The sequence below is a fragment of the Glycine soja genome, chromosome 7, assembly GCF_004193775.1.
Source record: "Glycine soja cultivar W05 chromosome 7, ASM419377v2, whole genome shotgun sequence".
In the NCBI taxonomy this organism is placed as follows: Eukaryota; Viridiplantae; Streptophyta; class Magnoliopsida; order Fabales; family Fabaceae; genus Glycine; species Glycine soja.
In genome coordinates this window covers 38402095-38474183 of record NC_041008.1, presented here as the reverse complement: position 1 = coordinate 38474183, position 72089 = coordinate 38402095, and the positions used below count along the sequence as shown (strand labels likewise).

At 32.3% G+C, this 72089-nt stretch overlaps 8 protein-coding genes and 1 pseudogene across 10 annotated transcripts in view; 8 read left to right on the top strand and 1 right to left on the bottom strand.

The window, feature by feature from the left end:
* LOC114419523 overlaps positions 1-309 on the top strand; it is an 8732-nt gene extending 8423 nt beyond the window's left edge. For both annotated transcript variants that reach the window (XM_028385206.1, XM_028385205.1), the window contains exon 13: positions 1-309. This exon is cut by the window's left edge and continues 254 nt beyond it. The gene's annotated coding sequence lies outside the window, so the exon portion shown is untranslated.
* A 1242-nt stretch (positions 310-1551) lies between these two features.
* Positions 1552-2160, top strand: LOC114420664 (cytochrome P450 71A6-like). The gene has a single exon (XM_028386502.1). It carries the CDS (start codon positions 1552-1554, stop codon positions 2158-2160), a length of 609 nt encoding a protein of 202 aa, XP_028242303.1.
* Positions 2161-2195: 35 nt separating this feature from the next.
* Positions 2196-4041, top strand: LOC114420663 (cytochrome P450 71A8-like). The gene is made up of 2 exons (XM_028386501.1): positions 2196-2414; positions 3293-4041. The coding sequence occupies exons 1-2, from the start codon at positions 2196-2198 to the stop codon at positions 3728-3730; spliced, it is 657 nt and encodes a 218-aa protein (XP_028242302.1). The 3' UTR covers positions 3731-4041.
* A 1923-nt stretch (positions 4042-5964) lies between these two features.
* LOC114419522 (cytochrome P450 71A24-like) lies at positions 5965-10932 on the top strand. The gene is made up of 2 exons (XM_028385204.1): positions 5965-6909; positions 9879-10932. The coding sequence occupies exons 1-2, from the start codon at positions 5971-5973 to the stop codon at positions 10491-10493; spliced, it is 1554 nt and encodes a 517-aa protein (XP_028241005.1). The 5' UTR covers positions 5965-5970; the 3' UTR covers positions 10494-10932.
* A 5686-nt stretch (positions 10933-16618) lies between these two features.
* Positions 16619-22385, top strand: LOC114419521 (protein RTF1 homolog). 2 transcript variants are annotated; one of them, XM_028385202.1, is made up of 4 exons: positions 16619-16700; positions 16848-16951; positions 19533-19602; positions 20041-22385. In XM_028385202.1, exon 4 carries the CDS (start codon positions 20071-20073, stop codon positions 22039-22041), a length of 1971 nt encoding a protein of 656 aa, XP_028241003.1. In that variant the 5' UTR covers positions 16619-16700; positions 16848-16951; positions 19533-19602; positions 20041-20070; the 3' UTR covers positions 22042-22385. The 2 variants fall into 2 exon arrangements, with proteins under 2 accessions (XP_028241003.1, XP_028241002.1); XM_028385201.1 differs by lacking the exon at positions 19533-19602.
* A 4980-nt stretch (positions 22386-27365) lies between these two features.
* On the top strand, positions 27366-34437 carry LOC114420662 (annotated as a pseudogene).
* A 13234-nt stretch (positions 34438-47671) lies between these two features.
* On the top strand, positions 47672-49650 carry LOC114419520 (dof zinc finger protein DOF3.2-like). Its single transcript, XM_028385200.1, has 2 exons — positions 47672-49150; positions 49238-49650. The coding sequence occupies exon 1, from the start codon at positions 48122-48124 to the stop codon at positions 49118-49120; it is 999 nt and encodes a 332-aa protein (XP_028241001.1). The 5' UTR covers positions 47672-48121; the 3' UTR covers positions 49121-49150; positions 49238-49650.
* Positions 49651-53671: 4021 nt separating this feature from the next.
* On the bottom strand, positions 53672-58239 carry LOC114419519. Its single transcript, XM_028385199.1, has 4 exons — positions 58101-58239; positions 57842-57954; positions 55036-55238; positions 53672-54172 (listed from the first exon to the last, which is right to left on the bottom strand). Exons 2-4 carry the CDS (start codon positions 57929-57931, stop codon positions 53914-53916), a joined length of 552 nt encoding a protein of 183 aa, XP_028241000.1. The 5' UTR covers positions 57932-57954; positions 58101-58239; the 3' UTR covers positions 53672-53913.
* Positions 58240-63893: 5654 nt separating this feature from the next.
* Positions 63894-70842, top strand: LOC114419516 (mitochondrial inner membrane protein OXA1-like). Its single transcript, XM_028385198.1, has 10 exons — positions 63894-64023; positions 64455-64933; positions 65421-65511; positions 65863-65910; positions 66198-66256; positions 66775-66850; positions 66948-67079; positions 67315-67422; positions 68845-68899; positions 70277-70842. Exons 2-10 carry the CDS (start codon positions 64473-64475, stop codon positions 70540-70542), a joined length of 1296 nt encoding a protein of 431 aa, XP_028240999.1. The 5' UTR covers positions 63894-64023; positions 64455-64472; the 3' UTR covers positions 70543-70842.
* Positions 70843-72089: the final 1247 nt, after the last annotated feature.

The window sequence follows — 72089 nt, the reverse complement described above, 5'->3', positions numbered from 1 at the left end:
ACAAAAAAATCAATAGTGAGATACGTACCTAGCATAGTTTGTGTGTAATCAATAGTGGTAATTTTTTTTTCAATATTCTTGTTTATTCATTCATTTTCTTGTATTGGACTTTGTTTCAAGTGCCCAAGTCCCTTTGTTTCGGAAGCTAGCTAGCTGGATTAGTCAGTCTTGTTTAATGTTAAATACCAGTGGAGATTTGTGCGTTAACAATTCTCATTCTAAGCCAAGTTTTGTTGATATTCAACATTGTGAAACGTTAGTGGAGGGAAAAATAAAACTTGCATGAAATTACTATGGAGTTGTTTTTCAGATTGGCACATTTTGGAACTATCTGCCAATTCTTATTTTGTATTACAAATTTACAATATTAGGTACTTTTCAGTTAGTGATTTTTTACAAGAATGTTAGTAAGTGGCTTTATATCATTTTAGTCGGTCATTAACTAAGTGACCAACTCATTATTTTAGTAGGTTTAATTATTATTTTCATTCTTTCACTTTATGATGACTAATATTGTCTTCGGTCTCTCGAATATAAGAAAAAAGAATTGTCTTGAATATAAGAAAATTTTGATTAATTTTACTTTAATTAATGTTATTATTTTAAAATATTTTTTATTTAATTGAGGTGTTAATTTTAATTTTTTTTATTTCTTATATTATGTTTGAATGAAGGATAAGTTGGAAAAAATATTTAATTGAAATTAATATAGTTAAATACGGTTAATTAAATTTAGAATGAATATTTTTTTCCCTTATATTTAAGGGAGGAGGAAAAAATTATTAAAATCTCACAAACTTGCTACTTGCCCTTAATTAGTGCCTTCATATCAGTCTGAAAATCTTATTCAAATCAACCTAATATTCGTTGAAAGTACCTCATCCATCCTGTGTGCGAATTGGCAAATATTAGTTTTAATTTTATTAAGAAAATTAGTTAATCTTATTATTAAATTATATAATTTCAATAAAAATAAATAAATTTTTATTAAATTATCCTTAGTTAAAACTTGATATTAAGCATAAATTTCTCATTAAATAAATGATATTTGAAAAATATTCTCATTAAATAAGACATAAGACATATGTTGTTAATATTTACTTTGAAAAAAAAGATTTGAATTTTTTTTATAAAAGAGAACAGAGCAATAACAAGGATCGAATTACCAATACATGATTTGAGAGGGAAACAACAAATTGCTTCTTCCAATCATAAATATAAGAATTTTTTTATTGATGTTAAATATAAGAAAATTTTAATTTATTTAACGTTGTCTTTAAAATATGTTTTATTTAATTAAAATTTTAAGTCTAATGATATTTTTTATTTATTTCAGATATCAAAATTCTAATGAAAGGTAACTTTTTTTATTTTTTATTTTTAATTGAGATTATTAAATGTGGTTGAGGTCAGAGAGAGTATGTTACTATGATCCGAACCGATTCAAATCGGAAAATTCGGTTTTAAAATCAAAACAGGAGAAGGTGACAAGGCACCTGGTGTCTGCAGAAGGTACAAGTTATGTTGAAGTAGGCATGCAGATGCAGTTACATGACACCAAGAAAACTTGCATTCATTCACACTATCTTCCTTCTCTGCTGTTCTCTGATGTTCATCATCAAACAGTATTCCAATGCAGCAACCACCAAAAATTCACCCTCTGCACTTCCAAGGTTACCTCTAGTGGGAAATCTGCACCAACTTGGTTTGTTCCTACACCGCACACTCCAAACTTTGGCTAAAAAATATGGCCCTCTAATGCTACTTCATTTTGGAGAGGTAGCAGTACTTGTGGTCTCATCTGCTGATGCAGCGCGTGAGTTGATGAAAACTCATGACCTGGTCTTCTCTGACAGGCCACATCTTAAGATGAATGATGTCCTCATGTACGGTTCCAAAGACCTCGCATGTTCCATGCACGTACGAAGAATATTGGAGGCAAGTACGGAGTTTGAGTGTGTCACACCTTCTCAGCACCAAAATGGTTCAATCCTATCGCGGTTTGAGAGGAGGAAACAGTGTTGTAGTGATTTGTTGCATGTGAATTTGACTGATATGTTTGCTGCACTTACGAATGACGTGACGTGTAGAGTGGCTCTGGGAAGGAGGTACTGTGGGAAGGAAGGGAGGGAGTTTCAGAATTTGTTGTCAAGAGTTTGAGGAGATGTTGGGTGCTGTGTCTATTTTAAGGGACTATGTACCTTGGCTTGTATGAGAGAGCACAAAGAGTGGCTAAACATTTGGACCAGTTTATAGAGGAAGTGATTCAGGAACATGTTAGGAATAGAAGAGACGGGGATGTTGATGTTGATAGTGAGGAGCAGAGTGATTTTGTGGACGTTTTCCTATCCATAGAAAAGAGTAACACTACTGGCTCCCTAATTAATAGAAATGCAATAAAGGGTTTGATGCTGGTTAGTAAGAACATCATTTTTTTTGAGTTTGTTACGTTACTACACCTGGTTTCTCTTACATCTCATTTTTTTACTTTTTGTATTCTGTTTTGGATCTGTGAGGTTTTGCAGATGTAAATATTGCTTCTCCTTCACTTTTGTCGATGCTTGGGCTGATTCTGTTTCTTAAAAAAGATTAATAAGTAGAGGCAACTTAGATTAAAAGGGTCACATGTTTCTCAAAATTTGAATTGATTAGATTTCAAATATCTGTCTTTTTTTTGGTTTATTTCATCTGTAATGGCTTTTATTTTTGGACAGTGGTGATATATAATGTGACCTTTGTATATGAGTTTCCTGTGATGATTTGTTATTAATCTGCTATTGTACATTTACACACAAGGATAGGTTCTGGAAGTTGCGAAAAAGAAAATGAGGGGCAATGCAAGAATTTGCTGCCAAGATATAAAGCAAGAAAGGAGTGGAAACAAAAGTTAGGGGTTAAATATGCTTTTAGTCTCTTCAAATGGGGTATTGTCCACATTTAATCCGTACCAAAAAACTCATTTCCATTTAGTTCCTTATTTATGAAAATGTGTCATGTATCATAAACCAGAGACAAAAAGAGATGGTTCTTTTACGAATATATTTCCATAATGGAGGGACTAATTAAATGGAATCCATATTTATATTGCATGGATCAAAAAGTAAAAACACATTTAATCCTTTTTTCTTGTAATTATCTCAAACTTGCCCATGTACGTTATTTTCTTGAGTAAATTAGCTCATGCAAAATTTTCAATGTTTATGAAGTTTAGTATATATTTCATACTATTGAAATTGAAACACTATTGTTAAATCAGCACGGTGTGTTGTAACTTTGCTTTCCTTTTGTTCAGGACATGTTTGTTGCTGGTAGTGACATTACCACAGCCATGGATTGGACAATGTCAGAAGTGTTAAAGCACCCAACTGTGATGCATAAATTGCAAGAAGAGGTAAGAAGCGTGGTTGGTAATAGGACTCAGGTAACTGAGGATGATTTGGGCCAAATGAACTACTTGAAGGCTGTGATCAAAGAAAGTCTTCGGCTTCATCCCTCAATTCCCTTAATGGTCCCTAGGAAATGCATGGAAGATATCAAAGTGAAGGACTATGACATTGCAGTTGGCACTGTGGTATTAGTGAATGCATGGGCAATTGCCAGAGACCCTTCACCTTGGGACCAACCTCTATTATTTAAACCAGAAAGGTTCCTCAGAAGTTCAATAGACTTCAAAGGACATGATTTTGAGCTTATACCATTTGGTGCTAGAAGAAGGGGTTGCCTGGAGTAAGGTTTACTACAATTATAATTGAGATGGTGTTAGCAAACCTTGTTCACCAATTTGATTGGTCTTTGCCTGATGGGGGTGCAGGGGAGGACTTGGACATGTCTGAAACGGCTGGCCTTGCTGCTAGTAGAATATCTCCTCTCCTTGCAGTAGCAACTGCATATGAGAGAAATTAGTATATAATGACCATAAAAAGAAGTTATTATAAAAGCAATAAGGTTGTGTTTTATATTGTAACACACATGACTCTTTTACGTTGTGGATGCATTTGTGTCTGCAGGTTTCTCTCGTTTCCAACTGTGGTTTAATGGATTGCACAAGCTTTGTTACTGCTTAACGGATGATTATGTGTTGTTCATCTAATTTGGCAGGTTATAGATATAAACTACTAATGTTGGTTGACATTAGAGTTTGGCTTACACTATTACTATTGGTTGAATTAAGAGTTTAACAGTATGTTGTATGTGTTATTATTTCTCTTTGCGAATAATTTAACACGGTAATTTATTACTTGATATGGCTTATTATGTGCTTGGTAATCCAACCTTTCCCGTGGCAACTAGGAAGCCACCACTATAAGTTACCCCTTGATCCTACTCTGATTTGTGTAAAAGTTGAATTTATCTTGAAGTAATTAATAGTTCTTGTCCTTGCAATATAATTCCCTAAGCAACTAATTTAACTCAAATCTGCAAAAATATTAATGGTGTTTTCTAAGAACTAAAACAAAAATATGTTGCTCACATATTGCTGCATGCTTGCGGTTCGCAGCTATCACAAACTTAGAATAATTTGCTGTGAATAATGTTTTTTTTTTCTCTCTTCCCATTATCAGTATTATAATGGGAGGGAGTTTCAGCATTTGCTGTTAGAGTTTGGGGAGTTGTTGGGTACTGTGTCTATTGGGGACTATGTGCCTTGGCTTGATAGGCTGACGAACAAGGTTAGTGGTTTGTTTGAGAGAGCACACAGAGTGGCCAAACTATTAAATCAGTTTATAAATGAAGTGATTGAGGAGCATTTTAGAAATGGAAGAGGTGTGGATGTTGATGTTGATGTTGATGTTGATAGTGAGGAGCAGAATGAATGATTTTGTGGATGCTTTGCTTTCCATAGAAATAAAATAACACAACTGGCTCCCCCATTGATAGAACTGCAATAAAGGCTTTGATACCGGTTAGTAATAAGAACATCATTTTTTTTTTTTCTATAGGTTATTATGTTCTTACACCTGGTTTCTTTTCCATTCCATTTTTCTTCTTACCCTTTTTTTAATTTTACATCATATGATTTGCCACATTTATCAACAGTTAGTTTTTTCTTTTTTGAATTCTGTCTTGGATCTGGGGTTTGGCACATGTAATGTTGCTTCCCCATTACTTCCGCCGTTGTACGGAATGATTCTGCTTCTTATAATAAATTGTTTAGAGGCAACTTGGATTAATAGGGTCACATGTTTATCAAAATTTGAGTTGATTAGATCTCAAAAAAAATCTTCGGTACTATTTATGGTTTCGTTCATATATATGTACTGGCTTATATTATTGGACAGTGGTGTTGTATGACCTTTGCTGGTATAAGAGTTCCCTACGATGATTTGTTATTAAAGTGATATATAGTAGAAACAAGGATAGGTTCTCAAAATTGTGAAAAAGAAAATAAGGGTCAACTACGAGACTTTGCTGACAAGATATACAGCAAGAAACGAGAGAAAACAAAAGGAAGGTGTTATATAAATACGTTTTTAATTTCTGCAAATATTGCAACGTTCGAATTTTCAGTTAAGGATATCAAAGCAATTTCATCCTCTTGTCTTTCATTAAAAGTTTTTTCAATCATTGCTACGAGTTGATACGGGTGATAAGATTTGAAAAATATCCATTGTCTAGTAGTGTGAATTATCTTGTTTTCCATGCTTCAATTGAACATTCTAAATAAATAAAGGGACTAATTCATTAAGCCAAGAATTAAATTCTAAAAAGAGACAAGCAAAAGTGCATTACATTAGGAGCTAAGATTAAAGAAAAGAGAGAAGAAAATCTTCCATGCCCTGTACCAAGAACAAGAGTCACTCAATTTGGATATCCCCACTCAGCCTTTGACTTTCCCACACATCTTGCCACCCACATATTTCTTGCCACATGTGCAAGTTTTTAACCTAACGTGTCTTTTTCCCTTACCTTACCATGCAAGATTAAATTAATCAGTACCATATATTCATAGTAGTCATCACCACTCAGCATATGGTACCAAGTTTCATGCCCCACGAAAATTCGCATTCATTCACAATGCTTTTCTTCACTGTCTTTGTTCTCTGCCTTTCTCTTGCATTCATGATCAAATGGTATTCCAATGCAGTAACCTCCAAAAACTCACCCCCTTCACCTCCAAGGTTACCTCTGCTGGGTAATCTGCACCAACTTGGTTTGTTCCCACACCGCACACTCCAAACATTGGCTAAAAAATATGGCCCTCTAATGCTGCTTCATTTCGGGAAGGTGCCAGTACTTGTGGTCTCATCTGCTGATGCAGCACGTGAGGTGATGAGAACTCATGACCTTGTCTTCTCAGACAGGCCACAACGTAAGATAAATGATATCCTCTTGTACGGTTCCAAAGACCTTGCAAGTTCTAAGTACGGAGAATACTGGAGGCAAATAAGGAGTTTGAGTGTGTCGCACCTTCTTAGCACCAAAAGGGTTCAATCCTTTCGAGGTGTGAGAGAGGAGGAAACTGCTAGAATGATGGATAACATTAGGGAGTGTTGTAGTGATTCATTGCATGTGAATTTGACTGATATGTGTGCTGCAATTACGAATGATGTAGCGTGTAGAGTGGCTTTGGGTAAAAGATACCGTGGGGGAGGAGAAAGGGAGTTTCAGAGTTTGTTGTTGGAGTTTGGGGAGTTGTTGGGTGCTGTGTCTATAGGGGACTATGTGCCTTGGCTTGATTGGCTGATGAGCAAGGTCAGTGGTTTGTTTGATAGAGCACAAGAAGTGGCCAAACATTTGGACCAGTTTATAGATGAAGTGATTGAGGATCATGTTAGGAATGGAAGAAATGGGGATGTTGATGTTGATAGTAAGCAGCAGAATGATTTTGTGGACGTTTTGCTTTCCATGGAAAAGAATAACACTACTGGCTCCCCCATTGATAGAACTGTAATAAAGGCTTTGATACTGGTTAGTAAGAACATTTTTCTTCATATATATGGCTTATTATGATCGTATACTCAGTACGTACGCTGGTTTCTCTTTCATCTCATTATTTTGTTTTGGATCAGTGAGGTTTTGCTCTTGCAATTGCTCTAGTAATAAAATTATCGGCCTCTCCACATGGATCGCGTTTTCTTCATGAAATAACATAAATTTAAATTTAGTTTCGTGTTGCATTTTTAATCAAACATTTAATCACAAAATTAGGAAAAACTACAACATTATACACAATGGGTTTCAATGTGCTTAATCCACCAACCAATTGCTCTATTTGGTTCTCTATGAAGATGAATTAACCTAAAATAAATTATATTCTCTTTCAAGATAGGAAGACAGGCCTAATTTAATTTACTCATACTTTCATGATAGTTATGTTCAATTAGATCTTTTATGGTAGGTGTTGATTTCTCAAAGGATCAAACCTACTTTCATGGTTAAAAGCTTAAGTCTTTATCAAGGGTTTTCAACAATTAGGTTCACCATTAATTTCTTCTTTAATTATTTTAACTAAACCAAGTTAGTTCCCAAGGGCTTAACCCTATTCTTAGAAAATAGGATTCTACTCACACATAGTAACCCAAAAAGAAATAGAAATTGAGAATGGGATTGGAAAAATCTAGAAAAACATGATCTTCGATCTTAAGCTTTCACAAGAGAATTCAAACAAGAATCTCTTAAATGTCTATTTAAAACTTAAAAATAAGTCATAGGTCCAAACCTAATTGAAAATAAAATTAAAAATTTGTAAATAGTCATTTTGATACGCCTCACACTAGTGTGACTACTCCCACAAGGTGTGAGAGGCGTGCTGAAAGAGAAAATACGTGTCAGGAGTACCTACACTATTGTGGGGACTTATCACACCTTTCATATATTCACTTTTGATCAAGAACCTCATGATTTTCATGCTAAGATAGCTTTCATTCTCCATTATGAAGGATCCCATTGTTGGACCTTGTGGCCTCAATAATCTTAAGAGAGATAGACTTAGAATGCAGAAGAAGTAACAACAATCAATTTAATAATTTTCTTTAAACATGCAAGGCAAAATTGATTGCAATAAAATAAATGAGATAAGGGAAGAGAGAATGCAATCACAGTTTTATACTGGTTCGGCCACGTCCCGTGCCTACGTCCAGTACTCAAGCAACCCACTTGAGATTTCCACTATCTTTGTAAAATCCTTTTACAAAGTCTGAACCACACAGGGACAACCCATCCCTTGTGTTCAGATGCTTTACAACAAGAGACTCATAGTCTCTTAACCAATCTCATTGAATAAGAAGAATGAAAGAAGAATTCTCTCTTCAAGAGAAGAATATTACAATGAAGATTCATGGATGAACTCTTAATGAATTTGTAAGTGTTTGTCCAAGAGTTTCTTTTGAGAGAACATTTGATAATGAAGTTCTCTTGGAATCTCTCTCATTGTCTTTTGAGAGGATAAGACATTTTGGACCAGCAAAATTCTCTCTAAAATTCGTGCCCAAGTCACCTATTTATAGGCCTTTGATGGTCATTCACCAATCCAATGAAAAGATGTGACTGTTGGTAGTTTTTCTGAAAACTCTCCACTGATAATCGATTACAATGTTTGTGTAATCGATTACACAGTCATAATTTGAAGGGTTATGACTCTTGAATTTGAATTTCAGGAGTTTCGTTGCTGGTAATCGATTACAGACATATGGTAATCGATTACATGTTGAAAATTCAAATTCAAAACCTTTTTCAACAGTTATTTTTCAACCTTGTCTTTTGGTAATCGATTACACTTCCTGGTAATCGATTACCAGAATCTTGCATGTCTTGAAAGCATTTTGTTTTAAGACAAGACTTGATCTTTAGTGAATCTTGAAACAAGGCTTTGTTTGTTGAAGCAATCTTGAATTATTCTTGAAGCAAATGCTTATCCTTTGAAACAACCTTGTTAAATTCTTCTTTGACATCATCAAAATCATGTATACATACATTCACACTCATGCCTCTAAAAATCTTCCAGATCTTCCTCCAAGGAAATCAACTCATCCAACTTGGCCTTCAAGCCAAAATTAGCTGTGTAGTTGCTTCCTAAAACCAAAAGCACACCACAAAGTGTAACAGCGTCCTAAAAGGAAAAACTAAGAGATTATGCACGAACCTAAGCCTAAATCACTCGTGCTAGGCTAATGATCCAAATTAAACAAAAGATAGAATGAAATGCAACGCATCATACTAGAAATTTAGCTAGATTAATTGGATCACGTGTTAAAATTTGAATTGATTAGATCTCAAATATCTACACTATCTTTTGGTTTATTGCATCTGTAATGGCTTTTATTATTGGACAGGGGTGAATGGTGATGTATGACCTTTGTATATGAACTTCCTATGATGATTTGTTATTAAATGATATTGTAGAAACAAGGCTAGTTTCTGGAAATTGTGAAAAAGAAAAAGAGGGTCAACTGCAAGAATTTGCTGCCCAAAGATACACAGCAAGAATGAAGAGAAAGCAAAATTAGATCGAGTTAAATTTGTTCTCTTCAAATAGGATAATGTTCACATTTAGTCCCCACAAAAAAATCGTCTTCTTTTGGTTCTCTGTTTTTGAAAATGTATCATGCATAGTTCTTTTTTCCATAAATGAAAGACAAAAGAAGACGACTTTTTATGAACGATAAGTACCCTATATGATATATTTCCATAATCCAAGGACTAAAAGGAGCCAATATTTTATAATGGCATGTAATGAACTTATTTATATTTACTAGGACAAAAATAGTAAAAACATATCTAACCTTTCTCTTTTGGTAATCTCAAATATGCCATGTATATTGTTTTCGTGAGCAAATAGCTCATGTGAAAGTGTGATACTATTGAAATTGAAACATTTATTGTTAAATCAGTGATGTTTGGTAACTATAAGGTGTCCTGTAATTATGTTTTCTTTTCAGGACATGTTTGTTGCGGGTACTGACACAACACACACGGCCTTGGAGTGGACAATGTCAGAGCTGTTAAAGCACCCAATGGTTATGCATAAATTGCAAGACGAGGTGAGAAGTGTGGTTGGTAACAGGACTCATGTAACTGAGGATGATTTGGGCCAAATGAACTACTTGAAAGCTGTGATCAAAGAAAGTCTTCGTCTTCATCCTCCACTTCCATTAATAGTCCCTAGGAAATGCATGGAAGATATCAAAGTGAAGGGCTATGACATTGCAGCTGGCACTCAGGTATTAGTGAATGCTTGGGTAATTGCAAGAGACCCTTCATCTTGGAACCAACCTCTAGAGTTTAAACCAGAAAGGTTCCTCAGCAGTTCAGTAGACTTCAAAGGACATGATTTTGAGCTTATTCCGTTTGGTGCTGGAAGAAGAGGTTGTCCCGGAATAACGTTTGCCACAAATATAATTGAGGTGGTATTAGCAAACCTTGTTCACCAATTTGATTGGTCATTGCCTGGTGGGGCTGCAGGGGAGGACTTGGACATGTCTGAAACAGCTGGCCTTGCTGTTCATAGAAAATCTCCTCTACTTGCAGTAGCAACTGCATATCAGAGAAATTGATATGCAATGACCAGAAGAAGAAGTTATGATAAAAAAAATAAAAATTTCACATATTGTGACACATCACATATGCCTCTTCTATGTTGTATGTGCAAGTTTTAAACTACTAATGAAATTTGGTTCAAGGGGAGTCTGAAAAGTATATTCTTCATAGTTGTTAGTTTTTTAATTTAATTTTATTTTATCTTCCATAGATGAAGCAATTGAGGAGCACATTAGTCGTTGGTTGAGGAATAGCAGCGATGGGGAAATTTATGCAGAAAGTGAGGACCAGAATGATTTTGTGGTCAGTTTGCCTTCAATGGAAAAAGTGTGGGAGAATTGATTAGACAAGCAGAAAGACTGAATATATATATTGAGGTTTTTAAGTGGGGAATTGTATAGTTGATGTATCTCATTATTCTGAGATAGAAATTATATATCAATTACAAGAAATAAATTAACATATCTTACAAATAAATTGGGATTATATTAATACCAAAAATTATGGAGTGATTATTTGTATATTGGTAATTATTAGGAGAATATTATTTTAAAGGATCTGGTTAGTAGTTAATGTTCAGGGATTTATTCCTTTTCTATCTTATGCTTAACTTGATAGTTATGTTATTTAAGCTTAAATTATAATTGTGGTCCTTTAATAATTTTAATTGGTAATTTTAGTCTCTTATTTTTAAATTTAAATATTTAATCATCCTATTTTTTTTAAAATAAGTAATTTTGATTCTTTCATTAATTCATCATCCAAAATCAAATATTGACTTTCATGCGATGTATTGGTATTGACATGACGCATATATAGATTGTCTAAATGATACTTATGTGACTAGGAGTTAAATAAAGTTAAAACTAAAAAAAAAATCTTAATAAGAGTTGAGCTCATAAACTTTTATTTGAAGGTAAAGCAATAAAATCCTAAGACACTTGTTTTGTTTACTTAATTTTATAAATACTATTTTACATATATCATTAGTTGGAAGTTATTAATTTTTTTAAATTATAAAAATTTATAAATTAAAATAAAAATTTGATATTTAAGTATATTTAATATTTAATTTTACATGTATTTATTGTTATTATAAAATTTTATTTTAATATAAATTAACAAAAATTTGTTATTATTTTAATATAATTTAAAAAAATACATAAACTAATATATAGATTATTTTAAAAAAACTATGTTGTGTAATTTATACAAATTAAGTAAATTTAAAATAATATTTAAATAATATAAAAATTAAAATTTATTATTTTTCATAATTAAATTAATTTTTTATTATTTATATATAAAAATAAATGTACATAATTTTTATAAATAACATAAGATAATTTACATAATTTTATTGATTTATATAATTGGTATCAAAAAACTTATTTACTAAATAATTTTTTATAGTTAAAACGAAAATATTAACATGTAAGTAATTCCTAAAATATTAAATATTAACATTTTATTATTTTATATAATTTGAATAAAAATAATTTAAATATTAAAATAAATTTAATTAATTTGTATAGTTTACGTTGATGCAATTATGTTGATTTATATAATTAGAGTAAAAGTAGTTCGTATATTAAAATAAATCTACAAAATAATTATGTAAATAGTTTATATATGAATTTATGAAACTTAATTATAAATTGGTAAAATAAAAAATAAAAATATGTAAAGTATTTAAAATAAAAAATATATAAAATGATGTAAAATAAAATTAAAAAAATTTATATATTAAATATATTTTTAATTATAAATTTTTATAATTAGAAAAAAATTAAAAAATTTTGATTAATGATACATATAAAATATTGTTACCTTATCTTTGAACAAGAGACTATGAGTTCAACTCTTCCGGTCTATATAAGGGTCGCGTTAATACTAATATGTCATATCAAAATTAACATTTAATTTTAGACGGTTGGCGGATGAAAGCACCAAAATTACTTATTTTAAAAAAAAAGAAAATTAAATATATTGATTTAAAAATAGGACACAAAAATTATAATTTATCCTTTGTATCATGTATCTTGATTGCATAGTGAACACATAGAAATTATCCTTATAACTTGTTTATAAAATTGAATGCTGTCCTCCAAATAGGTCAGATACCTCATCAACCAAATTTGATTAGTACATTAAAACTTGGACATTCAGAAGTCAAATAAATTGTTCAATAACAACTATAAATAATTACACATATAGCATACTGTCAAACTCTAAATGCCAAACAATACTAGTAGTTTGCACTATGCAGTCAGAGTTCATACGACGTGTGGTATGCGATAAACTTGACCAGATTGGCAGGAACTTCCTTTGGGGTGATACTGTAACAGACAAGAAAGTTCATTGGGTGGCTTAAGAAACTCTTTGTAAGCATAAGGAGTGTGGTGGACTTGGGCTAAGGCAAGCAAGACATGTTAATGATTCCTTTGGGGTGCTTTAACAGTTCGGATATTGTCCACTCCAGGGTTGTGTAAGTTGTGTCAGTACCTGCAACAAGCATGTCCTGAACAAAAGAAAACAAAATTACATGACACCTTATTGTAGTTACCAAACCACGCTGATTTAATGATAAATGTTTCAGTTTCAACAATATATTAAATGTAGTTATATACAACTCTTCATAAACATTGAACAATTCACATTACCTATTTACTCACGAAAATAATATACATAGGCAGGTCCTCGAATACTATAGAAATAAAAGATTAAACATGTTTAGTCCTTGTAATTTGTAAATATAAAATTTTTCACTTTGAGTCTATAAAAAATCACCACCTTTTAATCTCTCCTTGATGGAATATGTCATGAGTGATTTTTATCTTTCACAAAAAATCACCTCTTTTTGGTCCCTCTTTTATGAAAATAAGAATCACTCATGACACATTTTCATAAACAAGAAATCAAAAGATGATTTTTTTTTAAAGTACAATATCAGCTAGCTTTCATTTCCTCTCCTTTCTTGCTGCATAACTAGACAGCCAATTCTTGCAGTTGATCCTTATATTCATTTTCACAGTTTTCAAACCTATCCTTGTGCCTACAATTTCATTTAATAACAAATCATCATAGGAAACTCTAGTACAACCAAAGGTCATACAGCACCACTGTCCAATAATAAAAGCCAGTACAGATGAACTAAGAAAAAAAATACTCTAGATATTTGAGATCTAATCAATTCAAATTTTAAGAAACACGTGACCCTGTTAATCTGAGCTCTCTCTACTTATTGATTTATTATAAGAAGCAGAATCATCCAGAGCAAAGACAGAAATCAAGAAGCAATATTACATGTACAAAACCTCAGATCCGAAGCAAAATACAAAACAAATGATGTTCTTACTTATCAATATCAAAGCTTTATTGGAGTTCTATCAATTGTGGAGCCAGTAGTCTTACTCTTTTCGATGGAAAGCAAAACGTTCACAAAATCATTCTGCTCTTCACTATCAACATCAACATGCCCATCTCTTCCATTCCTAACGTGATCCGAAATCACTTCATCTATAAACTGGTCCAAATTTTTGGCCACTCCGTGTGCTCTCTGAGACAAACCATTAACCTTGCTCATCCAGTCAAGCCAAAGTACATAGTCCTCCCCTACAGAGACAGCAACCAACAACTCCCTGAACTCCAACAACCAATGTTGAACTCCCTCCCTTCTCCCCCACAGTATCTCCTTCCCAGAGCCGCTCTACATGCTACATCATTGGCAAGTGCAGCACACAAGTCAGACAAATTCACATGCAAGGAATCACAACAACACTGCCAAATGTTTTCCATCATTCTAGCCGTTTTCTCCTCTCTCACGCCGCGAAAAGACTGAACCCTTTTGGTACTCAGAAGGTGCAACACACTCAGACTCCTTAATTGCCTTCAGTGTTCCCCGTAATTAGAACTTGGCAGGTCTTTGGAACCATACAAGAGGATGTCATTTATCTTACGTTGTGGCCTGTCTGAAAAGACTAGGTCATGAGTTTTCATCACCTCACGTGCTGCATCAGAAGATGAGACCACATGTACTGGTACCTTCCCAAAATGAAGTAGCATTAGAGGGCCATAGTTTTTAGCCAAAGTTTGGAGAGTGCGGTGTGGGAACAAACCAAGTTGATGCAGATTATAAAAAGAAGGAAAAAGCTAGAAATTATAAAATTTATATCTTGTCTCAAAAGTTAGATTTTTTACTGAAGGGGTTTACTTCAGCTCAGTTGGTTGAGAAGGGATGGTGTATGTGGATTGTGAAGTGTGGAAAATTTAAGATGTGTTTGGTTTGCATTTTCATTTTCTATTTTTATTTTTTGAAAACTGTTTTTATTTTTAAAAGATTATAATTCTGAAAATATGTTTGATTTGACTTCTCGTTTTCTGTTTTTATGAAATAAAAATATTAAAAATGTATGATATATTGACTTCTTGTCTTTTTATATTTTTAGATTTGCTTGAAATTATATTGATTGTCATCACAATTTCATTTTATCCAAAATGAGATTTCTGTTTTTTCAACTGAAAACACTGTAAATAATATTTTATTGTTTTTATTTTCTGGTTATTTCCTATGTTTTTAAAAATCCAACCAAACACATTTCATTATCATTTTCTATAGAAAACAACCAAACCAAACATTTCCTTAATTTTTGAGACAAGATATAAATTTTCTTTCAATTTTTTAATGAAGGGGTTTAGTTCAGCTCAGTTGGTTGACATTGGACTTTCGTCATGAATGGTGTATGTGGATTGTGAAGTGTGGGAAATTTAGCTAAAGTGCAGTAGAAAATGATTGATTGCTGAAGCTAAATGTGTGAAGCTTGCTGGGAGAGCTTTGTTAGATGAAGTTCTTGTACAGTAGTGGAAATTCGTGAAATATGCGGAGTTGTCTAATAAATAAATATTGAATTTCTTAGTTAACAAATAAAGGGAAAAGAGCATATAAGCACCCTAAACTTTTACCCTTTCACAAATAGACACCTTTAACTATCATTTTATCCTAAGTAACACCTAATCTTCTACAATTGTCTCAATAAACCCTTTGTAGCGTTTTTGAACAATAATACTAGTTTTTATCCGATTATAGTTCTTAAGTTATTAAGTTATATATCATAATTCAAAACACCTATTGGAAGCTCACGTCTATAATCCTTCATGCGTCAATTGATTCTCACAAATTATTTCAAACTAGGGGATAAACAAGACTCTTAATTTTTTTAACACAATCATTTAATTTTTAGGTTAAATTAGTTTTTTTTCTCTAATTTATTTATTTAGGTTCAATTTAGTCAAGATTGAATCAGGAACTCACTTTAAAACTTCTACCATTTTGTAAATAAAAAATAAAAAAAATCTTATTTAAGGTAAAATAACTGAAATTGATATTTGAAACAAATGTAAAATGTTAGATTCCATAGGTAGAAAAAAAATAAAAAAATAAAAAGAAAGAAGAAGAAGTAAAAATTATTCATTTAATCTTTAGACTAAAAAATTATCTTTTTTAGGTACACATCTTAGAATATCTTTTAGTTTATGTGGTGTTTATGATAAGAATTGAAAAGGTAAAATTTGTGTAATGATAACACAAAAAAAATCCAAAATTATTTATAAAATACTAAAATGTGGGATGCAGAATGCTAACGTGGAGAAGATAATGGATGAATTATTTATCACATTTTTTATTTTTGGAGACTAAAGTTTGAATTTTCATTCTTTCGAGGATAAATTTATCAATTTTTTTGTACAAAAATGATTATTTATTCTAGTTTTTAATTTTTTTTATTAATTGAAAAATTTATCTAATTGTTTAATAAATAATTATTTTAGCAATTTCTAATGTTTTTAAATGATACTTATAGTAACTTTTTCCAAAAAATGATAACTTTTAATTTTTTATATTTTTTTTATTTTTATCTTAATATATTTATCTAATTTTTTAATTATCTTTTTAAATAAATAATAATTTTTTTATCATTTTAAATTTTTAATTACTTCAAAATAAATTTTATTATACACTTATAATTTGAAAAACTATTTTTTTAGTTTATAACTTTCAAATTTTACTTACCAATTAATTTTTCACTTCCAACTAAATTTTAAAATAATTTTTTCGGAAAATAACCAAAAGAAATGTACAACAAAAGCAACTTCTTGTTCTTGGGTTTGTTCAGTACTTCTCTATTTACTGTGGTTCCACGCACTATATCGCCTTGTTTCCTCTCTCTGTAAGCACTCTCTCTCCCTCTCTCTCTCATGATATTCTGTTTCTTTAAAATAGTTACTGCAATCTTCCATTTAGAATTTCAAGTTTCAAGAATCAAACCCTAGTTTAGTTTCTTTTGACGATTAAACCCTGTCTTTTTTCATTGTAGACGTTTTCAAATTTGAAGTCAAACACGTTCAACTGTCGTCTTTGTAATTCATTCCCATATCGTCAAAGGTGGGGAAATTTGCTTCCACGGCAGCTTCTTCAGCAGTAAGCTTCGCGATCTATGAATTCTTTTGTTTCATTCCTAGATCTTGTTGTTCTTGAATACTGTTTAAGGGGGATTTTATGATTTGGCTTTATAAGGAAGTAATCGAAATTAATTAGACCTGAGGGAGTACTTTGCTTATTGAGTTTAGTTATGATTTTTGTTGAGATGAGCTTAGTTGCATAATTCTCTCAATAAACCTGTGAATGACAGCACATGCGTACCGCATTTTGGGTTATCTTTAAAGGAAGTTTTCTAATAGTAACGTAAAAGATGACAAAAGATGACAAACTGCTTACCTAGATGAACCCACTTCTGTTAAAAAGAAGTCATGTAATAGTAAACTAGCAGAAACACAGGAGTGGTAGTGTCTGTGTGTCCACATTTCTATTTCGCCGTCACATTTATTTTAGTTTAATATACTTTGTAAAGTATACATAATTTTACTTCTTATGTCTCTTTGTTATGATAGCATGATAAATTGATATATTATATTTGTAAATACATGTCTATCTGTACACAATTGACCAAACCATTTGTTGTACATACTTGAATATCATTCTATTTGATAAATGCATTTGTGAAATATTGAAATGGTAATATTATTATGTCACATGTTGAATTTTTTCTTCTTATTTTGATCTTTAATTATCTTTGCTCTTAGGGTGTATATACTTCAATTCTAAGGATTTTTTTTGATATATTTCAAATTAAGATATTTGGTGAAGAGAAAAATAAGAGAAATGGAGAAATATATAAAATAAATATAAAAAATATGTGTAAAAATTAAAGATTGTTTGAACATTTTTCCTATTGTAATTGGAAAAAAAATATCATCCAAGCCATGTTCCCTTTGATGGTGTTCTTTAATATAACACATATCCATCACACCTAGAAAAAAAAACGTGAATGACCAAAGCGGTTGAGTTTTTGTGGCTAGAAGAGACACGATTGTTACTTACAGGGGTTATATTGTTTGTCCTAGCATTCCAATACTCAAACACGGAAAAAAAATATCAAAACCCAAAACTCAATCTTTAACCAATTTCAGTACCCCACTTGAAAGTAGTCACAAAATTTCACCTCTAAACATGGTGTTACTGCAAAAAGAAGGACTCACATAGAGGAATCAGGCACACACGTTCATAAAACATAGAGAATTCAAGGGTTTCAATTTCAGTGGTTCATAGTCAGAGAAGAAGGGTTTGTAGAAACAACCAGAGGAAGTACCTGAACGAAGTGGTTCGAGCAGTGCGAAGTCGCAGCGGTGTTGCAACGAGACCATGCAACGGCGTCGAGCAGAGGGACAACGCAACGGCGGTGCAGAGGGATGGCACAATAGTGAGCAGAGGGATGGTGGTGAGTGCGCTATATAGGAGTGGGTGTGGGATGTGGGATGTGGGATGTGGGGTGTGGGGTGTGCATTTAGGGTTGGTGAAGAGAGAAGAGAAGTGAAAATGCATGGGTAAATTGTGGGAGTTGTAAAAATATAAACTGCTTTCAAGCACAAAAACGTGAATGAGCACGTTGGAGCAGTTACATCTTCAAGTGTAAAATAAGAAGAAAAAAATGTGTAAAGGAGTTGCTTAGTAGTTGATGGTAGAACTATGGAGGAGTTTAAAAAATGGAGAGGAAAAGATGGATATGTCCTCTCCTCTTCATGTGTTTGATTACATCCATATTTGTTAATATTTTGTTAATTAAGGGCATAATGGTCTAATAAAAGTGGAGACCAAAAGGTGGTTACCAAAAGAAGTATCTCCTTTATCTATTGGTATAGATTAAAAGATGACTCACTACTTACCTAAATGAAGTGTGTTTCAATCCATATCCGAATTCAACTCCCCTATATAGAATATCCACTTGGGTGCATTGAACGTTGTCGTATAGAGGAATGTTAGCAACACAGTCTCTTACTAACATACTCCCCATTGGTTAAAATTTATTGACTATAAAGCACGGGCACCCCAGTCCCTTGCCGTGTCCGGGTGTCCGACACGAATTCGACACCGACGCCCGTATGATGTGCGTCGGACATGCCCTACCAGTGTCCTAATTGAAATACCCATTCTTTTCGGCTCCGACACGGCGATGGAGCACTGGACACGGCACTGGAACGCAAAGTTTAAAGAAACAAAGTGTACAAATTGTATAATGAGGTCTCTTAGTATTTTTTGTGAGACTCATTATCATAGGAAAAGTTCTTTTGAGATGATGATGAATATATAAATCTTGATTTTCAATTTAGATCTTTTATGCATATCGCTCATATTTAATTTTATGTTATTTTATTTTATTTAATTATACATATATAGCCGTGTCCATGTCTTATATTTTGGATATTATAGGTGTCCATGTGTCCGGTGTCGGTGTTAGTGTCGGTGCTTCATAGTTTATTGAACCTACAAAATTAGGAGAGAGGCTTGTTAACAAAAGGAGTTCAACCCACCAAAATTTGTGGATTCCAATAAATTTCAACCAATATTAGTGTGTTCAAAAGAGTGTGTTGCTAGCATTTCTCTTGTTGTATATCTTAATTACTACTTGTGTGGCTAACATAATTCTCTTAATAATCCTGCATAGTGCATACTACCGCATCCCGGGTGGGTTCTCTTTCATCTTTAAAGGAAGTCTTGCAATAATAATGGAAAAGGTGACAAACTGCTTGCCGACATGAACTGTGTGTCAATCCTTATCTTAATTCTACTCTCCTATGTTGACTATCCGCACAGATGCATTGAACATTATTGTATATCATAACTACGACTTGTGTGGCTTACATAAATCTATCAATAACCCTGCATATTGTGTACTAAATTCACGGCACATGTACCGCGCACTGCGTTCTCTTTAAAAGAATTTGTGGTAATAATGTAAAAGATGTCAAAGTCAAACCGTGTACCTACACAAGCCATGAGTCAATTTTTTTCTGAATTCTACTCCCCTATATTGAATATCCATGTGTTGAATATGTTTGTATGTCATAACTACTACCTTATATGGCTTAGATACATTCATGGACCGAACTAAATGTTTTATGTATGATATTCCCATCTGAAGCGGTCTTTGTGGATTTTTGTGATTTATGCAGGATAGGATTTAGGTTGAAGCCAATACAAATATGGCCGATTTGGAGAATTTGCTATTGGAGGCTGCGGGGAGAACTGGTACAGCTGGGAGAAATCGCCATTCTCTTCCATCTTCAAGGAGAAGACATGATGGCGCCTATTCAGATGGTGGGAGTGATTCTAGGGATGAGGATTCAGATGACGAACTCAATTATGCAAGTAGAAAGCCCTCTGGATCACAAGTTCCTCTGAAGAAAAGATTAGATCCAACAGAAAGAGATGATGATTTAGGCAGTCAGGAAGAAGCAGATGATGATGGTCGCAGCGATTGTGATGGCGATAGCAGTGATGAATCAAATATTGGCGATGATCTCTACAAGGATGAGGATGACAGGCGAAAGCTTTCTGAGATGACTGAACTACAAAGAGAGATGATCTTATCGGATAGGGCTACGAAAAAGGATGATAAAAATTTATTGGGGAAGATAGCATCAAAGCGTGAGAAAGGAAAGGTAGCAGTGCCCAGAAAACAGTCTCCACCCATGTCATCATCGCGCATGCGTGCATCAGCCAGATCTGCTGACAGGTCAGCCAAGAATGATGCGTTAAATGAATTGCGTGCAAAGCGATTGAAACAACAAGATCCGGAAGCTCACCGGAGACTAAGAGAGGCATCAAGAAATGCAGGGTCCCGGCATTTTTCTCCACCAAAGCGCAAACCATTCACATCAACAAGTCTCAGTAGTTCAAGTCATAGTGAGAGCGAAAGTAGGTCCCATAGTGACGATGAAGGGTCAACTGGGGATGGAGGAATTGTTGACAGTGATGATGACAGGGCACTAGCTGGGTCTGAGGGTCCATCATTTCAGGATGTAAAGGAAATAACTATTCGCAGATCAAAACTTGCCAAATGGTTTATGGAGCCTTTCTTTGAGGAGTTAATAGTTGGTTGCTTTGTAAGAGTGGGAATTGGTAGATCAAAAACTGGACCAATCTACCGGCTCTGCATGGTGAAAAATGTTGATGCTTCAGAACCTGATCGACAGTATAAATTAGAAAATAAAACTACATACAAGTATTTGAATGTTGTTTGGGGAAATGAAAGTTCTGCTGCTAGGTGGCAAATGGCTATGGTTAGTGACTCTGCTCCACTTGAAGAGGAGTTCAAACAGTGGGTTAAGGAAGTAGATCGCAGTGGCGGCCGGATGCCAAGCAAACAAGACGTGTTAGAAAAAAAACAAGCTATCCAAAAAGCCATCACATTTGTCTACTCAGCGGCTACTGTGAAGCAGATGTTACAAGAGAAAAAGTCTGCCTCAACAAGGCCACTAAATGTTGCTGCTGAGAAGGATCGACTGAGGAGGGAATTGGAGATAGCACAAAGTAAGTATGATGAGGCAGAAGTTGAGAGGATCAAGACAAGACTGCTAGAATTAGAGGCATCGAGACAAGCAAAGCAGAAGGATGCCAAGGCATTGAAGCTGGCTGAGATGAATAGAAAAAACAGGTTTGAGAACTTCAAGAATGCTTCTGAAATGAAGCCGGTGAATACAGGTTTGAAAGCAGGGGAGGCAGGTTATGATCCATTTTCAAGGAGATGGACTAGATCAAGGAATTACTATGCTGCAAAACCTGGTGAAAAGGCTGCTGCTGGAAATAATAGTGTTAATGGCAATGTGGCTGGTGCTGGCAGCAATGGAACAGGAGCACCAGTGACTGCAGAGGCTGGCATGGTGGCTACTGCTGCTGCCTTGGAAGCTGCTGCTGGTGCTGGGAAGTTGGTGGATACAAGTGCTCCTGTGGATCAAGGGACAGAGTCAAATATGCTGCACAACTTTGAGCTGCCAATTTCATTAGCATTACTTCAAAAGTTTGGCGGGGCTCAAGGAGCTCAGGCAGGATTTATGGCAAGAAAACAAAAAATAGAAGCAACAGTTGGATTTAGAGTCTCTGAAAACGATGGCAGGAGGCATGCGTTGACGCTGACAGTCAGTGATTACAAAAGAAGAAGAGGGCTTCTTTGAAATTTGTTGCTGCTCTTGCAGTATGCCAGTTAGAGGTAAGTTTGCGGTTCTATGAGCTGAAGATGGTTCGTGTTGACTGTAATATTATGTATCTTGAATTTTTTAAGTGGTCATGTTTCCATATATTTTTTATTTCTCAATGCTCAAACAAACAATAGATATTTGATGAATGTTAGTGAAGAATGTGTGTGATTTAACAATGATATTTAGCCAGATCGCTGGAAGTTAAAGATAAAGCATGATAAATGCACAGAAAATCTTATATCGTTGTGAAATATTACAGAATATCTGTCCTCTTGAGTTGAGACTGTTATTGTCTAGAAGAACTTCTGTTTCACTTTCAATTTCCTGTGTGCTGTGCTGAGCCTGAGTGTTATCCACGAACTTTCCTGTGCTCTTGTTTTCTTGTATGGGAAGGTTCTCTTAATATTGTTGCAGTTGTTACGGAAAGCAATACTAGCTGCCTCATTAGCTCATTGTATTGATGATAAACAGATACAAAGTATAAATCATGTCATGTAAAAAAAATGGTGAAACTCAAATTAATAGCATCTGAAACCATAATGTTACGTATGAGCTAAAGTAGAGAAATATATGGTCGAGGCATTCATGATATAGTTCTTATGGAAGATATATGAACCTTGTTATTTACGTTATTTATTTGTTATAATGACTACAGAGAAATGTCTGATAGGAAATATCACTATCCGAGCCCTCTTCGGGGGTGGTTGTCAGTCTTCGATTTTTCATTTTAAAATGTAATATTTCGAAACGAAAACGTATTCGACAAAAAGTGGGTTGAGTTTGTTTTTCACATCTTTTTAAAAGTTATCCCATTTGAGAAATAGCAAAATTTGGTTTGTTGTTTGTTGTTTTTGTTAGTTACCCTTTACCCTAAGCAATCACGACCCTTCACACTCTCACTCCCTTCATGTTGCTCTCCCTTCACCCCTCACTCGTTTGCTTGTTGTTGTTCGCCACCGATCTCCCTCCCCTGTGGTCGCTCCCTTCCTTGTTGCAATCTGTTTGTGGCTGCTCCCTTCCTTGATGTGATCTGTTCGTGGTCTCCCTCTCTTCGATCTATGCCAGTCGTCAATCGTCGGTCACTGTTGTTCTCCCCCTCACCTCTAGTTTGCTGCTCATTGTCGAGATCTGCTCGCTGCTCGTCGCCTCCATTTGTCGTTCGTCGCCACTCATTTTGTATCTCCTTCTCTCTTTCTCTCACTGTGTATGTGTGTGATAATGGAGAAGCAAGATTAGGAACAAATTTCAGGTTGAGTTCAGGGAGTAGATTTGGGGGAATAGATTGATGAAAGGGGTTTTTTGTTTGTGCGTGTTTGCTTGTCAGAGAGGAGTACCAACAGAGAGTAAATTACCTGAGTCTGCACTGCAACCACTGTATAGATGATTCTTATGTGGCACACAATGCAACTTCCTCCTATACGCATGATGAGCAGGCATCGAGAGCAGAATTTGGAGCAATATATCAGGACCATTACTAATTAACTATTGTTGGTATTATTAGCATTTAATAAATTTCTTTCTTGGATCAAACTTCAAATTTGTCTGGCATCAGATCCTACATGGATCAAAGGGCATAACTAATGTCACTATGTTTTTTGTACTCCTAGAAATTCATTGTATTTTTTTCCTTGCTATGATCATTCAACACTTGTTATGGAACTGCAACAATTGTGATCATTCATGCTGTGTACTGATATAATAGGTAAATTCATTGTTGTTTCATTGCATTCCTGTTGATATTTTTATTCCTACAGTATCTCCAATCTTGTTGCTTTAATTATCTATAGGAATCTATGATCAATGTACTATAAGTGATCAAATACCAATTTATAAAGGCATTGAATTATAGATGAGAAAACGTTTTAGATGGGAATACTATTACAAAGCAACATTGTAGAACCTTTTTTTATAATTTTAACAAACTTTTTTAGTTGTAGATTTTTTTTTTTTATTTTTTTAATGTTTTTTAATTATTTTTACTATGTTTAATTATTTGTGTTGATATTTTTTATTGCATGATTTTATAATGAAACGCGATAAGATATAATATTTGACTTTTTTTTTTTAATTTACAATAATTTTTTAAAATTTAAAAATCCAAATAAACTAAAATTAAGAACTCAAAACATAAATCTGATTTAATTTCAAAATTAGAAACAGAAAATCACTCAATCCGGACCTTAGTTATCAACTTTCCTTTTAAATTGGGCTTTACGGGAAAATTGAAGAGCCTAGGAAAGGTTTATGGTGGGAGGCTTAACAATGTCTTCCACGGCACAAACGTCTTTTTGGACCACTAAGTCTCTTCATTTGTGGGTATCACATTCTAAACTTGTAAAAATAATTCCTTTGTCCAAGTTTGTTCTCTCAAAGTTCTTTCTTTTATTTTCTTTTTTTCATCTTACTTTTGGATGTTACTCATAGAGATAGATAGTTAAATTTTTCATTGTTGGAGTTAGATTGTATCTGAATCTTATACTTTCATGTATTTCTCTTGAAATATTGTTATATATTCATCTTGTTCTTCAATGTTACATTTTTACTTCTATATTTTATGCTTGTTATGGATTGACCATCCGTAACTTGATTTTTAGATGAAATTGCTATTGGAAAATGTTTTTTTTTTATCATGAATTGTGAAAAAATGTCCATTAAACCTTAGAGCTAGGAATAAGATGAGGATTAATAGTTATCTTTGAGCTTAAAACAAGTTCCTTTGTTAAATGTTCATAAGATTAACATTTAATGAAAAAATTTAAGTATTTTCACTTAGAATATCATGCTTGAACTGTGATCCATATTAACATTGGACTACAAGTTGAGTGTTACGTTTTAGTACAAAAAGAGTTTGGTTTGGTGAAATTTAATTCCAACAACTTTCATCATTTGAATTTCATACCGTTTTATTGTGTATCAAAAATCCAAAAAATGTTGTAACCTGTAACTTTGTTTTAATGTATTTTTATTGTTGAATGTCATGTTCAAATCATCATTGTTAATTTGTTAGTTTAAATAGTAAAAATTTATAATATTTATTAAATATTATATAAGTTCTCGTGGATACAATAATTTTTACTCATTAAATACTATTTAATAACTTAATATGCTTGTCAATGAATCAATATCATGCCACAAGAGCTTTTTCTAAGATGTATGCATCATGGTCAAGTTGAATTTTTATATTGTAAGACCACAAACAACTCCTCTTGTGCTTGTAACCAAGCAACATCTTCCAACTTTGTCAAGCAAAAAAGAAGCTATTATCAAGAAAAGGATTTTTGCAATGCTAGTCCAATGGTTGTCAACAATAGCTTGTACTTAGTAGTAACAGCTATTTTTTTATTAAGAAAAAATGGATTGTAGAGCATCATAACTTCTATTCTAACCAATTATTATATGCTTAAAAAAGTGAATCCCTCCCCGCTACCACAATCACAATCTAGCGAATAGAATGAGAGGGCCTCGCAAACAACTTTTTCCCAACCTTTTCATCATGGTCCTTTTGAGGGAGCTTAACCATTTCCTTCGGACAATCTTGGTTAATCCCAACAGCAATTTTTATATCCTTGAATTTAAGCTTGTAACAAACCATTGCTACTACATGACCTCAATTGTCTCATCCTCTAATTAATTCAATTTTTATAAAAACTGTTATTAGATTATTTGTAAAAGTACGTATTATTTTTTTTTCGCGTTTCGTGTAGTATTCACCGCGTGACATTGCAAATAAAAGCACCACACCAACGTATGGATATAAAAATATTAAATGTGTGAGCCAAGGGAAGTAAAGAGCAGTGAAGAGTTGTGCCTTATAGTTATAACACTACAAACCATATGCATCATAAAATCCAATTATCTCGAAATACTAAATGTGTGAGCCAAGGGAAGTTTACCCATCATAAATACATACACCTAAAAGGAAAAGAGATACCAAATACACTACTCCCTCATTGGCCACAAGATTACATCCTACATCCACTAAAGATAACACACCATTATTTTTTTATTGACAATGTTAATTTTATTAATAGAGAGAATTGAATATGTTAGTTTCTTTATTTTTCTTTTTTCTTTAATCATCTAATCCACCTTATCAGCTATATCTTTTAACATGCCATCATTGTGTTTGTTGACTTGATAAGGACTCCTCCCTAAACATGGTCCCTTTCGCTGATGGATCATTGTTGCTTACTCCAGGGAACATTGTTGTAATAATCACAAACACACATATAGCTAACACACAAAAGTAAGCTTAGGAAAATAATGAAATCATAAATAGAACATACAAATTCATCTATTAACAAGTATTACATTTCAAACCAATCACTCTTATCACATGAAATCATTTGTGAGCAAGACAACCAATCACTCTTATCACATAAAATAATACAATTTCGAGCATATATAAATGTAATGCAAAGATTCAACACCACTTTAACTCGTGCTATCTAAAAAATAAAGATTTCTGCCCACTTTTATTCAAAGAACATTTGCTTGAGAGTCAAAATAAGACATGTGCTTAGTAGAACACGAGCACTTTGGGTCAAGATCTGTGTCATATCTCATTTCAGTCTATGAAATAACTTCGTAGGCATCAAAATGATCCTAGGCTTATTGAGCTTGACATTTGAATGGTTATTATTCATTACTTGGGAGACATATCTCGAAGATCAGTAAGAGATTATACAATTTAAAGTTAATCATAAGTGATTGAATTGGTGTTATAAAAATTGGGTTCAAGTGGTCTGACAATTGGTTTGAAACTTGGGTGGAGAATTAAATTTAATTAATTATACAATTGAACTTATGATGATATATAATTAATGATTTAATCAAGGGATTGCACATAAGTTATTAATATGTCAAAGTTAAAATTAAATTATTTGTATAATATTCAAATTTAATATTTGACGGAAATAATTCTTGATTAAATTTTCTTATATCCTAGTCAAATTTTAGATTAATCCTAAAATTAGATCTACCACTAAAAGAGAAAAGAAAATAAAACAGATATCATCAAATCTTACATCACCCGATGTGTTAAGTTAAGATCCATAAAAAATATTTAAGATGCCAATTTAAAATCTCCCTCTAAAATGTTCTAAAAACAAAATGTTTCAAATTTTGAGATACTAGAAACAAATTTAAAAAAATGCTGCAAATTGGGCTAGCTAGCTAGCTTCACCCTAGCATTGGGACTAGTGCTTCCTGCACTTGTTTTTTAACTTGTGGAATGTACAATTATATTTCGAAATGCATTTTCTTTTCTACTTCTGAAATGACAAAAAAATACTCTGAAAAGAATGCAACAGCCTAACATTCGTCCTCGAGATTTCGAAATACACTCGGTAAAGCGCGAAAGGACCAACAGATTCCCACACGTGCCAAAGCCACGTGGAAACTGAACACTTCTTCTAAGTTCTAACTCCGTTCGTTACACTAAAACGCAGTTGGTTACCCCACTCCGTTCGGCCGAAACCCGCAACAATGGCCGCAGCAACGTTAACGTATCAGAACGGCGTCGTTTCCAACGCCGATCAAGATGCCAACTCCAACTCCTCCGCCACCGCCACCAAAAAATCCCGGGAGAGCGACCGAAGACGGTGACGAAGCGAAGGAGAATACCGATCCGCAGCAGGTTTTCATCCTTCTTCCGGTTCTCTATGGTTTGTTTAGCTTCGCAATCGATAATGGCACTATCACTGGAAACGATAGGAACCGATTAGATGTTAGCAATTGTTCTCACGTTGCTGTAGTAAAGTTAGGTTTGTGAAATTGGACGGAGCTCGTCGTTTTGCATGTTAGAGTTTTCGGGTGAAGGAGGTTGGAATGTGAGGCAGAGAAGAGAAGCATGAGAATTTTGTTTGGTGAATGGGAATTGGAAGGGAAAGAAAGGAGAATGATATGTGTGATGTGGATGTTTTTCCTTTCTCTTCTCTCCAATTTCATCTTACTGAACATTGCTGAGTTCAGTGTGTGTAGGTTCAATATGGCAATTTTGTTGTTAGAAAATTACAGTATGATTCTAGTTGTGCAATGGAAACGAAGGTTGGGACTTGGGATTGCAGAGTGCAAATTTTCTTAGTTACCCCTCCCCCCTATGCACAATAATTGGTTTTAGCTCCCATGGATGCATAACCCCGAGAGGTTGGCCTAGTGGAATAAGACAGAGTCTCGAATTTGACAGAAGCAACTACTTGTCTCTTTGGGGTGAGGTAAATATAAGTACCTCTTTAATTTTGGAGGTTTTTCCTGCATTCGACTGGGACACCATCCTCTCCTCCCAAATAATATTGAGTTGTTTAATTTGGGCAAGAAGCTTTGTCTATTGATTATTAGTTTAGAACATCTTCACCTATTTATAGGAGTTGGGTTTTGATCCCTATGTTAGAATTGTTTGTTATAGTGCAACTAAGAAGGTATAGGTGATTTTTATTATAGATGCTCTTCAAATGTCATGTATGTTTATAGCTCCATTGAAAACTAGAACTATTACGATTTTCAATCCAAAGTCATTGTTGAGTGTTTTGGAAATTACATAGGTGAGGCAGATATATATTTTCTTTAATATAAGAGTGACACATTCCAGTGCCTTCAAATACGATGTCATTACTACACAAATGATGGTGTGACCGTTTCATGTTGCTTTTTTCTTCAATTTATAGGTTGTTGAGCAAGTTGAAATTGAATATGTACCAGAGAGTGCAGAGCTAGATGAAGAATTCAGAAAAATCTTTGAGAAATTTAGTTTTGGCTAGGTTACTGGTTCAGAGATAAAGAGTTTGTATCAATTGTTTAATTGTACTTGCATGCTCATATATTGCTTGATGAATTGTTTACTTGGATACAACCAGGATAATGATAAGAGGGACCAGTCTGTCGAGAATGCAACTACCAATAAGAAAGCAGACTCGGATTCTGAAGAGGAAGAAAACGTTAATGAGCAAAAAGAGAAAGGCATCTCAAACAAGAAGAAAAAGGTATAGTGATTTGTAATGTTTTTATTTATTTATTTTGTTTGCTCAATTAACTATCACATTCCCTTCTACTGTTATGCTAAAAGTTTTATTTGTTCTCAGCTTCAACGCCAGATGAAGATTGCAGAACTGAAACAGATTTTCTCTAGGCCTGATGTTGTTGAGGTTGGAATATTTTTTGTAGTATACGTAGTTTTGTACTTTTGTGCTTTCATTCCTAAATTTCTAGTCTTATGGTCATTATTTTAACACTTTATTTTTTCACTTTTAAGATGTGGGATGCTACTGCATCAGATCCAAATTGCTGGTATTCTTGAAATCTTATCAAAATACTGTACCTGTATCTAGGCATTGGTGCCAAAAGAGAAATTTTTTGCAGGTTAGTCTCAGCTATCTAAATCGATGATTATGGGTTAAAGATGCAAGCATATATGATGATTGTTGTCTACATGTGAGATGTAGGGATAGAGTGAGGAAGATAATGTTGATGAGGTTTCTCTTATATGTATGTATGTGATGCTTGCAGGGGAGCGGTTGTGGCAATCACCAAGCGTGGACTTGTAGGTGTTTGGCAATGAGCATCCTTGATTCAATATTCATTTATTTCTCTGTTAGATTGCATGCTAATATGGGTGTTATATGATGTTACATGGTGAGGGTTTATGATCATGTTTTTCTCGTGTAATTCTCCTGGGCACTTGTTTATAACTAAGTTGCTAATAGTTCTGCTTTGAATTTTTCAGATGCCTTTCATTGTGCTTAATGCTTGGGGTGAATTCCTCTTGTCTTCAATGTTTTAGTGCTTGGCCACAGAACTTCATAGTCATGTACATGTAATTTACTTATATCTCATCAAATGTAGTTATGGTTTTTGCTGGGGAAAAGAGGTATAGAGAAACCACCCTTTCAGCTTCCTGATTTCATTGCTGCCACAGGAATTGAGAAAATCAGACAGGTAATATGATCTTACCTGTTTGCATCTGTTCTAACTCTTTGTCTAAGTGACCCACCTTAAAAAAATAAAGTAATATTTGAAGTAAAATGTTTATGTGATTTACTGACAAAATTAATAAGCTATTTGTGTATTTGAAAAGTCACACTTCTATACTTTTCTGAAATAACTTTGTTGGTCTAGCATTGCTAATTCAATGACGGGATGTTACTGCTGTTTGAAAATCATGATGTGAAGGAACATATTATTTTGAACTTCTGATTTGTGTGTTGAGATCCTTTAAAATAATTTGAATGGTTTACTGGGAAGATATTCATTTATTATTGAGATTCTTTTTTAAAAAATTATTTGATGGATGTGTTTTGAATCTGCTGAAGTGTTAATGATCCATCACAAAATTACACTTTATTCAATCAAATGTTGTGTTGATTTTACTATTGATCTTTACTAACATTTTGTTTATATTGGAATCTTGATGTTTTATTAATTTTCTGACTGGTGTTTTATATAGATTTCTTTCACATCCGTAGTTGATTTTTGCTGTTTCTTTCAACTGAACTTGATATAACATGAAACTTTCTCTTTGCAATGTATGTGTTTGTCTTTTTTAAGTAATTTTATTGCATTACTGCAATTGCTTCTTACCTGGCAGGTTATCTTCTGTTTTCTCATGCAGGCTTATATTGAGAAAGAGCACAGTAAAAAGTTGAAGCAAAAGCAAAGAGAACGCATGTAACCAAAAATGGGGAAAATGGATATTGATTATCAGGTTTTATTATATCTTTACCTATTCTAGTTTTGCACTCTTTGTCTTGCTTGCTTGTTTTTATGCTGTATTCAGAAGTCAGAACAATTTCTACCTTTTCTCAAGTGACTGTTTCTTGGCTGCTAGGTTTTTCATGATGTGTTCTTTAACTATCAGACAAAGCCAAAGCGGACATCTCTTGGGGACCTATATCATGAAGGAAAAGAATTTGAGGTACAGTTCATTTTTAATTGCAAGCACAAGATTTGAAATATTGCATAATTCATTGGCTGAGTTAATGTCAACAAGAATGTGCAATAGTGTCCATGTACTGATTGATCTCTATATATAGAAGTTAAGAAACTGTTTGTTACTGGAAGATCAATGAGCTCATTGAGTCATATGTATTAAGTTGAGGAAATTGTTAGATTTGTGCTGTAAATGTATTTTTCAGCTGCAGCATTTTGTTCAGTAGGTCATTATTATTAGTTTTTTGAAGTTGAAATCTATAAACAGATTAGTTGTTATCTAGTTGTTGGCAGTATTGCTTATGTTGCTGGTGCTATTAGGGAAATCTGCCTTCTTGAGTACCAGGTTGTTGATATGTTTTCTTTCAAATTCTTTGATTCTTAAAATACTTTCAATTTTCATATTTTAATCCATAGAGCTGAATAAGTTATCACTTAACTTGGGTTTTTGGTTTAACTCTGTACTCTGTAGTACACTCTATGTATTAATTCTGTATTTTGATTGAAATGGTAGTTAACTCATTATCACTGGCATACTTTGTATAATATGGATAACTCAGGATATTTCTCTTTATCCGATTTCTGGTTGAATAATGGGTTTCCTAGAACTTGAGAGTTTAGCTTCACTCTATATCATTTCCTTGTGTAGTGGAAATTTAATGTATTTCTCTATAGTGTTGTCAAAAGTATAAAGTATTTTTCTTTGAATGTTTGGTCTGAAGATCACATCATCAAACTTATTTTGCTAAGATGCTTCCCTTGATCTAGTTAAGTGTCAAGATTATCAGCACCTATAAAATTTATAACTTGGTTCTTATTATTTTATATAATGCTGTGCAGGTAAAGTTGAGGGAGATGAAACCTGGCATGTTATCACATGAATTAAAAGAAGCTCTTGGTATACCTGAGGGTGCTCCTCCACCATGGCTTATTAATATGCAGGTAATATCAGTGTCTTTGTGGCATGTATGTTGTATTCTTCTGGTCCTGGCCCTTTCATAACATCAATTTTTTTCACCAGAGGTATTGTATGGTCCTCCTTCATCTTATCCTCATCTGAAGATCCCAGGCTTGAATGCTCCCATTCCCCCTGGGGCAAGTTTTGGTTACCATCCTGGTGGCTGGGGCAAGCCTCCTGTTGATGAAGTACATTTTTTATATTCACTCTTCTTTTCATCATTTGATATCCCGTTTCACCCATGGTCCAGTAACATTAGGGATAGTTCTTTGTGTCGAGGGGGGATAGTTTATATAAAACAAGTTAGGCTGGATGGGTACCTAGTGGTTAGCTAGATCTTTGGTTTCCTAATTCAAGTTGGTTAGCATGTATTAGGTCACCACAGTTCTGCACCTTTCAAATGCTAGGATGTATATACAACAGTACTGCTTGTACTATTTTTAATATTCTATATAATATATATATACTTTTGCTGATAAAAAAAATAAATTAAAGTGCTCTCCCACCCCCTTCCCCCTTTTCACCTCTTTGATCACTTTTTCTTGTCTGCACCTAAACAGTATGGCAGTCCACTTTATGGAGATGTTTTTGGTGTTCATCAACAAGACCAGCCTAATTATGAGGTTGGTTTACATAGAAGTTTTATGTAATTAGAGGGTTTTCTTCTCTTTGATACAATCTTTCAATGTTGCCCTTTTTATGTTCGATGACAAAGTCAAGTAAGTTCCTTTTATGTTCAATGTTTGAAGCTTATGGAACTTCTTGTTCTCTGTCTCTAATCTCAGTGTGTGTGGGTGTGTTATGTCCTCTTTTCCTTTGTATTCAAGTCCATGAAAACATGATAGAGATAAAAATGAGAGAAATTTGAAGTTAGAAATAAAATCAGCTTTAGGTTTTTATCAAGCCATTTTGCATATATCCAAATACACTGCTTATTATCATTGTTTCTTTTCCTCTTCTTTTCATTCTTAAAAGTTATTCTTGAGGTAGATTGAATGCAGAATTTACTGGGCTAGAAAAAGTAATTAATATTTAATTTATAATTGAGGAGCACTTATCAACTCAAATATGGTTTTTTGGCTCATGGTATTTCTAGTTGTATTTTACTTGAGTGTTCTCACAATGCAGGAAGAGCCGGTTGATAAGACCAAACACTGGGGTGATTTGGAGGAAGAGGAAGAAGTGGAGGATGAATCAGAAGAAATGGAGGAGGAGGAACTTGAAGCTGGTATTCAGTCTGTTGATAGTCTGTCCAGGTATGATTTTCCGTTTTAGTTTCTTTTATTATTGGATTTCTTTCTTTTCATGGATACTTTACAGTCTTTCTTGGGAATAGCATGATAAATGGAAATTAAGGACTTATCACATGACTAATTTAGTTCAGCAGTGGTTAATAAATAACCTAAAGAACCAACCTCATGAATTTCTTGCTAAATTGGTTCATGTTTATATTTCTCTACTCTGCATGTGTGTGAGTGGTGGTTGATAGTCTGTCAAGGTATGGTTTTGGGCTTGTTGTATAATCTCCTGTGTTTGTGAACTCATTTCTTTCCTATTTTCTGTTACATTTTCCTTCCCAGCACTCCCACTGGAGTGGAGACACATGATGTTATTGACCTTCGTAAGCTGCAAAGGAAGGAACCTGAAAAGCCTCTTTATCAGGTGAGTGTTTCTATTTCTGCTCTTCCATCAGTTTTAGCTCTTTGATCAATTGTTTGTCATTAATCATGTTTTTTCCATGAAAGTTCTTGTTGAGAAGGAGGAAAAAATTGCTCCAGGAACTTTGCTTGGAATCACACACACGTATGCAAAATTGGCACCTTTTATTTGTAATATTTGGGTGACATTTTTGTTTTTTCTTCCTCACAATTATTTGCTTATTAAAAAGTCCTGATGTCCCTTTCTCTCCGGTTATGTGGTTAACACTGGCACCCAGGACAAGTCAGGGTCTAAAAGGGTAAAACTTAAAGAGTTTCCTCTCTATATTTAGGGAGAAAAGGGGGAGGGGTTTCTTGTGATGATATTGATTAGTGGGATAACATGTTTTCCAGGTTGATTTACTTAGAGGTCAAAAGTCAGATAAAGTGGATGTCACTTTACTGCCAGAAGAGTTGGATGCCAAGGAAAATGTTTTATCCGCAAAGTATGAATTCTATTTCTTTTAAAAACATTCTGTTGCCTGTTAGTGATGTTAACATCATGGCTCTGATTTCTTACCTCTGCTGGAACTGTTCCAGGTATGAAGAAGCAAGGGAGGAAGGGAAGTCATGAAATCAGCGTGAGGATTTCAGTGACATGGTGGCAGAGGTGTGCTACATTTAATTTTCATATCTTACAAACTCGCTCATGTTGCTGTTGCTATTATTAATAACTTTGGTTTTTATTTGTATATTTAATTGTGTAACCAACTGGTGCAGAATGAGAAGAGGAAGAAGAGAAAGATGCAAGAAAAGGAGGGCTAGTCCAAGAGGAATAAGGAATTTAAGTTCTAAAGGTGGTTTCATGCCTTTTTCTTTTGTAGAAAAAAATGGGTGACACGGAAGTTATCCATTCATCAAACTGTCATTTTCCACTAAGGGAGGATTGGTTGTTAGCTTTGCTGTATGGCATTTCTATCACACGTTATTGTCTGCAAGTAGCTTTCATTGTTTTTTGTTAGGAACATACTACTCGTAATACGATGAAACACCTTATACAGCGCTGATTCTTTAGTTGGAAACACAATACAATAAATCATTATTAATGTTGGTATTCCGAATCCGTTGTTGAGGCAGATATTTGGATGATCCCTAGTGATAATTATACTGAGTTGTGCAAACAGGATAGTGAAAGTATACTGAGTTGTAAATTTATCCTTTGTTTCCATTTATCTATCTTAAAACTGAAACATAAGCCCACGATCTTGTGGTTCTGATTCTAACTCTTGGGAGGAGTGTTATATAGGGGTCAGTGGGAGGCATTGCTGTGGGGTTAGGATCGGGGGATGGAGGTGTATTATGGAATCATACCTTTTTTGTCATTAACAGTTTCTTATTCTTTTTTTTCCGACTATTATTTATATAAAATCGTGTCTGTGTGTTGAATGATGCATCGGTAGAGTGGAAAACAAATGGAAAGAAGTGAAATTGAAATGAAATTTTAAATTAAAGTAGAGGGTAAAAGTATGAGATTTGTATCAAATTTTGAAACTTTTCATTCATTTCTTTGTTAATTTTCACACAACCAAATACCACCTTAGCTTTTTAGACTTTTCCCCTTGAATGTTCTTCTAATTAGCTTATATAAAGATTTATCGAGTTTTTGTTCATTAGAAAAAAAAAAGTTACTTATTTAAGAGTTTTTTCTTTAATTGTGTTTAGTCTTGCTAATTTATGTTCACTACTTTTTTTTTATTTTACTTTAAGGATTAGCTCACATATTTGACTCCTAAATTGAATAGGAAAAGTTTTTCATAAGATAATATATAGTGTTGTTTAGAAAACTAACTAGTGAGATTTTATCTTCAAATCTGTATACATTTATTTGTTTGTTGTTATCCGTGTATTGTATTATAATTTTTTTCTTATATTTTAATTAATAAATTATAATTGTGCCTATCTTGGAAAGTGTATCTCTTGACTTTAAAATAGTTACGTATGCTCAATTGTCATAAACTTGTGGATGAGGCCAGCGCCTTGGCCTAATTAGGAAATGAGAGAAGCTTGATTCCCAGGTATAAATCAGTGTGATTCTACCTCAAACCAAGTCAGGTGAGGTACAGTAACCTATGAATAATTTATGTCAGTAGCAGCCTTTTTTTACTATTATTTTGTCTGTTTATACGTGGACCTATTTGCACAGTAATTCAAGTTAACGTAAAATCACAAGAGGTTTGTGCAATAACCGTTACTCAAATAAAGTAATCCTTTGATCATGCAGAATCATTCCCCACTGATAACATGAAAACAGTTGATGCCCTTTGCGACAGACCAAACAATAGAAGAGAATTCTTTAATTTTTTGTTTAGACTTCGCACTATTTAGGTATTGACACGTACTAAAATTGTTTCATCAAGATTGCTCATAGGTGTTGAGGCACCCTAGACATTAGGAAAAACTTTAGATACAACACCATACCTATACAGGATCATAGGTATTGCAGGTGTTGTTCTCCAATTAAATTAAATTTAGAGATTTACTTTATAGGGAGAATAAAAAAAATCTATTAAATATCACTATTGCATATTATCGAAGTGAAATTTTAAATTTAATTGGAGAACACTAGCAACAATACGTATGATGTTGTATCTAAGTTTTTTCCTAAAAATTATTGGAAGCCATCCAATCTATTGAGTGACTTATGCATGCCATTATTCTTGTGGCAGCAGAGAGGTTGGCTCCACTCTGAGTCAAATCTATTACTTCTTCCTTACTCAGTTCCCTACCTGTAGAACTACGTACCTATGCTATCATATTCTTGTCCCACCGCCATCACCGCCTATAGCTATCAAAGTTTCAAATGGAGGGTTCTCATTGGTTTTGGCTTTTGAGAATGTAAATGGATGCATGTTACATATATATATATATATATATATATGTATGTATATATATATATATGTATATGTATATTCGTGCTCATTTGACAGATGACAACTACTTTTTTTTTTCTTTTCTTTCATTTGGCAACAAAATGTTCAATCTAAAGGTCAGAAACATGAAGCCATTCGTCATGGCTTGGTGTCCTAATTTTCTAGATCTAGACCCACAACACATTTGATGGCTTTTCCCCACCATATATGGTACGTATCAAATGGAAGATTCGGCCACTGCAGGTGTCTTTTGTGTGGCATGATTAACATGCATTCTCTCCTCATGGATGTCTACGTCTCAGTGCTGCACAATTAGGTGGAGGGTCCTTTCAGACTCATCCATTTTAACAATCAGGAGATTAAGGGAATTACACTGAAAATCCCCCAAACACAAATAACAAACCGTATATTATTCAGCCCTTGTATTTGGAGATTATTTCAGTTTAATCAGTAATTCTAAATTAGTCATTTTGAATTAGTCCTGTAATCGTATTAAATATTTTTAAAAAAATTATTACTCATAATAGTTTTATGATTAAAGCAAAATTATCTATCTATCTATATATATATATATATATATATATATATATATATATATATATATATATATATATATATATATATATATTATACCATAAAACACACTGACATACATACCAAAAATTCTGAATATTACAAAATAAAATCAATCAGGCAAACTATAAGAGGAAACATCCCATCTAATATCTTTAGAAAAATGCTAGCTTGCCGCAGGGGTGCGGCTTCAGTTTCCTTAAGGATCGATTACACATCTAATTTGACTATAAATATAGAGAACGACTTTGATGTAACTATTTTATAAATTTATTGATAGTTTAATTTTACCAAAGATGTGGTTTCTATTAAAAAATACTTATAACCAAAGTGTTGTTACTTGATTCTAGACGTGAGTCTTGGAAATCAAGTTATGAATTTTTTTAAGGCTTATTAATGCTTTTATCCTTGATAAATGTTTAATTTTTTTGTTTATTTCATAATAAATTTTAACTTTAAGTTGAGTTCCTATTAAAATAATATTTTTTTTCTGATTTTTTTATTTTATTTTAATCTTTGATAAATTAGCGAATTTTATGATATTTTTTAATAAATTAACTTAATTTAGTCTCGACTAATAACTAATGAAAAAAATTATTAAGGAATAAATACAAAATTCATTAATTTATTAATAATTAAAAATAAATACCAAAAATTAAAAATAAAATTATTATTTTATAAGAAACTCAACACAAAATAAAAATTTATTAAAAAATAAACTTAAAAATTGAATATTTATTAAGGATAAAAAAATATTTAAACTTTTTTTTCTAAATAATTTTGTTGCATGACAACAACTTGAGTGGAGAATACTTGTAAAGAGAGTTTAATGTATAAGTAAAATGTTATATGTCATTTTGCTTGGGGTCAACCCCATTTATACTTGAGAGCTAAGAATGCTTAGGATATGCATCAGAAGAAAAGTTCTCTCTTAATGAGATAAAGAAATTGGGGAAGTTAAATTTTTGTTGCACTATCCTTTCAATATTATTAATAAATTCATTCAACATTCTTTGAAGAATTTTCTAGATTACGATCCATAACACAAAGTGCTTTCGTTACCTCAGTTTTGTACCATATTAATACAACATTGAAAAGTTAAAAGTTTTCAAAATTGTGATTTTAATGTTTTTCAATAATTTATTAATTTATGATTTAGTATTATAAAGAATTATTATTACAAGTACCTTCAGATTAAATCCTTACAATATAATCGATCCTATAAGAAGTATAGTAAATTAATTATACTCTACATCTCTGAAAGATGTTTAAGTAATATTCCGCACTCTTATTTTATAAATTCTTTCATGAAAGATTAATATGTATTACATTTTAATCTATTTTAATATAAACGGATTTGTTAGTAGTAATGAACAATTATAGATAAATTTCGTCAGAAGATTTTTCTTTTCTCTAAAACCTCTACAGTCGTTATCATGAGTTAATTTTAAATATTATACTATTAATTTTGGACTTTAATTAATGAAACGTATATATACTATCAAATATGAAATTCCATTCAAAATTTTCATTTCTTCTTTTAAAGTTTCAAAATCAATAATAGAGATTCAAAACTAGTAGCTGGTAATGTTAAGAGTCATAAAGAAAAAAAAGTTGTTTTTAAGAGGTTCATTCTCACTGAAATGGATTAAATTAAAACATAAATTAGTATTTCAGGAATAGAAAATATAAATTTTTTAATAAAAAAAGAAGACTATTATAATTTTAAAAAAAAGTTAAGAAAAGAAAAAATAATTTATTTTAAATTAAATTGTAAACGATACTAGTGAGAATCCACGTACTCACCAGTCATAAGTCATTCCCTGGGCAAATTACCTATTTTATCGGTAAGAATTAAATACAGTCCCTATCATTTTCTCACAGATTGTTTTATTATTCACTAGAAATTTAATATTGTGGATTTGTGGTGTAATATGTGTGTGGTAATAATATGACACTTTTTATGATGTGATATCAATTCGAATTGACGCATGACAACCCCTTGCCTACAGTTGAATAGGGTACACCGTTCTGCGTTAACAATGACAATTTTTGGACGCACAAAGGTGACTATAGGTCAAAATGTCATTATTTACGGGCTTTTGAAAAGACTTCTAATGTATCGTTACTTTAAAATATAACAACTTTCCTTCTCCATAAAATTTTATTTGATAGAACATTTTAAGAAAGTATCATGCCATTATATTTTATTTAAGAATGGACAATATTATCCATTGAATAGTATTTCATTGTAACTCCTTGATTAAAATATAAGAATGCATCCTTTGAATATATATAGAAGGAGCATATCGGACCTCATTACATTTTATTCTAAGAGGTAAAAGGATTAAATAACAATCCTTAAATTATAGAAGATGTGTTAATTAGATGAGGTTAGAGGAAAATTATACTTAGCATTTAATATTGACTTTCTCACATATAATATTTTTCTCTCACTTCATTTAATTAACAATTAAATTTAAATCTTCTATTTTGATCTAAAGGTTATTGTTTAATCCTTTCATAATAAAACACTCTAATATATATATATATATATATATATATATATATATATATATATATATATAATGCAGATGCAATATAAAATAGAAAATGGAACAAACTAAAAATGTAGTTAAGTATCTTAAACAAGTCCAATAAATACATGTTAAATTTTTTGCTTACAAAATTATTAGAGTAAATAATATATACAATGAGAGTGAAAATGGTTTTTATAATAATGTCTTCTAATTATAAATTATTTTTTAAGAAATTATAAATTATTATTATATATAATAAATTTAATGACTTATATTATAATTACTTTAAAATGTTATACTATAATTTTCTATTAATATTGGTTGATAATAACTATCAATACATAAAAAATTAAACTCGATGTATTATGGGTAAATTAATATTCTAGTTTCTGGAAAGATGAATAGCATTTTAGACTTGACTTCTTAAAATCTTCATTTTGGTTTTTGATTTTGTAAAAAAAAAAAAATATCCATCTTAGTTTTCTTACTGGATTTTTTTAATTGTTATTTTGCTTAAAAAAATTAAAAAGAATGATATTAATTAAAGTGAAGTATTTAACACTATCATAATTTATAAAGTTTTTTTTTTTTTGCTGCCATAACTTTATAAAGTTAAAGACTAGAGCGACACGTTCATGATTTTACAGACTATATTGGAGATTCATTTCAATTTTTGTTTAGTAAAATTATATTATAATTAAAATATAGTCCTAATTTCGAAGGGACTTCTGCCGATTTTCCACAATTTCAATTTCCTTCTTGGATGTTAAGTATAGATTCTGATACTGAATGCAACCATTAATGTAACTGTAACTTTCACCATTTTGTTCGCTGTGTTATACTAGTCACTTTCATTTTCCTATCACAAAAATTTCAAAGAAATATGCACACATTATGAAAATCACATATATGCTTGTCCACCGGGCTAGATGGGTTGTTCCCATATATCCCACTTTACCAAAGAAACACCTGTTCTACGAATATTTGATCTTCTAGCTAGCCTAAAATATAAAATCACAGAGAATAACATCATTTTCACATGGTTGGAAACCTAGGAACTGCTGAATAATTAATTCTTTTTAAAATCAAAGTAGTTTCATCACACCAAATTCTCCTTAAACAATAAATAAATGGATGTAGCTGAGAAACTACCTAGACATTAAGCAACATATTTCTTCAAGTCACAATAGAAAAGTAATAATAGGGAATGCAAATATAGTCATGTGGGACATAGCCAAAAGGATAAACAAAACCAAAAATTATAAACATTACAATCTTTGTTCCAACCTGGAATAAGCATCAATTTGCCAAAGTGATCCACAGGTGGCCCCAGTTAACCCCAGTGATGCCGCTACATGTGTACAAATTATTCCTTCAATTAACCTAAGCAATGCCAATTGACTAAGAAACAATTAATTAATTCTAGGTTTTTTTAAAAAAATTATGAAACTAGAACCATGTGGTTGCATGGCTCCACCATCAACAAGAGTCACCAAAACACGGCCACGCGAATCTGTTCTTTGGATCCTTAATCAAATTTTTTAAAGGGCTAATAATAGTGAGAGTGAGTTATTAATGTAAAGTAGTTTGATGGACATAAGTGGCATCCTAGTTGGACATAATAGGTTCTTTCCTTACTCGAGAGTTCAACTTGGATTTAAGTCATTTCACTATGTCCTTTTCAAATTTGTCCAACAAACATTCTTTGTTTTGTCCTCTTCAATCCGATGCAATCACCCCATACCCTTTACCTAACCAACCGACCAAGATCGATTTCCATGCACATTCCTCTCTCTTGATAGTTCGGATCAACCTTTCAAAATGGTCAAGTTTAATCAATTGTTTTTAATTGTGATTTCATACCCTAATCGTGGCTTAATTATATATGTGCATGTGCCTTTTGTGGTCCTGAAATCCTAATCCTTGGCAGCCAACATGGAGAAATTATGGTGTGATTATTTCTCATCAATTCTTTCATTGCTATGATCAATTTGTTATCAAGCTTGGTTTGTTAAATGATAGGTTTTGAAATTAAGAAACAAAATACTATAACTTGCAGAAATACAAATTGAGATAAAAAATTGAAGACGGAATGCAATATTTAATAATTAAGAATGCCTTTTTACAGGCTTGCAACAAATGTGGAATTTGCTAAAAAAATCAACTACTAAGATTTTATTGAAATTACAATAGCTAAGTAAAACAGAAAAATAAGAAGGAAAATCTGTAACTATTAAAGACTAGGTTTCTTAAAGAAATAATCAAATTTCAAATTTAAAAGGCAAAAGCTCACAACTCTAACACTTCCTTCAGATTTGCCTCGGGCATGTCTAGTTTTATCTTTAAGAACTCTAATCTTGATTCAGAAAGTGTTTTAGTTGTTAAGTTGAATGTATTTGTGAATCAGTTGCGTTGAATAAAAACTTTTCTCACATAACTTTAGTTTTTGTACTTTGGAACATGTGTTTTTTCATTGAATGTGGATTTCAACGTTTAATTAAACACACGTAGTTTAGTTGAGTAATGGTGCACCTTAATTAATTAACAACTTTTTTATTTATAATGTGAATTTTTTTTATATTGATGTGCTTGGTCCTGCCATATTCGACAGGAATGTTAGTAATGACAATGCTTACTTTTTATCACACAAAAGCAAAATTTGTGAACTTTGTTATTTGCCTAAATTAGCAAGCAACTTTCTTAAACATATAATTATTTAATTTGCAGCAACTGCTAGGTAGACATACTCTGTTTCATTGATTTTGTCATTACTTCCTGCTCTGTTGCATTCTAGGAAATAATACATGAACCAGGTGAAAATACATAGCCTGAAATTCTGTCATCAACACTACGTGTGGATCTAGAAAAAAAAAAATAGTGAGACAATAAATTTTTTATGAGTCTCTTAATCTTTCTCTATGTTTGGTGATTTTTCTTTTTTAAAATTTGATGTCTTTAGTGTTATCAGGGGAACGATAAAAATTAAAAAGTTTTAAAAAATAATATTACTACTAATTTATTCTCTTTTTAATCTGTTATAATTTTCTACATATTTTAAAAAAATCTTATGAGGGAAACACTAATTTCTTTATGAAGACAAAAAATAAAAATATTAAATATATGATAAAAGATATTTTTTATCCTTATAAAATTTTTTAAAAAAATAGTTTTCATCCCTGGGAAAAAATCCATTCATTTTTGTCCTCCTAAAATAGAAATATGTTATCTTGTGGAACCTCACATCAATATGTGTGGCATGTTATTATGTTTGGTAGTTAGTAGGATGATCCTTTAATTGTAGAATATGTGAATTCTGATTATGGTGGTAATTTAGATGGTGGAATGCCTATAACATGGTATGTCTTTATTCTTGTAGATGAGTCTCTTTGTTGGAAGTTTATTGTGACAATGTCAACAACTAAAATAGATTACATGGTAATAGTAAAGGCTAGTAAGGAAGTTGTATGACTCACATTGTTAGTAAAAGAGTTGGGCAATGGACAAGTTAGAATTCAATTGCACTATGATATTCGAAGTGCTATCTATTTGACAAAAAATCAGGTATATCATATTAGAATCAAATATATTGATGTGAGGTTCTACAAGATTGGAAAGTTGATGATAGTCAAATTTTCCTCAAATAGGTTCATACTTTAAAGAATACAACTGATATGTTAATCAAGACTGTCATCGTTGACAAATTCAAGCATTGTTTGGACTTCTTGAATGTTGCTTGACTCAGACATGAATGGATCCTTGACTCAAGAGAATATGACATGGACTTATTGTTATCTTTCACAAGGCTAACTATTAGCCAAAATAAAAATTATTGTACATGACTCATATGTTATGAGTGGACAAATGTTGGATTGTAGTGGGGCACATCATAGTGCTATAGAGAGGGATATTATTGTAATATTGGTACAAAGATAATATTATAAATTCATGTTATTGTTTATTCTTTAAACTTATGTAACTCCATTTTTACTAATAAAAATAAATGTTCTACTTTCGAGAACATATGTACACTTGTCAAATTTTATTAAATTTGTGTTTATTTGTTTGTGTGTGCATTATCCTTTTCAAATTTTGGTTGATATTGCTAACAATAAATTTGATTTATAAAAATAAAAGAAAACAAACTATTCATTATGTCTATATATATAGGTAAGGAAGATATTAAGAGTACACTCTCTTAACATTATTTTCTTACACATTTTTTATATTCGTTTGAAATCTTACCGATCATACTAATTGACATTGATCTTGGGTTAAACAAACATAAAATTTTGCCTTCTACTAAAAAATGTCAAATAATATATATATATATATATATATATATATATATATATATATATATATATATATATATATATATATATATATATATATATATATATATATATATATATGTTACCAACAATATTTATAAAGGTAAACAAAGAAAAAACACCAAATTATATTTATCACAAACTTGTCATGATATTTATTAATTTATCATATAGTAACTTGAAATTCACATTTCTGACAAGTTCCTATCGTATTGTGAAAATCAAATGTGTCTATGTAACACTTTGGTTATGATAAATTCTAGCATGGACCAAAAAGTTAGGTCATACACCAGTGCACAAAAAATTAACAATCATCGGATATTAATTTAAGAAATATCAATCGTCCAGATCAAATTCAGAGATGTCTTGCACGAAATTTGAATTCAATGTATGAATGTGTGTTTGAATATGCTTTTGCATGAATTGACATTTTTGCCCTTAATTAAAAAAATATTTTAATTCATCCATTCATCCTCACCACCATGCTTTTCTCTGTGCTCAAAGTGCTCATCATCATGAAATGTCTTCATTTTAGGCAATTGAACCCAAAACACAAACAAAACAAAAAGACGAAAATAACAAGTTTGTAGAGATGATTTTTTTTGTTATTTTTTATTTCAACAATTTACTCCCACCACCACCACGACATTCTTCTACTGTTGCTCATCACACTCCTCTAAGAACAAATTGGATCACCTTTTCGAAAGAACAAATTGGACCACTCCCTTCCAGCAAAGCTTTGTTACTATCTTTTTCAGTTCCATTTCAAATTTTAAATCTTAACTCAATCCAAATTTCAAACTTGAATCAATTCCAAATACTAAATCAATATTATAATCAGCAAATCAAAGAAGCAAATTTCATGATTGTCATAGTTCAAAACAAAATAAATACAACAAAGAAAATAGGAACATCAATCGTTGTATGTAGTTGATGAAGATTTGGGTCATAGAGAGGAGGAAGGATCACTTGGTGTCGGTGACCTCCTCGTTGAAGGCAACGATGATGGAGGTGTCGGAGTTCAAGGCGGTGACCTCCTTATTGACGGCTACGAAAGCGACAATGACATAGGTGTCGAAGTTCAAGGCGATGACCTATTTCTCTCCCTTTCCTTCGAATGTTTCTCATTTCTTGTCTCGTTCCTTCTCATTTGCACGCGGTCATTGCAATCTAGCCAAGGTTTTGCACTTTAGTGGCAACTCCAACAATGTCGTCAAAGGGAATGAACAACGATGGCAAAAGGTGTGGTTCAACAAAGGGAAGTTCAATTCTCGGTGAAGTCCAAGCAGCAGATATGAAAAAATGAAGGAGTAGGAGAGGAAAGGGTAATGACAACAGAGAAGTGACAAATCAACAAAAAAACGAAGAAGAAGTCGTCGTTGAGACTCTAACCCGGGTACGATTGGGGAAGTGACAATGGTGGCCGCGACAGAGGTGGTTAGCGGCAAAGGAGATGCCATGAATTGAATTTGTAAAAAAACCCTAAAGAATAATGAAGAGAATCACAAATTTTAAAAAAATAAAACTTTTAATTAGTTTTTTTCTCTAATAAGGGTATTATAGATATTTCACATTTTTTAATCACAACCTATCCTTTTTGTCCACCCTAGCATCCTCTCTGTACCAAATAAAGTACACAGTAAGGGCAAACGAATACCTGACACACCCAAATTGAACACACCATTCAATCACATATCCACATAATGTCTGGATCTTCAACATGCATGGGCAACAAGTATCATTTGGCCGTGATTATCACCACTAAATCTACTTAAAGGGAATCACTCAATTAGGGATACCTAAGTATGATTAGAAGGGGTATTACTCAACTAGTAATCATGATGTGACAGGTCCAAAGACCTTGGACCCAGCAAGGCTAGTATAAAAAAGGATGAATCCCTAGGTAAGATGACAAATTCATTATATCCTACTCACTATATATCATTAATAGCTCTAAGTCGAATCCTCACTTAAGTGTCAGAGTGTCTTTTGCAGGTACCCTCCCCTCTGCTCTGTTAGATACTTATGCACTCATATCATTGACAAGAAACAACAAACAAATGACCCTTCGACCCTTCGAAAAAGTATAAGATCCTTTGACACAAGGCCGAGTACCCGATCCATTTGTGATAGAAACTCCCTTTGGTTAGTCTTTGACTAAAACCGCCAATTGCTGCTGAATATTGATCCGTTGTACCTAAATTTATGTTCGGACATTCAAAATTGACAAAACCTAATCATTCAAAAAGTCATATTCCATTGTTTGTACAATATTTTACACCACACACACATATGTAGAGAGGTTCATAGTTTAAGTGTCTATTACAAACGAAAAATGTGAGTAATATACTATTTAATAGGATAAACACTAGCTAGCGTAATATTTAATGTAATTTTGGTATTGTTTATTTAATTGAAATTATAATTTTATTTTATGTTCCATTTAATAAAAAAATATTTATTTAAAGAGAAACTCTCATTTTTTAATTGAAAAAACAGTGAGAAAAACACATAGAAAATTGCCAATAAGTTTTGTCTTAAAACATAATACATTCTTTAATTTTGTATTGTTACATACATTTTATTAACATTAATGAAATGATACAAGTTTTATTAATTGAATCTTACTCGTAATATATCATGAGTATAAGAAAATTGCAGATAATAATAATGATTAATATATTAAGTAGTGGATTACCTTCACTCGTTTAAATAATTGCCTCAACTTGAATAATCCAATCTCTAACATCCAAATAAGTCCTATATGCCGCATGCACATCTATACATGTTAAGTAATTAATAACGAATTATATGAGGGTCACAACCCACACCACACTGGTCTCCTTTTAATTTTTGCTCTCTAGCCAACATATTATGGGTGCACAAAACAACACCCATATATCATATCCAATCCATATTCCACCATAGACATGAAATGAAACTTAACACGTGCATGCAACACATAGACATCCCCAACTTGCTACATGTAATCACATGACACAAGGATCATAAATCTCACCACCACCTCTATTCCTGCCCTTGGGTCCCACGGCAAACCATGCGTCTGCCAACTATTGTATTTAGAAATTACATGTATCTTCCACCTAAGGCTAAATTAACTTACCTGAGATTATTTTAATTTAATTAATAATGACATTATACTTAAAATAACTTTATGCTTATAATAATTTTATCTAACTCGAACATAATGGTTTATCTTCAAATATTTAACCAAATTCTTCTAAATATTTAACCTAATTATATATTTAAGACTTAAACTCATGAACATTTAACATAATTGTATGTAAGATTCAAACTGAGACTAAATTAAAATAATTATTTTTCACCAATTAATCTAGGAGTTGAATGATGTGTGCCAACTGTTTTTAACCTCACTAAGAATCTTTGGGCCCATTGGCCCCACAGCTACCGCCACCCCCTTCCCCTAATGACAATCCATTAGAAAAACAAATTTATCCCATGGACCGTAGTGTACTTGTCTTCTTTTATTTTTTTCCTTTGCCAACTTTGTATTTGCATTGGTGGCCAAGTCTATCAAATTAAATTATTATAGCATCATGCACGTCTACGTTCATTTCACAACCAAAACTCACACACCACTACCAACGGCCTACAACCTTCCACGTGTCAACCACCCACCTTCACCTTAAGGGTTAGTACTTCTCTCTCTTTCCCATTCTATAATAGTAGCAAACTGAGAAGGAAGAAAACTGAGCTCGTAGGTTATTACCAAAGACTGCATTAAATTTTTATAGGTTTGCCTTGTCTACAACTACCCCCCACAAACAGTAATCAAACCCTTCACCACACACAACCCTTCAAGTAATTTTTAATAAGATCATAAATAGGCATTAGATATAGACATAGACATAAGATAAAAGACATGCTCACTACTTCTTCTCAACTTCATAGGCCTTTCTTATTCTTCCTTCTAAGAAACCACTTCAAATCATCAACTTCCCTAGACTTACACACCCTTTGGGCTGTAACAAGCAATCTGATCCTCTTGTTATCATTCAGATTGATTTCTCTTCTAGCACCTCGATCAAAGGGCTAAAAAAATTTGCTACTTATTGCACTTTTCTTTTCATGGTTTGATACATCTTATTGATTTTAGTGCTATTTCAAGGGGTGAATTTGAGACATGGGTTTGAGTTCTAAGCAGGTTTCTAGCAGTGGACTTGATTGGAAACAAACCTTGTTGGAGGCTCAGAATTTGGAACTTCCAAAGCCTAATCTGATGAGGAAACAACAGCAGCAGCAGCAGCAACAACAACAACAAACTCAGCCGAATTCAGAGTCTTTGAAATGTCCAAGATGTGACTCTACCAACACCAAATTTTGTTACTACAACAACTACAACAAGTCTCAGCCTCGCCATTTCTGCAGGGCTTGCAAGAGGCACTGGACTAAAGGTGGAACTCTACGCAATGTTCCAGTTGGTGGTGGAAGGAAGAACAAGAGGGTCAAAAAATCAATCACTCCAATTACAACATCTTCCACCACCACCACACCAATCACAACCGCCACTTCAACTTGCACTGCCACAGTCACAACCTCAATTGGCAACAACATGGATGCTATGTTGGGTTGTTATAGCCACATGACAATCCAAACTCCTCTTGCGGATGATCAGAAAAACATGTCTTCCTCTCTCTACCAAGCTCTAATTCGTCCACCACCTTTGCTGCTACAACAGAATCTGCTCAACACAAGAGAATTAGAAGGCAAAGATTTTGGTATTGGTATCGGTAATAATGGTATCTTTCCTAGTTCAACTTTGGCTCTTCCTACTCATCAAAGCCAAAGCCTACTCTTCCCTTTCTCAGCCTCAAGCAGATCTTTTGACACCAACCCTTGTTCAGTAGTGTCAACCTCTCTTAGATCCTCCAATGTTTATAACTATGGGGAGGATCAGTTTAAAGCAATAGAGGAACCAACCATCAATAGTACTACTGCTACTATAGTGCCTAGCACAGGTGGCACCAACAACACACATCATCCATGGGAGATAGCAGCAGCAACAAGTGGTGTTGGCTTGGGAACTTCTTCAAATTCAAACTATTGGAATTGGGAGGATTTTGATTCATTGGTTTCAACTGATCTAAAAGATCCCTGGGATGATTCAGATATCAAACCCTGAGAACCAAACAATAAGCAACAACACATCATGGTAGTGTCCATAGATTAGTTATTTAATTCAATTGGGGTGTTATTTGTGTTTCATACAGGTTAGTAAATGATCTTGTTTTTTTTCCAGATGGGGCATGAGAAGTATTTAGAGCTGTCATGTTTTAGTTTCAGCTTCAGCTTCAAGCAAAAGGGTCCCAAAATTCCTCACAATTAGTTGCAACCCACTCTGTTTGCCTCTTTGTTCATCTCTCTTATCATTTCCTCTAATCTCTAATAATAAAATGGTGTATTAATGTATGCAAACATTGCAAAGTAGTGTCTAGCATTATTTATCAATATAGGATTTTGTTTTTTTTATTTTTTATTTTATTTTTTGGGGAGTTTTGTGAGTGCTTTGTGATGGGAGTGATATAGATATGGGGTCTGCTCCAGCACTGCTGAACTGACAGAATGTGATTGGAAGATTCTTTGGACATGTATATATCTTGGAATGATATTTTATCATACGGTTTTATTGCTTATGATTCATTATCACCACCACCACTTCTTGAGAATCATTCTTTGATTTTGGGAATGAAAGAATTCTGGATATACATTAATTTATTATTATTATTATTATTATAATATGTTTCTGGATCATGTATTCATGTCCCTGTGGGCTTTTAGCTCACATGGTGTTTTCATCTTTGTTCCAATTTTTAATAGAATAGTAAATAATGTACGGTACTTAGGCCATCATATTTTCAAGGCTTTGTTTCTGATTAATTGTCAGCTTCTTCTATTATTGAAGAGCTGTGGAACACTAGTAGACCCTCTTTATACACGAGGTTTCCACGTGTTTGAGAGTTTTGATATATGTTATTGGATCAAATTTATTGGTGAATCACGAGCAATAAATTAAATATGTTCGATTAGCGTTTTTGTCAGTAAAAAATTGGAATTTACGATCTTTTTTTCCTTTTTATTATTAAATCAACCTTATATTTGGATTAATGTGATTGTTACATTTGAATATTCTGGTTAATTGATAAACACTAGCAGTTTTGTACTTTATGCATGTGAGGACTCAAGCCTAATCAGCTGCCACAATCATTTTGATGGGGTACGAATGCGTTTCCCATAAATTATATAACTATGGCCTTGAAAATATTGAGTTACCTTGCAAGTTGGGACAGTAAACGATGGCACAACGGCCAGTCTCTCTCTTAGGGAATTATATTGTACCTAAAATGTTACTAACATAGGCCATGGTGGACTGGTGCTGTGGGGGAAAATTTAATAGATTGACCCGTTGTAGATTTACATCAAAAGATAAGCATTGATATACAATTATACAAAAACATTTTAAATTATTCAAGACTTAAATATAAATTTAGTTCATAAGTTTACTTTATTTTTAATTTTGATCCTGTAAATTTTTTTATTCATTTTAGTCTCATACATATTTTTTTATTTGTAGTCTCGTAAGTTTGGACTTTAGTGACTAAAATTAGAAAAGTTTTAGCCATATATGAGTGATGACCTACAAACATCCGTTTAACTCGTGATTTGTGTAGGTCATGGAACCTAAAATCAGCCCAATGATAAGTGAGTCTTAAGATAATTTTTAAAACAAATTTTTACTTTAAATATGTTAGGTATTTTTACTAACATATGTGTTTTTTTTAATGTATAAGACCTTTTTTACTTTATAAATATTAATAACAAATAATTTTTTATTGATGGACCTTATAAATACTAATAACAAATGATTTTTTATTGATGAACCTAAAATGTAAGCTTTATGCTTTAGGTTACTTTATCCTTAAAACGATCCTATCTAAAATAATCTGTCTATGTAAATGTAAATCCTTTGAATCCAGTTTACCTAATTAACTCACATGTTTAACAAGTTTGGTTTGTGAATTAACAGGTTGGTTAGTAGACTTTTATTTTTTAAAATATTAATTTATTTTGTGCTTTATTAATATACTTATCATAATATGAAACATAATCAATTATTAATAAATAATATTTTATAAAAAATCACAATTATTCATTATTTAGATTTCTTAGGTTTTTTTTAGTTAAAAAAAATATATTTTATTATTATTTTACCCATAGTCCATATATTAGCTAGTTAATTGCGACCTGGCGCAGCCCGTTGAATCTGTGGATCGTTACGAACAAAACCTAAAGCAACCGGTCAAGCTAACCCCCTATATCTAACTCTAGTTTTATACTAATGTTTTTCTTACCTTATATAAGCTGTTTATTACCAGAGGCAGAGACTTAAGGAAGATGGCGGGAGCTGGACCATGATTATGTTTATAATTATCGTCTAATTTGTTTTTATCTTAAAATAATTATCACACAAAGAATGAAGTAAATTTTTTTATATATTGAGAACATTTGCTGGGGTTAATATAGGAAAATAGAAAATAATTATTTTTTATTAACATACATAACTCATTAGATGTAACTTAATTGACAAATACATTGAATTTGTGAGAAGGGCTTAGATTGATTCCTACAAGATACACTCTTAAAGAGAGATGATAGAAGAATTTTAAGTGTGTTCTAAACTGAGGATTACTTTTATTGTGAGCATGGAAGATCAAGCTTGTAAAAATATTTCATGTCTCACCGGTGAGCCAAAGACTCTAATTAAGATAGTTGAATCCAATATATATATATATATATATATATATAAAATAATTTTCAATACTTTTAATATATCTTTAATTATTTTGTTTATTTATATCTCTTATAATATTAATGATAAAAATAAAATTTATAAATAAATTCATTGATGATATAAAGTTAGTTTTGTAAAATTATTACTTTTTTATTTATTAAATTATTACTTTTTCTTAATATGTTATTTAAGACGAAAATTATTTTGAGATGAAAAGAGTAATTTTTTCTAATTAAAATTCAAGGAATGCTTTATTAGTATTGATTAAATTGTCTATTTAGCCTTGAAAGAATTGTCAATTTCTTACTCTGTGGTCTCATAATTATTAGAATCAAAGCCAACCACGATTGCAAATATAACTAAATCTGTATTGAACAACGTAAAAGATTTACATATATTTTACCAAAAATTAAATAAAGATTTACATAGGACCACTCAAAACTCATGCAACCATGTGTTTAAACTTTAAAAGCACACGTTACTATTTTAAAATGACTAGTGTCAAGCTTTAATAAATAAACCTCTGAATCTAACTTATTTAGTTGAGGATAGTATGTGTAAATATTATAATTTTTTTTATATCAGCTTTGGTTCTTGTATAAAAAAAAGTAAATAAACCTCTTTAATCTAAATTATATTAAACATCATATAAGAATTTCAACACTTCACGAGAGGCGGCAATGGAATAACCAGCATGGTTGAAGTGGGAAAAAGCTATGTGATGACCTCTTGATTGGTGACTAGAGAGAAGATGGCAATTGATTAGAAGGGAAATGAATGCTGGAATAGGTACATAAAGACTAGGGCAGTTAAAAAGATTGGACCATTTTGATAACCACACTACACTACACTACTGGTATCTATCACTATCCACTCTTTTTCTCATCCTATAACAGGCAGAGGTGGTTCCTTGTTTGAAAATGGGGTGGTCATGGCTACCCAAAAAGAAAAAGAAAAACTTTATTATGTTATGCATATATTTTTTTTAATGAATATTTTTGTTTTTTTTAAAAAATAAAGTAGAGCTAGGACTCTAAAAATTAACGTTTGGTAAATTTGTAATCTTTCAAAACAAATTTGAAACGAATAAAGGTAAAACAAATTGCTCTTAAATGAAAAACATGCGAGGGCCATATAGTATTTGTATTTTGTAGGCTCAAGGTTCACTGCTTATGTTAAACAGAAAATGGAACAGGTTGGCGATTCTATCCCACTGGCACTCACACTCGTAATATATATATCCGTCATTTTTAATGCTTTCTAAATCACGTTAAACTTTTGTTATTATTTTTTTACCACTATGCTATATATTGATATGAAGTATCACGGATTAGCTTCTGCACGTAAAAAGGAATAAATGAATCAATCAATTTTCGGAAGGCTTTATAAAGCAGTTCCTTAGAAGTTAAATTTCCATTTCTTCATATTTTAAGAAAGAATATCTCTTTTTTTTCATTCTCATTCACGTAAGAATGAATACTATGATTTATAATTTTACTTGTACCAACTGCATGTTAATTTTTTCTAAATATATGTTTTTTGTCCTGTATCATTCCATGAATGTTTCCTAATCCATTGAATCAAGATTTAATCTCACTCACAATACGTAATTATTATTAGACCAAGAATTTTACACAAAAAAAATCAAATAGTGTTATCCCCTTAGATTGTTTCCCTCACAAACACAAGGAAACTTTTTTAATTATATTTAGCCTAACTTCTCTTAAAATAATTGAAAAAAAAATCAAGTGGAACACAACCTCAATATCTGAGTTTTGACGTCAATTTGGCTTTAAAGGCACATTGAGCTCAGCAAGAAAATTACGTCATGCTTAATTTTTCTTTTCTTTAAATGTCACTAACTTTGTAGCCTAACGAACGACATTAACATTAAACATTACAAATATTATTAACAGATATTTACTTCACATTTTATTTTGAAAAGTTACCTTATAGGATATATAGGGGTACACAAGTGTAACCCGCTGCGTGAGGCAGCACCTATTGTGACATGATTGATCATTGAAGAGTCAAAAGGAAGGAAATAAGGTTCATAATAATTTACAAGTAGGCTTTCACATCCAACTTAACATTACAAACAATTAATTAATTTCCCCACACTACTACTAAAAATTGGCCATCCTCACACCAGTGTCCCTAGCATAGGGAGGGGGACCATTATTATTAGCTTTTGAAAAACTAACATAATAGAGCTCTGAGGTTATGCCTGTGAGAACAATGAAGGCAGCTCCAGCTCCAAACACTCCCTTCCTCAAGGTCTGGCATGAAGGTGCTCTCTCTCCCATGAGATCACGGTACTTGGTGTGGTACGCGTTCCTCACAGAACCCGCTAGAAGGCACGAAGCAGCAATGATAAATGTCACCCTGGATCATACATGTACGGGAAAACAACATATCATGTCTTTGTATGTTGTTGCCTTTGAGCTTGTTCGATTTGAGCTCAAGAAGTGCTTTGTGATCCTACATGAAAGTATCAAATACAAACATCTCTCTTCTTTGAAGTGTTGCGGTGTCAAACACATTTTCAACACCGACACCTCCCCAACATTTGTTCAACTAAATTAAGCGGATAATTCTACACTCTTGAGGTGACACCACCTCCATATGAATAGACACACACTAATATTATTAAAACAATATTCATCTTTTAACTTTTAAAGAAGTTATCTTAAATAAAATACTAGAAAATATTAACAATAAAAAAATGTTAAAAATATACTCTTTTTATCACTCTTTTTATTGGTTGAAATTTATTAAAAATCACAAAAATATGATGAGTCCTGCGTCTTATTTAATAAATCTTTCTAAAAACAATTAGCTCACAGAGAGTGTGTTCGTGACACTCTTCTAAAAATTATATATGTTGTGTATGTGTTATGTCTTGTGTCTCCGTAAGAATATGTGCTTTTTAGTTGTATATTTTCACTAATAATGATAAATTGATAATGCATTGTTATTTTCATTTTGTTTCAATCTTGTGTGCAAGAAATCATAGAAAAACAATGCTGTTATAGGGTGATAGAGAGTGAAAATCTTTGAAGACAAAATGAAAATAAGGTGATATTTTTATAATTTTTAGTGAAAATAGAAAACAGAAACAGAAAAAAACATTTCCTAAAAAACTAAATAAACCAATTGTTTCTGTGAATTGAAATCAACAAATGAATAATTTAGAGCAAACATATAATTTCTGTTTTTAAGACTAGGATTTAGCAATTAACACATACCAGCTAGTGATGAACAAGCAAATTGACCATGATCTTGATCCACTGGGTCTCATAGCTCTCCCACAGCACAGGCATCTAGTTACAACCATAATGATCACCTGACTGGCAACTAGGATAAACAAGGACCCCACACCTAGGCCGGTTGCAATGTCTGAGTCATATTGACAGTAGTTTCTACCTGCACTGTCTTTATTTAACGAGGCCTGTCACATACAAGAACTAATTGTTACACTTGAGTAAACCCATTTCAACACTGCAAAAATTTGTTTCCAGTTTTGACTTATCCCATCACACCCTACTATGCAAGGAAACAATACAGCAGATCCATGGAGAAAATGTTGAACTAGTAGCTAATAGTGTGTCTGCACAATGAAACTAATTCTAGAACATGTTTTATGTATGAACAAAATTTTAATCCATACTTTGTTTCCCTCAAATCACAAATAAATGAAATAATGCAACTTGGAATTGCTGAATACATTGCAACTAATGAATTAAAATTCAAATTTACGTTAGCTTTTCCCCCTATCTAATGGTGTTGTCAGAGTCAGACAACAATCATAAACTTATTCTGCTTTACATTTTCTAGAAGTAAAATTCAGGATCTAATCATGAGAGAACATTGAAGGTACAAGTTGGTTAAACTGCCAAATCTCTTAAGATGGAAATAATGCTCCCACATTCACTAGAGACTAGAGAGATCAAGGTTATCTTGAGATATGTAATGCAAGCTATACTCATGCCATGGAACTGCTCACGGTACCTTGCCACATAAGGAAAAAAATAACAGAAAAAATAAAAAAGCACATACCTTCCAAACACTTACACAAATGCTTATTTCATAAAATAAATCTAAATAAACTATAAATAAGTTCTTTCAAACAAAGCCCAAGTCGTTTTTAAGTTTATTAATTTAGTGTTTTTAGTAGACATCTTTATGATAGAAGATGAAGTAAAAATAGGAATATAATAAAAGGCCTTTTGAATGTTGGAGTTAAGTTGTAAATAGCAATAAGTAAAACCATAATTCTCTACATAAAATAACAATTTATAAAGTAAATGGGCTAGTTTGTTTAATTTTTTTTAAGAAAAATAGTTTTTAAAAAGGTACTTTTTTAAAATATTTTTTTAATAAATAAATAAATAGGATTTGCTTCTTAGAAAAAGTATAAAAAAAATACTTTTAAAAAATAATTTAGACAAACACATCAAAAAATAAGATAAAAAACTAATTAAAAATGATGTACAACAAATAAGAATAATGAATAATTAAGTAAATTTTGCACTGCTCTCCCCGGTGCTCATGAATATCAAACAACACAACCGGAAATTGCTTGTGCTGTGCATCTGCGCCCAACAACAGATAGAACAAAAGCTTGTTCCATGTTGTTGAGTTGTTCTAATTGTACTGTCCCCTGAAGTGCATCAAATGCAAACTAAATGGACTGGCCCTTCATAAGAGTTTGCATGCCAACATTTTTCTGTTTTAAACATATCTTCATGTAATGCAACTTGTCTTTTTATTTTTATACGGTAGCATTTGGTAATGTGTTAGAATCATATGGAATTTGACATCTGAGTTCTATTTTATGTCTAGTACGTTCTAATGATAATAAAATAGAAACAGAACATGTGATTAAAAAATGATACATTCATTCCACTTAAAAGATGAAACCAAGGAGAACCTAGAATTTTCCATTTTGTTCAGTCCACACAAACCAAATGCTACTTAAGACTTTGTTTGACGGAGAGGATGAAAATAAAAGGGATATATTTGAATTAAAGTAGAGCGTAGGAGCTAGGAGACCAACACTATTTCCCCTATATTTTTCTCCCCCTCTACCAAATGCTACTTAAATGTGTTTTAGCCTCGTACCATAAGCAAGTTTTAATTTTAATTATCATAAAAAAAAATCTTTGCTTTTATTCCTACTATTATGTCACACACATTAATGTGTTTAACATAGGTCAATTGATCATTCCAGATGGCACCCACTAGCATTTGTGGTACTATATTAGCATGTGATAGCTCTAAATTTTTTGTTGATTCCTAAAATAATTTTTTTTTATCTACTTTAGAAAACTAGGGTGAAAATAATCTTAAATTTTAGATAGATAAATATAAAAAAAAAGATTATATAGGGATCAAAATTAAAATTTTCTCATTTTATATAAAAAACAAATAATTTTTTTACAAAGACCAAAATCATAACTTATTCATTTTGTAAAGATTATAAACGTCTTTCTTAAAAAGAAATATTTAAGCCAAAAAGTAATTTGTCAATTTAAATTTTTTACATGAATTATGTATTATAATCTTGACATATTTGTCAATTTTAAAAAAAATGAACCATAGAGAGTTGAAATTAAAAGTTAATAGTGACATCATCAAATCATGTACTTTTATCTTTAAAATTAATAGCACAAAACAATAATTTACATTTTTTGCGACAACGCTTCATTTTCATACCTTCCTTACATATGAAGTATGAAGTCAAGGGAAATTTAACAAAGAGAGAACCGAATAAACAAGCACTGAACCACCTATTCTTTTCATACTAAAATAAATTAATAATATCGTTATCAACCTCAACCAAGATTAATCACAATAACTAATCCAAAAAAAAATTCAATTGAATATTATAATCGCTCTTTGTTTCCCCATTCAGACTCAGATAACTAAATCCATAGTTCTAAAATAGAAGTAAACATCATAAGATCATAGCAAAAGCAAACTCTAAGGAAAAGAGAAACCAAAAAAAAAAAAAAAAGCAAAGCAAGAAAGAGAAGAAGAAAGTGGACTCACAGTATTCCTTCTCTGCTCTGCAGCAACAGCGAGAGCAAAAGCAACCAGATCAAGCACAAACACCACCGCTAGTAACAGAGACGAAGCCATAGTAGCTGACCCACCACTTAAATCTGAATATTTATCCACAAAAACACCCCCAAAAAAAGAAAAATAATGGATTAAAGACTGAAAAACGGAAATAGTATATTAAGCTCTTGAGATTATAACCAAAAAAAAAAAAAAAAAAAGCAGCAGCAATAGGAACTTAGGACTATACTAGGAGGAGGTTTGGATTCTCAGATGAGAGTGATTTTTCCTTTGTTTGGAAGCAAATGGGGGAGTAAAGAAGCAAAGCAAATTAAAGTATGCAACTTTTGGCTGCATTTGTAAGCTTTCTGGCGTTTAAATTCGGCGAATAGCGCCTTATATCTTTATTATATAACTTTTTTTATTATTCAGTCACACCTTATAGAATTATTGCTACTTATAAAAAAAATGAAATGAATAATATAGTACCCAAATTGCAGATACGGTTCATTTTCTGTTTTTTTAAGTGTTCAGATACGGTTCATTTAAACTAAATAAATGTATAAAATAAAAATAATGTAAAGATACACTTATCATTAATTAAAAATAACCAAAATTATAAAATTATATATTTTGTTATTTGTAAACAATTATTTAATCTAAGGAACTAAATGCGCAATTTAACGATAGTGCATTAGTAACGTTCGTTTTATATATTTTAATATTGGTATAGTGGGGTTTGCGCTGTCAGCAACAGCATTTTTGTTTGAAGCCGTTCGCAGGTGCAGGGTGAATTGCTATGACACGGTGTGAGATACACATGAATGATATCCCCTCGTGCGATAAGCACGTTAGAACTTAGAACTTAGAAGCGTGATGTAACGTTGACTATGGCATCTACATCGTTGATCATGATGAGTTCATTTACCAACTACTTTGATACACTTCTCGTTCTTGATTCACTTTTTTATATATAAAATAAAAAATAGTTTATGTTTTTCATATACTTAAAAACATTCGGACCATCTATTTCACACTCAATTGATTTCCTCTCGCAAAGCTGACCCATTTTATAAAATAAATGCTAATCTTACAAATAACAGTATAGTGTGTATTGTTTGTTATTCTTGGCCTCTTAAATGGAACTTGTTGTTGATTGAAAAATGGGGGCACCATGAAATTATTTCAGGGAGAAAGTTGAGGACAAAAATCACAAAACTTCCGTGAAGAGAGAGCCAAGCCGAGGATAAGGATCCAAAAAAGTCAAACCTAAAGGAAACTTCATGTACCACTAATTAAGAAAAGTTGCACTACACATGATTGAGAAGACTTGGTTGGACAACTTGAAGCCATATACAATTAAAGAACAAATAATAATTGAATCACGGAGAACTAATATAATTCCTAGAGCACAAAGCTGAAACGATAATGAAAGCAAAATGGGTCTTCTCTGATGATTTTTTTATCAGAATCTCTAATGCGTGAGTCCAAAAGAAGGAGGGAGGTACCTAGAAAAGACACTATAATATTTAAGTAAAGTTTCAATTTAGAGATATTGATGATATATAATGAATATTCGAGAGTGAATCAACTCTCTTACATGGGGGTTCTCCCTTTTTTATATTGAACTTATTGGACCTGGAGTTTATGGGTCTGCACGTTCTAATTACCAGTTAAGTAATAGGTCAAATTAAGTAATTATCTTTAAGTGGATTTATTGGCAATAATCATGGTCTAATGATACTTGTCATTTGCATATGTTGAAGGTCGAGACGCGTTGTACGAAATATGTGGGCACATGACTGAGAGGGTACTCGGTTTAATGCATCAAGTGTCTTCTTGGCTTGACTCCCTCAACAACAAACCTTTGACCGAAATCATTATTACGTACCTAAAAAAGAATTATCTCACGAATAATATTTGACTCAAAGCAAAGAAGTAAATATTAGAGGTAAAAAATGAAGAGGGATGCCTCTCCTATTTATAGGGGTTGGGCTTGTAAAGAGGCCCAACCGATAACCACTCTCCATTGTTGGATCAGAACAGATCTACACCTAAGATCATGAGACATTCTAGTAGTCAACATGGGAAGTCGAGCGAACATGTGATGTAACTATTACATCCACGATGTAACAGTTACATCGTGCCCATTAAGGCCCATAACCTCCAGAGGAGTTAATGATAATTGTTTTGACACAACATAAAGTCTTTCTTTTTGGCCAAGACCAAAAAAGGGCTCATGGGACTAGTATATCGAATAAGGTATTTAGTCAGGCCGAGAGGACACTTGATGCATCAAACTGAGTACCCTCTCGGTCATGTGTCCACATATGCCGTATAACACGTATTGTCATTCAACATATGCAAGTGATGAGTATCATTTGACTATGATTATCATCAATAAACCCAATTAAGGGTAATTACTTGATTATAAGTACCTAAGCAGGATTAAGAGGTATATTACTTAACTGGTAATTAGAATGTGCAGGCCCATAGACCCCAGACCCAGTAAGGTTAGTATAAAAAGGGGAAAACCTCCCACGTAAAAGGGTTGATTCACTCTTGAATATTTATTATATATCATCAATAGCTTTGAGTCGAACCCTTACTTAAGTGTTAGAATGTCTTTTGCAAATACCTCCCGCCCTTTGTTCTTTCATACTCATATGCACCAGAGATTTCAGCAAGGAACCACTAAAGAAGACCATTCGATACAACAGAAGAATCTTTGACGTAAGAGTAAGAGTTTAGTCCATTTGTGACAGGAACATTACTATTTAGTGTCCATTTCACAAAATGAAAAAATATAGATGAAAAATAAGAAAGATACATAAAAGTAAGTGAAAAATAAATGTAAGAATATAAGAGAAATAAAATGAAAATAATTAATAAATTTCATGTCGTTGATATTCCTTCTTTTTTCTATTGAAAGAAACTTGTATTATATCATTAAGAATAAAAGATTCAATATATGTACAACTTGGCATATAATTAAAAATGGGTTTAAATGAGGCTAGTAAAGTTGTTCATTGTATAGATTATTATAATGGCAAGTTCTCTCTTCTTTTTCTTTTTTTTGTATATCTTATTTAAGAGACAAAAAAATCGTTTATAGTGAATGTTGAATTATTAAATTGGGTTGGATAAAATGTATTTAATTTTATTATTATTTTTAAGTAATAATATTGGATTTATTAGTATAGAGATTTTTTTTATTTCATTCTAATTTATTTTTTAGATATTTAGAGATATGCACAAATAAAAATGAACTCTCACAATTCATATAGATATATAGAAATCCTTTTAAATTTGTGAGAGACAAATTTTGTCACAAACAATATGAGAGATTTGTGAGGGACAAATTTTCTCATAAAAGATTAAAAAATTTAATGATATTTTTATGTTTGTGACCGATTTTGTCCTTCACAAATTTATGAGAAAATTATAATCCATCACAAATAATGAAAAAAATATATATAAAAATATTCAATTTATTATCAATTTTTAGCGACAAAATTTATATATTTGTAGTAGATATATTTCGTCACAGTTTGAGACACATTATGAAATCTCTTGATAAAATTTTGGGACGTCAATTTTTGTGACGAAAATTATGTTCATCACAAATTCTATCACAGATAATTTTTATATGTTTACTACGGAATTGAAGCCTCACTGATAATATTTTTTCTATTAGTGACACCTTGGCATATAATAAAAAAATTGCTACCTAGTGTATAACCTAGATACCCCAGCTAGCTCCTGGGCAACAACTTGGTTAGTTTGTCTGCTGATAAACTTCACAACAAAATTTGAAGAAAAGTAATTCTGAATGCAACTTGATATAATTCCTCCTAGCTCTGTAACCATGATCTTTCTGGAATTGATACAATTCACTGGGTATTTACAATCAAGTTCCAAAGGGCCATCCAATCACCACTTTCAGCATAGCAACTATTATCCATTACATTCCCTTGATTTGCTCCATCCCTTGATTTCGTCGAGAATGCCCCATCCCTTGATTTGCTCCAAATGATTTTGTCTTCATCATTTGTCAAGAAAATGGGGAAAGACAGAATATGCATTGCATTTGCATCCCGTGGGCTGAAAACTTGATGAATAAAATCTGAAGACCATGACCCAATAGATAAATTTAGAAAATCATATACCTTCAAGTTTTCCAATCCTGGAGGAGGGAGGTGTTTAAATACAAGGATTGCCATCCAGCAAATCCAATGAATTATGCTTAAAATATTTCTTTTATTATCCTCTAATAAATCTGAAAACAAGCATTCTCATTTTTTATATTTTTGGAAATCTAATAAAATTTCGTAAAATAAATGCTAAAAAATATTTTACAATACCCATGCATATAAATTAGACTTCTTTTTGTTTATACTTCTTAAACTATCTTTATTTAACCAAGAAATGAATATATACATTATTAGTTGATTGGAGAACACATGTTTGAGGATGCTAATTAAAGATATCTCTTTAAATTAATCATAATTTGCATGTTAAGTTATTATTATTAAGTGATAACATTAACTAATGATATAAAATATTGACCCACAATAACTTGACACATCATTAAAAAATCTGATGAGACAATTATATGTAATTTATTTTTATTGTAAAATATTATTTAATTTCCCATCAACTACTTTGACATCATCAATTAGCATAAACAATATATATGACATCATCAATTAGCATAAACAATATATATGACAATATTGACATGATGGAGTTTATACATTATGGTAATGTATAATGGGATGCTAAAGATGTTAAAATAATGTGAAGACAATAATCGCAATATGAACAATATTTACACCACATTACATGTAGAAAAGACAATATTGACATCAATTTACATGTTGCATTCACATCAATTAGTTGCAAAGTCCATGACAAGAGTTTTGACAAAAATACTACTACTACTTGGCAATTTTAATCCAACCACAATATTTGTTGTGAATAATTAAACATGTTACTTGATTATATGCATGAATCTATCTTATGTTTGGTGTATTTATAATTTATAAATACAATAAAATTAGATAAAGATTTAAAAAGTGATATGACTCTGTTCTACTAAATAATGTCAAACCAAATGGGTCAAAATAAAATTATTTTGTCAAATGTTTATTTTATGACAAAATATCATCAAGTTTTCTATCTTTCTTCTTCATCTCTTTTGTAATGTTGATGATACGGTTAGTGAATTTCTATTTTCTCCTATGATGGCAATCTATATATTTCTGGTGTTTAGAATTGGAGGATTGTGATTTATTGAATTAAACATGAGAGAACCTTTTAAACAAATTAGAAGAGATACCTTGTCAAGAAACCTCAATTAATTGTATTTTGCTTAAAATATTTAGTTATACATTTTGTTCCGATAATGTGATGCATGAATGATTTTGGATCTTCAATTTATAATTGTTCAATTTAGGTCCTTATATTTTCAAATTATACAACTTTGCCCTATTTATCAATTTGACATCCAATATTTGACAAAAAAAAATAACGTGACTATAAACTATTGAACAATTAATTTGACGCCCGATAGATTTTTTTATTACAATAAAAACAGAAAATTACTTTTCTTTAAAAACAATTTAGACATATTTTTAAAAAATGGAAAATTATTTATTTTATTAAAAAAATAAAAAGGGAAGTCTAAACAAACTGACCAAAAGATAAGTAAAAATACAATTAAATCATTTTATGAAATAGAACAAATTACGACCATACTGTCTTAAGTTTTGTGTAATTATACATAATCTTACCTTTTTTATTTTCCTATATTAAGTCCTTTAAATTTGAAAATATGTTTAAAAATATTACATTAACGTCTGACACTTCTCAAACCTTCCACTAACAACCTCCATAAGAATTAAGAAAGACAAAAAATAATGATTAAAAATATAGAAATAGTTATGTGTAATTACTTGGAAACTTGGAATATTGGTGTAATTTGTTCTCTGATATTTCCGTCAAAACGCGTCGTTCAGCTGCTCATCGGCGTCGTTTTGAGGTTAAAGAATGAAATTAAAGTATAGTGTACCCACAAACCCCTACAAACCCGTTCTTCTCTGCTATTTTGTTTGGAACACTGCGTCTTCAACCCGAAGGCTGCGCCACCACCTCAGCCTCCATCGTCCACGGTGAGTTCCTTTCATTCCTTTCACATTTTGATGTGAGTTTCTTTCCTCAACGCTGTTTCATTGCTTTTTTTTTTTTTTTCTTTTCACATCTAGTTGATTTTGCTATATGCCCTTATATTGTTCAACCTAATTTTTCCACTATTTTCGTCGCCTATTCACTTAGATATTATTATATTAAGCCCACCTTAAATCACTTAACATAGTCCCAAAGAGTTACCGAGGAAGTGGTTGATGATATATAAAAATAGCTGGAAAAATTATTGATACATGTTGTTTATTTATTATATTCGAAATCTGCCCAAGGTTTTGCAAAGTTTATTTGATATATTCGTTGGTATTGGAATTACGGATCAATCATAATTCTGAGCAGTGTGGATTTTGTTATCTTGGCACAATCTGAATTCAGTTTGTTACTTGATTCTGTTTGATAGAATTGGCTAAGAATACCAATGGCATACCGACGGTGCCTCTTGATAAGAGGGAACCTCGTGGATCGGAGGTGCCATCCGTCTTTCAGTTATGTTCTCCACAGTGACCAGGGGAAGCACGAAAACACCAATGAAAAATCATCTTCAGGAGGGGATGGTGATTTTACCCAAACAAGGTCCTTTGGAAGCTCTCTTAATGGACCAATGGGTTTTTTTGCACATTCCCGTGATAGATTTCTTTCTCCGTGCTCCAGATATGGTTTCTGCCGATATATGTCGACGGTGAATCAGGGTTCGGATAAGATTAGTAGTGACGTAATGACTGATGTGGCTGATGTCCTCACCAACACAACCATGGATGCTGTAGTTTCTCAGGCTCCCGTTGTCAATGAGGTTGCTATTGCTGCTGCTGATTCTTTTTTGCCTGTACAGGCCTTGCAGTACGTTATAGATGCTGTGCATTCCTACACTGGCTTAAATTGGTGAGTCTCTCTCTCTCTCTCTCTCTCTCTCTATGTGTGTGTGTGTGTGTGTGTGTGTTTATGAAATGATGAATCCTAAGGGAATTCCAAAATAGTTCAGAATTGGTATTCATGCATGTTAAGTTATCATTGGTCTATTTTTCGCTTTTACCATGGATTTGGGTTTGTACTAGCAATTCCTGTAGATTGTCTGTTTAATTATAATTTGCTATACATAAGTACTGAAGGTACTGACTTTCCTTTAATATTTTCTGAATTGGAAACTTAGTTATTTTATGTCATTTTGAAATGTGTAGCAAATTTAGTTTAGGGTTTCAAATAGCAAGGTTGTTCTTACCCTATTGTAGTATGTGATGTAAATTCTGGGATTTGATTATCCGAAGGTGTATTAATTCAAAAACCATAATTTCATAAATAATACATCTAGGATTTGCTGGCACATTAGTTTTGAATGGAAATTGTTAATATTATAGCTTCTTTGTTTCAGGTGGGCAGCCATAGTTCTAACAACCCTGTTGATTCGAACCGCTACAGTTCCACTCTTAATAAATCAACTTAAGGCCACTTCTAAACTTACGGTATATTGTGCTACTTTTAAGTTCATCTTTGTTTCTTGCTAAAATAAAGTAATGGCAATGACTCTTGCTTGTACCTTCGACCTTCGGATGTCCTGATTGGAGTAAACACAATATACACATTTGGAGGGAACTGTTTGCCGTTAGTTCCCTTTCCCTTTTTGGATTAAGATTACCTTAACATGGATTGGAAGGTTAATTCCTTAGCTTCACAAGTCTGTTCCCTTTTTTTTTCTTTGTTCCTGTTTTCCATAACGACCCTCAAACTTGTTTTAGTTGTTATATCGATAATGCACTTCTTCCATTTTCTAATCTATCTTGTTACCTAAGTTTTTTGTTTTATGTACGTGACAGTTAATGAGGCCTCATTTGGAAGAGATAAAGCAACAAATGGAGGGACTGGTAATTATCAATTCATTTTTAATTACTGATGATAGTGATATGCTATTATATTGATATGCAAGTGAGCTGATGGGGCCTCACAAGTTCTGTTGTCTTGTATCCATAAATTTTAGTTTGACTCAAATTTTTTTGAGGTTTTAGTTGGTTCACCTGTTCAGTATCTGTCCTGGTGATCTATGTGATGGAATGGATCCTTTTTGTTGGAGAAATGTTTTAAGTTTTGGATTTTATTACATTTATTTTCTAAAGCAATTTTTTCTCTGATCGCAATAACATCCAATTTTCAGACTATGGATCCCGTAGCTGTTGCTAAAGGTCAGCAGCAGATGAAGAAACTATTTAAGGAGTAAGTGGTTTCTTAATTTGCTTGTAAAAGATATCCTTGACATTATTCTTGTGGTCTCTTTTAATCTATTCTTTATCTGCTGATACTCATTTTTTATCCTCTCAATCTGATGTAATTACTATTTACTACATTTATATTTAGTGATATAATATACGATGCATTAGTGGAGCAATCTTTGTGGTGACTTGTGAACTATGATGGCCATACCTGAAATCATTAAATAGCCAGTGTTCCGTTTTAACTTTTATGAACTGCTAACGCGGCTTCACTTTCTAACTATTTTCAATAGATGGAAAATGTTGCGTCTGAAGACAGGTGTTATTAGATATTTAAACATTTCTTTGTTTGGTTTTGATAAATGCAGATAGTTAGAAGAGTAATTATTGTTAATGCTTAAGAACCAAGACTTGAGTGGTTCATGGCTTTTAGGAAAGTGTTTCAAGTATTAAGTCAAACTTCATAGTTCATGGATCTTTGTTTGACTAAACAATATCTACCTTTGGTTTTGATAAATGCAGATATGGTGTGAGTCCTTTTACGCCATTGAAGGGACTCTTTATCCAAGGGCCTATTTTTGTTAGTTTTTTTCTTGCGGTAAGCTGAGTTTCAACTTGATATTTTCCCTAATTGTAAGAGTCTGAGGAGCCTTCATATTGTTTCTATCCATTCTCATTTCTGTGTTTAAAGATAGATAACAAATATGGCTGAAAAAGTGCCATCATTCAAGCATGGCGGAGCTTCTTGGTTTATTGATCTCTCAACTCCTGATGCCTTGTACATTTTTCCAGCTTTGACAGCATTGTCATTCTTAATAACAGTAGAGGTGAGCATTTTCTTTTCAGAAACTTTCAACTTTTTTTATAATTCTCTTTCTAGATGACTTTCTTTATTCTTGATTGAATGCTTTTAGTGTTCTGTTTTGAATTTTATTTTGTATTCACTATATAACTGGCCACGTCTAAAGAAATGAAGAAGTTTTAAATTGAGATGGCAAGAGTGATGTTATCTGTTGTATTTTGGTTCCAATTTTGATTAATTGGCTTCTTATTGTTCCTCAGTGTAATATGCAAGAAGGGATGGAAGGAAATCCTGTGGCTGGCACCATGAAAAATGTCTCTAGGGGTCTTGCTGTTCTTACAGTTCCTTTCACCATGGGATTTCCAAAGGTAAACTTTTCTAGCTTAGCCTTCTTTGGAATGAAAAACTTCCCTTTGCTTACACTTATTTTTGCATTTGAAAGTAGTTCTGTCTGAACTTTCAGTAAAATTTGTTGCATCCTATTTGTGTGTGTGGAACCATGTATCAACACCTTGTTAACATGGCTTTGGATGCAAAAGCTACAGCGGGTAGCGTTTATTTTAAGGTGCATCTGTGTATTTGTGACCCAGTTCCAAACACACTGTTCAGTTTGCTTATTGACTGGTAACCTTGCAAGTGTAACTTGTTATCTTGAAAGAGAAAGTTACCAAAAGGCACTTGATACTCTTTTGATATCTTAAATACTTTTAATATCAAAATCTGCTTTAGCTTTAGACATCACACATCGTATGCATTGTGTGGTTTATATAGAATGCTGAGAATGAATGAGATCTGTGTGAAACCGTTTCAGGAGAATGAACACAGTAGTCAAATAATTAGATAGGGTGTTTTTGGTAGCTCTATCATTTCCTTTTTGTAAACAACTTAAACTTAATCGACTTTTTCACTTTTTGTATGAAAATTAGTGAAATAAAAGCAAAAGGCTAAAAATAGCAAATTGCTGTATGTTTCATATTGGTGTTATGGAATTGTACTGGCATCCATCAATTAAACGACTTTAAATCACATGCAATTAATGACATGATCTGAATTGCTGACTTGTCGAATTGTAAACAGTTAACACCATAATTACCAAACAGAAACTTCTCTCTTTCCATCTAGTGTGGGACTAAAAAATTAATTTATAGGCTTTTATGTGAGTGTCAATCGATGTCTTTTTTTGGGTGGTTCTCTTTCATGGATCTCCCAAGAGATCCGAGCACCATTGAAATGATGTCTTTGCTGCTTTATTATCTCCTGTTTATTTATCTATCTTTCAAACTCCAGAGGATTTCCTATTCCCTCCTTCGTACTATAAGAAAGGTAGGTCATAATAATTAAAAAAATTAATGTAGTAATTTAATGTTTGGAAATATAATAGGAAACCTGAAATATTCTGAATTGACTGAACACAGAAAAGTTCTATTCCAATCTGGAAACTTAAAAAAATGCTCTATTTTCTCTATTTGAAAAGAGATGAGTTAATAGTTATGAAAATTAATATTGTAATATACCTCAATTTGAAGGGTATCTTTTGCAAAGCAAAGGTTTCTGCAATCCATGCCTTATATATGCTATTGATATAGATAGGTTATTAATTATCCATTTCCATCCACATATATTGGGTTTGTATGCTGCGTTTTGTTTGTAATATCTAATGGTGCTAAGCTAGTTGAAACAGAAAAGGGGTGCTTGCATATTTTCTTTTTACAGTTTTCATGGTTGCTTTCATTTGTCATTCTATATAATTTGAACTTGTTTTTATTTTTATTTTTTTTATAACTGTGCAGGCAATATTCTGTTACTGGGTTACATCAAATTTGTTTTCACTTGTGTATGGACTTGGTAAGGCTCTTGAAAATTTTCATTTGCAATTTTACTGTCTTTCCCAATTTTCACGTCTTTAATAAGGCAGAACCTGAATTTCTTGAAATGCACATTGCTTTGGGCGTTTTGATTCCACCATATGATCAATGATTGCATTTAGGTAGGCTAGAATGTATAATGCACGTAATTGAAGAATCCATGGCTCCATAATCTTGGTATTCTTTTTGAGTGCACACTTCTCTATTCATGATGATCCAAAACGCTCCCAAGATGCACTTACGGTCTTGCACTCCTAATTTTACTGACTGATGTAGTGTTTTAAACATATCTATGAAGTCGAAAGTCTTTCACCATCATTCATAGCCTGACTGACTGCTATTCAGTTGTTAGTAGCTTCTGTATTGAAAATCTGCTTGTTTTATGATCTACACAAAAAATTAGCATAATTTCAATCAATATTTTACTCCATTCAAAATCACAACTATCTCAATAGATATGTTTTGTTTTCTCAACCTTAGGACTTATAAGAGAATTTCTGTCCTCTGCTTGAATTATTACTTATTTTATTTATTTATATTTAATTTCACAAGCAGTATGTGTAGAGCCATTCTGTTTGGAAAATTTTCTCAAGGTTGTCATAAATATGGTCTGTTGATTGTAATCAGATACTTAGTTTCCTTATTATTAGCCATTGATAGGATAATTTACTTGGTCCATAATTGTAGGATCAAGAACAAGATTAGTTTATCGTTTAGATAGCATCTTTGTATTCATATTGGCACAGTACTGTAAATCATTCAACTTGGTCTAGATTCTGTTGATATCATCCGTGGGACTCGAATTAGAGGACTAAAATTTATTTTAAAAGCACTAAATTTTGACATAAATTTAGTCCCGTAGTCATGGAACATATGTAAAAATTTTCATTATGTTTGGATTGTGAGATTGAAGGACTACATTTATGCATTTGTCGATTGAAAAGCAAAATTGATGTTAATGTTTTTGGAGGACCAAATTGATGTCGCTTCCTATGATGTTACTTTTTCTGAAATGAAAGCAAAATTGATGTTGCTTTCTATGATTGAGAATTAAATTTTTCCGAAATGATGAAATGACCTTGAGGTTAGGGAGGGGTGGGGTTAAATGGGGTTAGTTACAAAAAATAGAGGACCAAAATTCTCTTAACAAAGTGAATAATTGCAGACTGCATTAGGTCTATAAGACCCAAGTTTTAGGCTGTGTTTCATGTATGGACTAAGTTCCTAATTATTTATGCATTAAAAGAAATGTTTTTTGACTCTTAACTGCATAGTAGAAACACAAGTCAACCTTTGTTGTAATCTTTTTGTTTTTTTTTCTTCCTAATTATTTGCTCTCTTATTTCCAATTTTACAGTGCTTAAAGTTCCTGGTGTAAAGAAAACTTTGGGTATTCCTGAAATACCTGTTGCACCACCCACCACCACCAGTGCTCCTCAATCTCCCTTTTCTATATTTCCAGCTCTAAAACAAGCTACATCATCAACAACAAATGGGCAAAGCTCAATTCCAGAAGAAGCTTCAAAACATTCAAATAAAAAAATATCTTCTTCTTCTGTTATTAGTCAAAGGCTTAGAAGTTTAGAGAAACAAGTGAAAGGAAGAAAGAAGAACCAGAAGTGAGGAAAATTTACAATAATCCTAAATTAAGCCATCTATACATGGAGCAATTGTGCTCAGATTTTTGTTATATTTTATGATCCTGGGATGAGGGAGAAATTAGTTTAAACTTTGTTTGCTTAGGAAGTTAAAACTTTTGCTTATCGTGTTGTCTACACTCGATTCATGGGTTTCTCAATTCTTGTGTAAAACTTGGTCCCTATCAGACTGGGAGGCCTCAATAATTTTGTATAACTTTTCTTCAATTTTTCATATTCATTTTAAAAATTAATGTGATCAAAAGATTGCTAATATTAGCCCTTATTTGACACAAATTGTATGAGTTTCAACTTCATTTCAAGTGTTAATTTTTATTAGGATACTAGGCAATTACTATTTTTTATTGGACATTTGGGATTTTTTTTTTTACAGACATCGTATATGCTGCAGAGAATATTCAAGCTTCAAGCTTGACACTGAAATATGAAGAGTGCTGTGAACATAAAAGTAGTTTAACAAAATAGTTTTCTTTAATTGAAAATGCAATTTTAAGATTTGTGTATATAAAAAAGTGAAAAATAAGTGAGAAATAAATATAATTTAGATAACTGTCACCATGTCACATGTAGTGATGATTTCTCCGTTTTAAGTATAATTGAGCTACTGAAATATTCAGATTAGCAAAATGGCAGGTTTAGCATAGAGAAAAGGACGAGTAAGTGCTTTAAATTGACAACAAAAAATTACTACAATCAAATTACTTGGCTAGATTTTCACTTGCCATGTATGGTGTGCCAAAAAAAACTTCTTAAAATTGTATGACTAGCTAGACTTCTAGGCAAAGCATAAGCAAATATCCAGGTATTTCCATTTTTCTAGTAGGGTAAGAGTAAAGGTTAATGAGGTTTCCATCTATATACCTGATTGAGGACATTAAACAAGTTCTATTATCATTTGAATGGGCATCTATTAATCCTTCACTCTTCTTCCTTTTGGGAACATAAATTAAGGCTCTCTTCAATTAAGCTTCACTTACTTACGAGACCATCTAATTGTACTCACTGTCCCCCACCTCTAATCTATCATGATTGAAATTTCTTGCCAATTAACTTCATTATTACCACACTGGTCTACACGAATAATTGTTGAAATTAAGTATCTTCATACGGATAAAAAAAACTGCAACATCTGCGACCATATTCATGAAATCTACGGAGAGATGTAAGATTGAACTGGTGATTGAAAAGTGGACTTAAGATAAAGGAAGAAGAGGGAAAAAAGAGATTATTTGTTCGAATTTCTTTCCCTGATATTCAAACTAATATATTTATTAATTTTTGTTGATAAAAAAACACATACAAATACAGGACTATATTTATTGGATCACAACTTCAAAGTTGCCATTATTGATATTTATTGGATCACACTTGCAACGTTGCCTTTATTGATTTGTACGTGAAAATTTAATTTTGCTCGCGAAATTGTCAATCTGGTACAAAAATCCAAATCAGAAGGGACGATACTGATTCCACCACACTTCTAAATGTGGAAAATGTGAGTAACTATCAATG

What these genes read in the sequence shown, in the direction of transcription:
- LOC114420664 (XM_028386502.1), top strand. Translation starts at nt 1,552, where the DNA reads ATGACACCAAGAAAACTTGCATTCATTCACACTATCTTCCTTCTCTGC.
- LOC114420663 (XM_028386501.1), top strand. Translation starts at nt 2,196, where the DNA reads ATGTACCTTGGCTTGTATGAGAGAGCACAAAGAGTGGCTAAACATTTG. An exon ending in CAATAAAGGGTTTGATGCTG is followed by an intron (nt 2,415 to 3,292) that starts GTTAGTAAGAAC and finishes CCTTTTGTTCAG; the next exon opens with GACATGTTTGTTGCTGGTAG.
- LOC114419522 (XM_028385204.1), top strand. Translation starts at nt 5,971, where the DNA reads ATGGTACCAAGTTTCATGCCCCACGAAAATTCGCATTCATTCACAATG. An exon ending in TAATAAAGGCTTTGATACTG is followed by an intron (nt 6,910 to 9,878) that starts GTTAGTAAGAAC and finishes TTTTCTTTTCAG; the next exon opens with GACATGTTTGTTGCGGGTAC.
- LOC114419521 (XM_028385201.1), top strand. Translation starts at nt 20,071, where the DNA reads ATGGCCGATTTGGAGAATTTGCTATTGGAGGCTGCGGGGAGAACTGGT.
- LOC114419520 (XM_028385200.1), top strand. Translation starts at nt 48,122, where the DNA reads ATGGGTTTGAGTTCTAAGCAGGTTTCTAGCAGTGGACTTGATTGGAAA.
- LOC114419519 (XM_028385199.1), bottom strand. Translation starts at nt 57,931, where the DNA reads ATGGCTTCGTCTCTGTTACTAGCGGTGGTGTTTGTGCTTGATCTGGTT. An exon ending in CAGAGCAGAGAAGGAATACT is followed by an intron (nt 55,239 to 57,841) that starts GTGAGTCCACTT and finishes TGTATGTGACAG; the next exon opens with GCCTCGTTAAATAAAGACAG. An exon ending in TGCTTGTTCATCACTAGCTG is followed by an intron (nt 54,173 to 55,035) that starts GTATGTGTTAAT and finishes TGTATGATCCAG; the next exon opens with GGTGACATTTATCATTGCTG.
- LOC114419516 (XM_028385198.1), top strand. Translation starts at nt 64,473, where the DNA reads ATGGCATACCGACGGTGCCTCTTGATAAGAGGGAACCTCGTGGATCGG. An exon ending in ATGAAGAAACTATTTAAGGA is followed by an intron (nt 66,257 to 66,774) that starts GTAAGTGGTTTC and finishes TGATAAATGCAG; the next exon opens with ATATGGTGTGAGTCCTTTTA. An exon ending in TTCACTTGTGTATGGACTTG is followed by an intron (nt 68,900 to 70,276) that starts GTAAGGCTCTTG and finishes CCAATTTTACAG; the next exon opens with TGCTTAAAGTTCCTGGTGTA.